General features: G+C 38.6%; 1 long non-coding RNA gene across 1 annotated transcript; it reads right to left on the bottom strand.

Annotated features, from left to right (window-relative positions):
• Positions 1-13,335: 13,335 nt before the first annotated feature.
• LOC148123909 (uncharacterized) lies at positions 13,336-37,847 on the bottom strand. Its single transcript, XR_015739974.1, has 3 exons — positions 37,708-37,847; positions 15,195-15,321; positions 13,336-14,076 (listed from the first exon to the last, which is right to left on the bottom strand). It is a non-coding gene; the product is annotated as an uncharacterized LOC148123909 (long non-coding RNA).
• Between the last annotated feature and the right edge of the window lie 34,242 nt (positions 37,848-72,089).

Raw genomic sequence — 72,089 nt, 5'->3', positions numbered from 1 at the left:
AGACAGACGAAAGTATAAGTACAATGAATAAAAAAATATAGAAATTTAGGTAAAAGAAATACAATTGAATAAGAAGAAAATGAGATAACTATAAAAGAAAATTAAGAGAAGTAAAGGGAGAAATAGTGAGAAGTTTGAAAAAGAGTAATAAGATATGAAGTTGAATGCATAAGATGAATATGCATATGAAATTGCGTCTGTATGGAAATGTGATAACCCGAAACGATGCTGTACTCAAATAAGATGTTCTGTTTGTTTTGTTAAAACTCAATAAAATTTTATTTAAAAAAAAGAATTTAGTTCTAAGTTGTTTCTCTCCTTGATTAGTTTTCATCCATTGTTTCTTGTCTTGCCTTCAGGTGCTTTGGAAAATAGTTTGATCCCTTTTCTTTTCAGGAGTCCCTCAAACTACATAAATATAAGTGAAACTACATACATGTGTCTATCAAATCCCCAGAGATGGACCATGACTTAAGACTTTCCTTTTAACTACAGTGGTGGAATTCTCCGTTCTGGAAATTCTCCCTGTTAAATTAGGCTTGTATAAATTTTAGACATCAGTTTAATATGAATGTTTTTTCTTTTGATTAACAGTTACACCTCAGTGTTTTCATCTAAATAGTATTAATGTCTCATCCTCATAAACCCTTAAGGGATTCACCACTTTAAGTATATATTTTAGAGTTTTCCCTAATGTATTCATTTTGGTCCCTATTGGAACAGTTTTTTTTAATTAAGTATTTTTAATTATATTTTTACTCTTAATTGAATTGTATTCATACTCTGTGATTGTTTAAACAGTGAAATGTGACTCATAAATATTACTATTAACAGTAAGTTTTAAATGTGTTAGAAACTTTCTACATTTTAAACAACTTTGTAGATCATCCAGAACAACCCAACTCTTATTTGGCATTTTATAAATAATAACGTAAATTGTTCCCATTTAACTTTGAGGGTTTAGGACAGGGATGTCAAACTTGCATAGTTATGACAGCATCATGTGACATATTGGACTTTCCCCCCCTTTGCTAAACTGGGTGGGGGGCGGGTCCAGCACGTGACACATCTGGCCCACATTTTACAGTCCTGGTGCAGTAGAAGAAAAGGCCAATCCCAAAGATTGGGTAAAATACAATTTGGAGTCTTTATAAGAAATTTAAGTTCAGCCCTTCTTGAAATCAATTAGCTGGCACCAATTTGCCTTGATCATTAACAGACCAAATTAGTGTGCAAAAGCTAGCATGAAATAAACTCATGCTTTTTGAATTCTATCCTGGTTCCTGATTTCTTGCACCTGATACTTACTGCTTTCTGAACTTGGTTTTCTTGCAGAAATTTCATTACCCAAACTAGGTAAATGTGATCTTGTTTGGGAAGTGAAATATCTGCAAGAAAACAATCAAGTTCACAGAGCATCAAGGACTCCTCATTTCAAACCAGAGCTGCAAATATTCTCCTTTATTGGTACCATTTAACTTTCCTGAACAGGAGATCCAAAGTCACACACCAGATTTACATATTAACAGTTGGAAGGGACCTTGTAGGTCATCTAGTCCAACCCTATGCCCAAGAAGGAAACCCAATACCATTCCTGACAAATGGCAGTCAAATCTCTTCTTGAAAGTTTTAAGTGATGAAGATCACACAACTTCCTTGCTACACCCAGGATGCAGAAATATTCTCAGCCTGCTACAAGAAGTGTTCTGGCTTCCCTGTGGATTTTGTTTGTCAAAAGATGATCACATGACATGGGACACTGAAGCCATCATAAATGTTGCCAAGTGTCTGAATTCTGATTATATATTCAAGGGAATACTGTAAAGTTGTAAGTGTGAAAAGCAGTAATTAGTTACTTTTTTCACTACCATTGTAACTTTGAACAATCACTAACTGTTGTAAATCAAGGACTACCTATAGGTATTTCTCATTGAATGACCATTCATTCAGCAATCATTGGAAGTTACAATATTCCTGAACAAAGAGGACTTATGACAGGTCATCGTAGTTTTGTTTTATGATTCTATTGCTTAGTGTCAGAGTTGCCGATTTCAATTACCATTGCTAAACAAGGACTGTCTGTACTGCATTATTATCCTTGAATTACAGAGGAGAAAAATCAGAAGCATTAAGAAAATGAATGTAATTCCCACAGCACACATGGCAACCTGCCAAGAGTTGGAACAAACTTGAGTTCTTTGCTGGCAAGTTAGTAAATAGTTGGCAGTTGAAAGTCAGCTTTAAGCAATCATAACCTATGCTGCCTGGGATCTAGACACAGGTTGCCCACAACCATCCATGCATATTAGTGTGGTTATTGTAATTTCTGTAAGCATAGATATTCATTGATCACTATTACCATAATTCCTATACTCATTGATTATACATATATTATTTTTAGGACAACTAAGATGCAATGTAAGCATTTTAGAGTATGAACAAAAGAATCAGTGGGATACTTTGCAGGAGGCAGGAAAAAATATCAAATTTAGAATAGAATAGAATAGAATAGAATAGAATAGAATAGAATAGAATAGAATAGAATAGAATTCTTTATCGGCCAAGTGTGATTGGACAGACAAGGAATTTGTCTTGGTACAAATGCTCTCATTGTACATAAAAGAAAAGATAAATTAATCAAGAGTCAAGAATCATAAGGTACAAAACTTAATGATAGTCATAGGGGTACAATAAGCAATCAAACAGTCCATACAAATCGTAAGGATACAAGCGACAAAGTTACAGTCATACAGTCACAAGTGGGAGGGGATGAGTGAAAGGGGGTTATGAGAAGATTAACAGTAATAGTAGTGCAGACTTTGTAGATAATTGAACAATGTTGAGGGAATTATTTGTTTAGCAGAGTGATGGCTTTCGGGGAAAAAAGTGTCCTTGTGTCTAGTTGTTTTGGTGGGTAGTGCTCTATAGCATCGTTTTGAGGGAAGGAGTTGAAACAGTTTATGTCCGGGATGTGAGGGGTCTGTAAATATTTTCACAGCCCTCTTTTTGACTCATGCATTATACAGGTCCTTGATTTAGTGCTAGCTGTAGGTTGTATTCTAAATTCTAAACCCATAATATAAATCCACTAACATCCCCTTCTTCACAAATACAGTCCTTCCGTCCTTCCTTCCTTCGTCTCTCCCTTCCTTTTTTCAGAATGAGGAAATGTGAGAAAAGAAAGCATTCATATGAATCCTGATATTATCTAATCAGATTTCAAACTATAGATGACACTCTAAGATACTAAGATATTTCTATAATTTAAGGGTGTTCTTTTGAATCAATGATAGTTTTTTGCTGTGGTGCTTAATTGCCAACTTCGACAATGACTTTTCTCTTTTTAACCAAAAACAAACAATTTAAGCAAATAGGGCCAATAAAGCTTGTGTCTGAATTTTGGTCAGCATTTAGAATTTAGACTTATATACCACTTCACAGGGCTTTAGAGCTCCTGTAAGTGGTTTACAGAGTCAGCACATTGTCCCCAATAATCTGGGTCCTCATTTTACCAGCCTCAGAATGATGGAAGGCTGAGTCAACCTTTAACTTGGTGAGGCTGAGTTAACCTTGAGCCTGGTGAAATTTGAACTTCTGACAATTGGCAGTCAGCAGAATTAGCCTGCAATACTGCATTCTAACCACTGTGCCACCATGGCGCCATTGTGGCCAGATGCAGAAACTATACTATATGGAGCCCCCAAAACTCCAAAGAACACTATAGATTTTATACAGAGGAAATGTAAATGGGGCAAAAAAGTCATATCTGTTATCAGACCACAGCTTGCTGACCATTTATTTATTAATAATAAATATGGATTCATTTGTTATACTTGTCCAGTTTTTTCCCCATGGAATTATAACAAATGATATGGTTACAAACCAGTATCAGATATTTTCCGACTTTTCATTGGAATCCATCCGAAACATCTCCATTTGCTTGTTGGTCTAATTCCAATATGTACCAATGAAACATCAAAAATGATGCATCAAATAACACAAGGAATAAGTGACTCCCACCACTGTTGGCTACAAAAGATCTTTAATCTTATTTATAGGGAATGGGCTATTTACATTGACATCTTACGAAGAAGTTGCTCATGTCAGGACAGAATGGCAAAATGGAAGATGCACTTTGGAGACATGTTTTACATCTTCCAAAGCAGTGCCAGGCCAAAACTGCAATTATATGGACAAAGGAATTTTCCAGCCAAAGGAAAATTAAAGGGAAGAAGACTGTGAAAAAATGGGGAGCAGAACATTCCATAAAACTTGTAGGTTGTGATGTCCCATTGGAGTAAGAAGAAAGTCAAAAACATTGGAAAGAAATTTTTGTCCTATGTGCACAGGAGCATCTACTATTGCTATTACTATTGCTATTACTACAATTATTTCAGTATGTCACAAATAAATGCTCTAAAAGCTCTGAAATGCTAAAAGCTGCTTTATAATAAGAGCTTTTAGCTGAGAATTGTTCAATTATTTTTTAAAAAATTCCCAGGTTTTTAAAAATGTTCATTTAACAGTTATCTCCCAGTAACTGGAACTGTAAGTGATTCAGAATTCATGTATTTTGCCAGCTGAGAGAAAAACCTGATGCTTCAGAAAACAGTTCTATTTATTGGTAAATTTACTTGGCATCTGAAGTGTATTATTTCAGTCTGGAAGACTTTAATTTGATATGTTTTGTTCATGTTTAGTGCTTTTCCACAAGGGAATATCAACATCTAAGCATTTCAAGCTTGTTGAAGGAAATTTATTTTGACTTTTTGTGAAGCACAGAAAGTGACAGATATATACATCTGAAATATGACAGTGAGTTGTAATTCAGGAAACACAAAAAGTAGCTTATCAGTCACTCTTGCAACACGCCACACCTATTAGTCCTCTCAGTAGAAATTAAGTGGAAAATCTACAGCAGTACTGTCACAAAGGGAATAGGAAGCAGGCATTGGGTCAGAATTTTTATAAAATTATTGAATAAAATTACCTAGGTGAAGTTAAATTAGGAAGGCCTTTTTTCCAGTGCTGGATTGCTTCAGTACATTAGATCTCAAGGAAGCTAGCATTGTCCAAAGACAATTCCCATGGTCATGTGGCCAGCATGGCTATACACTAAAGGTGCAAGGAACACTGTTATTTTCCCACTGAAGTGGTACCTATTAATCTACTTGCATTGTCATGCTTTGTAACTACTAGGTCGGCAAATAATGTGACCTCAACCTGTTGTGTGGAGCTCATGTCTCGAATCTGGGTGTTAGCTCTGGTCAACAAGGTCAACATCTTTTACCACTGAGCCATCATGCCCCACCCACCCCCAGTGTCAAAAAACTAGCCCCTTAAACAGAACAAATATCAAATTCCATGCTCTCTCAATCTAACTCAGAGGCTTCAAAACCTAACCAAGACAGTTTTTTCTACCTGAAGCTAAAACAATGTATAAAAGCAGATAAGAGGTGCTTGTTTCAATTCTGATTATGGCTGGAATAGAAAACCTGATGTTTTCCAGATGTTATGTATTTCAATTTCCATTACTTTCATTCAATAAAATACTTTTGTGTTCAGCACAATGCAAAATATCTAAAAAGTTGCCCATCCCATGATACAGAATAGTTATATCCCCCAACATATCTAAGATCAGTAGGTTATTTTAGGACTTGCAAAAAGTTGGTTTGATCCCTGCCTTTGATCCTTGAATTCAGGAAAAAAGAACATTTTGAGGCTCAAAGAGAACATATGATCAATTGCTGCAATTGCTACCTGGCATCTACAGCCTCTAGTGATGTTTACTCTTCTTGGTGATAGAGCATCTCGAGAGATTCCATTCTTGGTGGTGTTAAAATCTTTTTGCCTTTATGAAGTGATAAGGAAGGAAAATCCACAAAAGAAAGTTTCCTTAACAAAAGCTTGTGGAAAGCCATGGAATAAATCATGCTCATGTCTCAAAAATATATGGATGTTCCAAAAAACTTATAAAAACAAGTTAGATTCTTGCAAGCTAAGTGGAATGGAGACATTATGATGGCTTGAGAATAGCAATAGCACTTAGACGTTTTAGATAGAGAGGACTGCTGGTTTGAAAGAGGAGTCAAAGAGGCCATCTACAGGATGTCAAAACTGAACAGCCCTTTTTCAACAAAGTGGGGAGGATATGACAGCATCTATCCCCATTCTAAAACACCATTCTAAAGTCCTTTCAACAATTCCAAGAGGCTCCCTACCCATTTACACTACTCAGGTAACTCTGATGAAACAAATAAATCTCCAAGTGGCCTTTACAGAAGAATGCAAATGACCACATGTCTGCAAGGAATATAAATCCTTTCATTCCTCATCATCCAGTCAGAGATGAAGAAGTTTCTTGGATTAGAAGTGAAACATCATCAAAGAAAAACAAGGAAGTCCAGTTGCCTCTTGAAAAAATCACCTTTGGGACAACTATGACTTGGATGACAGAGAATCTCCATACACATTTACATTTATGTACTGCTTAACAGTACATGCAGCCCTCTCTAAGCAGTTTAGAAATGTCAGCATATTGTCCCCAACAATCTGGGCCAAAATCATTTAATCAAAGGGTGGAAGATTGAATAATATTAAAGGGTGATAGGAAACTCAAATTCATGTCTTCACCAAACCATGACCATCTCTTGTTTCCTTTGATCCAGTTAATAAATTTAGTATGCAACTAAGAAAATTCTGCAAATTCAGAAGTTTGATTATGCATTGTTTAACCCTCCCCTCCAAAAAAATATGTTACTATTTCTCTAACTTCTTTTTCCAGCATGGAAAGCTGTGATATTTGACATAACTCTCTTGAGCTTTGGACATATATACAGCATTGAATTTGAAGGAATTAAATTTCCTTGTGAAAATATAACGTTCATTCTGTTTGCTGAAAATAGAAGAGCATAGGTCTATGCCATCTAAACCAGTGTTTTCTAATTTCTAGATATGTAGATTTCCAGAATTGAAGGTCACACATCAGGAGGACTGGAATCTTTGATCTGGATTATATGTTGCTCTTTGTTGTAGATTTTTTTTTGCACAAAGAGAACAAAATGTCCTTATAGCATTGATGATTAGGGAAAAAATTGATAATAAAAGAAAGTGAGCTCTTTTTATAGCCATATATAAAAGATCATAATTTGCTGCAAAGGAAATTGGAAACTTTTTTCTATTTCTTTTATCTTTTCTTTCCCTTTTTCTTTATTCTGTAGTAGTTTGTATTAGTTTTTATGTTCTCTTTAAATTTTAAATAAAGTTTATATTAAAAAATAGAGTATATTTTGTTGTATCAAGTACAATCAATAACATCATATTGTGATAATAACTGGGAATATGTCTATTAAAGTGAACAGCAATATACAATATTTTCCTATGTTACTATAGTCAGTTCCCAGGTTTTGGTTGGAAATGCTCCAACAGGATGTGGCTTTACACATCAAGGGATTGTTTTTGCTTATTCTTGAGGGAAGTTTGCTTTGTGAATAATCTCATGAATGAAATGTGGAGACAGTGCATCATCTCATTCTGCAATGCAGATCCTAGAAATAATGCTATGAATTTCCTAGGAAAGGATACTGTTTCATTATTCCACCCAGACAATAATAGAAATCCTGACTGCAGAGCATATTTTCTATCTCTGGAGCAGAGATATCGGAGTAATATAAGTAACAGCACAAGAATCTCCATAGACATAATCAACAGCATTGGGATCATTAACCCATGTTACTTCCATGTCACAAGATATGCTAGGCCAGTGAAAGGTGGACATTTGATGGAATAAGCTATAGTACATCAGACTAAAAGGATAAACCTGAAGACAATTACCATGATAATCAAGAGGGCTTAACATTTGTTTTTCTGTAACATAGTTAAATCTCATCTAAAACTGCTCCTATGTGCTCTACACTAACAATTCTGACTAAAGGATTGGAACTTTAACTATTTGAACACTATGGCTTTGAATGCAGTCAAATGGAACATTAGAATTCATTTGTAGTGTCACAAGGGCAAGATTGAATCACTTATTTAACATATTTGTATGCTGCTTTCTATTATTATAAATTTCAGGGGCAGAGATTTAAAGTCAAAAATACAAGTGATGGATGATCACTTGTAGAAGATTATTAAACAGAACATGAAAAAAGGAAAACATTAAAAGCCCCCTGGAATTGGGCAGCCAATAAATTTAAATAATTATAATTAAAAAATAATTAAAAGTAAAAGCATATATAAAGCAATTGTGAAGAGGTATACCTTCAATAGGAAGAGGTATACCTTTAATAGGAAGCTACATTTGTAGTAAGAGGTTGCATTCAGAAAAAGTACCAGCACTGAGATCAATCCTGCAGCTCTCAACACAGACGCTGTAACTTTCCCTGATTATCCCAATTTGGAAAAGCAATCTGACAGATATTTTTGTCTTAGAAAGAAAGAGAGAGAGAGAGAGAGAGAGAGAGAGAGAGAGAGAGAGAGAGAGAGAGAGAGAGAGAGAGAGAATAAAATAAAATAAAATAAAATAATAAAATAAAAATAAAATAAAATAAAATAAAATAAAATAAAATAAAATAAAATAAAATAAAATAAAATAAAATAAAAATAAAATAGTCCAGCTGCCTCCTGAAAAAGCATCTCATGACCTGGATGACTGAGAATCTCTACAGATTTTCAGTTACCTGGGATGGACACCCTTTGAATGGTGTGAAAGTATAAACTGATTTCCAGATAAAAATTTCAGACTACAGGATCAGAAGCACTACTCAGGTGACCCTGAGGACACAGATAAATCTCCAAGTGCTTCAACAATCTTCTAAAAGGATGCAAATGACCAGCTGTCTGAAAGGAATATAAATCCTTCCAGTCCCCACTGTCCTGTCAGAGCTGAAGAAGCTTCTTGGATGAGAAGCAAAATGTCTTCAAAGAAAAAACAAGAAAGTCGTGTTGCCTCCTGAAAAAAATGCCTTTAGGATAATTTTTAAAATGTATTTGTTGTTTGTTTTGTTTTGTTTGTACATTATGTTCATCATCTATGAACATATTTTGAGAGTTTGGACACCATATAATTTTTAAAATAAATAAATAAACTTGATATTGGCCTTACAGATGGATGAGTTGTTAATATATTTTTTATCTGTCCTGAAAAATTCAACTTTGACAATGTAATCTCTACATGGCTGAATGATGGGTAGTCTCATTCTATGCTGCCTGATATTCTCCAAAGGTGGACTTCAATTCCCAGAATTCCCTAGTCAGTGTATAAGTTGGAGAATACTGGGAATTGAAGTCCACCAATTTTAAAGTTGATAAGATTGAGAAACGCTGTTCTAGAGGAAGTGAAAGCACTATAGATCCAAACCACTGTACAAATCCAATCTTAAAAGGAAAGAACAGAGAAAATATTACCTTTATTAGCATACAGATGACATCTTCCCTGCCCCCAATTCCTAATTTAGATATCAAACGATACTTTGCATTAATTTTTAAATAAATTTCTATCTCTGATTTTTTTTTGCCTATCTGTAAAAATAGTACAAAAACACATTCATACACATGCACAAAATAAAAAACTGAGTTATTTTCCATATTTCCGCATTTCCTTTCCATATTTTTGCTGAAGCATAATAGAAATTTTCATCATTTTCTGCTGTCGAGCTTTGTTTGGGAAGTTTCTTAAAAGTTATCTGTAAAATCATTGCATATTATAATTGTGCCATTATGCATAATTACTGTATACTATTACATCACATAATTTGATCAGTTGAAGTTGTAATTGCACATATTTTTTTTGTCCTTCGATGCACTAGGATACAATTATAGTAATTTCATAATTCTGAAATGACTGCTGTCCAGATACTGGGGGAGAGGGTGGGTTGCCGTAGTTCTTATTTATAGCTAAAAGATGAGATATGGAAAGAAGAGATTATTTGTATACTGGTGATGTATATGTAATCACTAACATGAACAAATTTTTGTCGACATTTGAAATGGAGGAAGAATAAGTTAAAATATATATGAAAAAGGGCTAAGATTCTTGGTTATATAACACAGATGGGCCATTGGAGAAAAATGTTTCTAAAAGAGTTGAAATTTACATTGTGTTCTGATCTCAAAAATATTTTTTAAATAAAATGATGTGTTGTTAGCACATGATGCCATAGAAACTATCTAGAATGTATGAAGGGACTTTAAATATATGTTGCAAATGTTGATAACATGAAATGATGTTTTACCATGTTTGGTAGATATGCAAAAAAAAAAAACCTAACCAAAAAAGTATATAAATATATACTTTGGAACCAAGCATTTTAAAGATCAGTATTTCCGGTTGATAGATTTCTGCTTCTTTTATTATAGAAATTTATCTCCATTTATTGTGGAACTGGAAGCCTTGTATGGACTGTATGCATAAAAATGAGAAAAAAAATGAAAAACATGAATGTTCCAACACTGGAAATTTTAAAGTAGAGATTGGACAAACATTTGTCTGAAATGGTACAAGGTTTTTCTGCCTGATCAGGGGTTTGGACTAAAAGTTCTTCAAAGTCCCTTTCAATTTTGTTATTCTATTCTGTTCTTGTGACATATTGCTTTGATGATTAGACAGGATGGATTGTAGAAAGAAGAATATATGGTGTAACTTTAGAGCAGGGATTATTTGTATTTAAAACTGCTAAGAATAATAATTGTCACTTCTTTGTTTTTGTCTTTCTATTACTTCAAACTTTTTCTTCTTTTCTTGCATATTTTGCTTTTCTTTGATTTCTTTCTTTTTCTTTTTTCTTTTTACTTTCTTACTTTCTGTTAGTTCATATTCACTTTTATCTTCTTGTTTAAAAGTTTTAATAAAAATACATTTTAAAAAAAGAATACCAAAAACTGCAAGAGTCCATTTTAGCCTAAATAAAATTAGAATATTCATTTCTGAATAAAAGGCTAAGAGAGGCTGTGAACAATTTATTAAAAAGCTAAGATTAAAAATGCTCCAACGCTGGAAGTTTTTAAAAAGATGTTGGATAACCATTTGTCTGAAGTGGTGTAGGGTTTCCTGCCTAGGCAGGGGGTTGGACTAGAAGACCTCCAAAGTCCCTTCCAACTCTATTATTCTATTCTACATTTAGAATTTATATTTTCTTTCTTCCTTCCTTCCTCCTTCTCTTCTTCCCTTCCTCCTCTTTCCCTCTTTCCATTCTTTCTTTCCTTCATCCTTTCTCCTTCCTTACATACATACATACATACATACATATATAACTATTCCATGAAAAAAAACCTATTTATTGTAGCAAAAATAGTTAGAATAGTCTCTTGCAGTGATGCAATTTGCCTGGAGAGAGCAATAAATTTCAAGGCTGGGGTATTACAAGGCATAACAGAACCAGATGTAGTGTTCCCAGCCACCACCACCCAGGCTCTTTTCTTTTCTTTCCTGGGGAGCAAAAACACCCCCAGGAGGCTTCTCTGAGGCCCAGAAGGCCCCAAAACCAGGAGGGGATGGGTGCTGCAAAAAAGCCACGCCCACCCAGTCACATGGCCATGACCATCGAGCCACACCCACCTAGCCACAACCACAGAACTGGTTGTTACAAAATTTGAATCCCACCCCCGTCCTCACCCTAATCCTAAGAGGTCTGTAAGGGGTATGCATAAGCGCACCAATGTGCCTACTGCCCCTGTCCTAATGTCCCCTTTTATTCGTATCCATTTCATGTAATCATAATTATGTTCTAATTATATCTGTTATCTAATACATGCTTGACAAATAAATAAATTAATAAAATTTTTGAAGCCAGCCAGAATCTCTATATGTCTATAAAGATTCTCAGTCATCCAAGTCACAGTTGTCCCAAAGGTGCTTTCCCAAGAGTTAACTGGATTTTCTGGTTTTTCTCTGAAGATATTTCACTTCTCATCCAAAACTGGATGGTGATGAAAGGAATGATTTATACTCCTTTCAGACAGTTGGTCATTTGCAGTCTTTTAGGGAGTTGTTGAGCTTGCCTGGAGGTTTATCTGTGTCATCAGGGTCCCCTATAGAAGCTTCTTGGAAGAGAAGCCAAACATCTTGAAAGAAAAACCAGAAAGTCTAGTTGCCTCTTGAAAAAGCACCTTTGGGTCAGCCAGAATCATTTTGGAAGCTGAGTGAAGATGAAGTCTGAACTATTTGAATATTTTGAATGCACCAGGCTAAATCCACAATGTTTTAATAATAGGCATATTAATGTTACTTTAAATATTTCCAAGAGACAGAATAATATACTTGACTGGCCTTTCAGTGCTGAGTACTTTAACAGCAATTCAAAAGTAAACAGACAGAAATCCAATGTCACTTTGATTGCCTGAAATAGTGGAAATTCACAGAACACCAGCTGGAGCAAGTGTTAGCTCTACTGTGGTGTCCAGACAGGAAACATAGCCAAATAAACTAATTCTACTTTATTGTAAAGCTATAGTAATAGAATCTTGCAAGTATGAAAGTACAATTCTGCTGTCACCTTTACAGCCTGATAACTCCCTTCTGAGCCTTTTTCTACTATTCAGCTGCGGGTTATGGTTCCTCTTATCCCTCTTGTCTGACCATTTCTTAGGGCAGCATCTTTTTCCTCGTCCTCCTAGGTCCTCCTATATACATTACAGTAAGGCTATGGTTGTTCAGTGGCTAAGATGCTAAGCTTGTTGATCCGAAAGGTCAGCAGTTTGGTGGTTCAAATCCCTAGCATCACATAATGGAGTGAGTTTCCATTACTTGTCCCAGCTTCTGCCAACCTAGCAGTTCGAAAGCATGTAAAAATGCAAGTACAAAAATAGGGACCACTTTGGTGGGAAGGTAACAGCAGTCCGTGTGCCTTTGGCTTTTAGTCATGCTGGCCACATGACTATGGAGATGTTTTCAGACAGTGATGGCTTTGTAACAGAGATGAGCACCACCCCCTAGATCCATAAACGACTAGCATGTATATGCGAGGGGAACCTTTACCTTTTAATGCTGTGGTATTCATTTAGGGCCAATGAGGCAAAAGTATCCCAAAAAACTACAATACTACCTATCAGTCATTGTTCCTTAATGACTTGTCAGTTCGTAATCATTTAAAGTTACAACCCAATTTTAAAGTTCCAATGATATCCCTACTCTTTATCACACACACATTTTGGATATTTGGCAACTAACTCACCTTTTCAGCCATTTGCAGTGTCCCGCAGTCATATGACCATGATTTTTTAAAACTTTTTTTTGCCTGTTTCCAGTGTTTATTTCCAGTTTCAGACAACAACAAAATGCACATTGGGCAAAAAAATTGCTTGACAACCACTTAACAAATGTCACAAAAAATCAAGCGCAGTCATACTTGTTTAATGTTCACAATAATTTATGACCATAATTCCAGGCTCAATTACCATCATAAATTGAGGATTACCTGTAGATTGGAAAATATATATATCTGTATTGCAGCTAAAATCCTAATGTGCATCTGATATAGGCCAAATTCCTTTCATTACAAAATACCAAAACACAAAACAAATACTATGTTTCATTTCAGCTTCCTATATTCAAAACCCTTTGAAGTCCAACGAGTTGCAAGAATTGGTTACCTCTTCGTTTTGCACACTTTTTCTTGCATAAGGAAATATTTCTAAAATTATGAAATATGACAGCAGATGAAGTTGCCTTACAGATAAACTGCTTTTTAAGAAAACAGCAGGTTATTATCATTCAAACCACCAAACTATTATTAGCATTTTTAGTTATTCGTACATTTATCAAGGTAGCAGTAAGCACAATCTGCCACACAGTTCATTGTATTCCAATATTACTGAATGCACATTGACAAGCAACAGATAGGAAAGGCGAAACACAGACAATAAATAAGAATTACAGGCAGCAGCAGCAGCTTCCACAGGAGGAATGAATGTTAACATAAAAGTATCCATTTTCTTCACTACACCTATTGATTTATCCATCGCTCATATTGCTGCTTCATTTCTCCATGGAGCCCTCCACATGGATTTTCAGAACTCAGAAAGCTTGTAAATGTCCATCCACCATTCAAAATGCTGTCTCATCTCTAACCGCATCCCCTAGAAATGAAAAGTGTCTACGATAGCAATTACTTTGGATTTTTCCCCCATAAAATATATCAAGCAATTTATGACCTTGATCCATTTAAAATGGAATTTTAGAAGGGAATAAGATAGGAGTGGGACAATGAAACCTTTCTGTTTGCAAGATTTCCAATTTTAATGGCAATATGGGGAAACATATACTGGGCTAAAGGGATCTCTCTGTCTGCAGAGAACCAGGGAGACGGCCTTGAATAATTTGGTCTGCCTCAAAGGTCTAACACTTTGACAGGGATCATCCTTAAACATATCCATCCTGATCACCAACCTAATAATACCGATGATCACAGCCTAATTCAGCAACACAGACATTTGTGGGACTAAGAAATTAGGGCCATGAAAAGTCATGCCAATGTTTGTGGTTATGCATTTCACTTTGTTGTTTTCTAGCCACTAAATCATATCTGACTCTTTGCAATGCCCTGGCCCATAGCACGACAGTCCCGCATCTACTGGTTCCTGGAGTTTGCTCAAATTTATGCTCATTGCATTGATAACACTATCTAACCATCTCATCCTCTGCCATCCTCTTCTCATTTTGTCTTCAATTTTTCCCAACATTTTGCTAATGAGTGCCCTCTTCTCATTAGGTGATCAAAGTGTTTGCGTTTTAGCTTCAGTATCTGTTCTTCTAAAGAAGTCAGGGTTGGGACATTCTGGTGGAGAAATAGGATAATCATACTTTAATGCATCAACTAAAGATACTCAGTAGTTTAATTACAACCTATTCAGGACAACCAAGTAGGTTACTATATGTGGAAATTCCAATAGACTTCATAACTATAAACATCTCTAGTAGATATCTTAAACTGTAAATTAAGATCAAAAGATGGACATATTCAACCTATTGTCTTGCATCCTTAGCTTGTTTCCTGAAAAAGCTGCTGCTAAGAAAATCAACCTATCTTTAAGAAAACTAAGATAAAACTATTTCTGCTTATGCTGTGTGGTCATTAAAAATGGATGAATAAGCTGCTTAATTTGTGGGGCTGAATTCTCTTCTTTTATATTTTGTGTTCCAAAACAGTTGAAAAAAGAAGTAATTTATGTCATTCTGCTAACAAATTAAAGATTACCTTGATTAGAAATAGTCATTGGATTCTGTCTGGGCAAGATGTGAATGATAAATATAAACAGACAATCTTCTGAGTCATCTTTAAATTATTCTCCATGGTAACTGATTCCATATGATGAGCTGTTTGTCTGTAAAAAATAAGGGCAGTCCATAGCTGTAAAGTATATACTTCCAGACTTATGTAGCTCCTAATTCTTTCCCAAATTGTCAAAATTAAACACCCTTCTTTACTACAATTCAAAAATGTTGTTTTCTTTAACACAAACAAAAGCAGTAATCCTTTAAAAACATTAAATTTAATCATTATTCAATTCAAATATGCTCTTTTCCTGAGCTTATTTCTTTTCTTTTCATATCCTAGCCTTTTGATTGTGCTAACCTTCATTTTGGTGGGTGTGTGACTCATGGTACATAATTAAAATGAAGTCTTCGGTCCAAAATAAAGCTGACTATAATCCCAGATTCACATCCTTGATTGATTGATTGAATGAATGAATGAATGATATTGACAATAATTTATAAGAGAAAAGGATGGCCTCAAAATAATTCCAAATGTTACTGAGAATCTAGTACAAATAAATGACTGGCTCAAAATAAATAAATCCATTACTTCCTACTCAAACTGCTTATGAGCAACACAGGACATACTCAAAAATAATTTGCATTTATACTGGTGAATAAATTGATAATTGGCAAAATGTTAATTATCTGAAAAAAGAGAAAAGGATAAGAGCAACAACTTATGGACTGCCAAGTTCTTAATAATTTGAGTTTTTTTTTAATGAGAGAGAGGGGGGAGGGAGGGAGGGAGATCTTTATTTGTTGTAGTGGCAAGCTATCAAGTCTTCTAAGAACTTAGTTGTCTCCAAGAAATAATTTGTATCCTAATCAAAAATACAAACAGTACAAACCGTTTAATGAAATGGGGTATTTTGCTGGCTGCATCCAAGTCTTCTAAGGCAGTGATTGCCTCAACTGAATGTTAGGGTTTTTTTTTTCACTCTTAGTCATTATGTTTTTCTTCAGAAAGTAAATATACATTCAACGACTTTCCAAGGAATCTCCTTAAGCAATCACATCTCACAGTAAAATCCATACATTGGCTAGATAAAAAGCTGTAATGCCTCTTAAACAGGAGCAAACTGGAATGTATTTATAAGCATAAATGCAATTTATATCAATAGTCTCAACCTTTCTGGCTTGGTGGACCGGCGGGGAAAGGGAGAGGGGAACTGAGGGTGAGAGAGGGGACCCAGTCACATGATTGGCTGAGTGGTGCAGACACATGCTTGCAACTCAGCTTGGCGAGCACCAGATTGGCACACACATGCGTGCACACCTGTTACAACTTCTGCAAGTTGAGCTGTGCACCCTATGAAGCCCAGCTGCAAATAAGCCAGAGCTCTGATTTACCATGTAAAAATGATGGAGTAGCTATTTTAATTGCCCAGCTTCTTATCAAGGCCAAATAATAATAAATTCACATTCTAACTTTTTTCTATTTCATTTTTTTCCCAACTTAGCAGTACTTTATTAGGGTACCTTCAGGACAACTTTTGATGCAGAATTAACCCATTCAATTCAAATAAACAGTAGATACTATTTATAATATCTCACTACCAACAAATCAGGGTAGTAGGAGAGGCTTCTCCACTATGAACCTACTTTATGCAACAGCTTTTCAAAGAGGTTCAGCTTTCCCCATCATTTCTGAGTGATTCCAATTTCATTTAAACAAAAAAAAAAGGCTTTCTCAGAGGCTTTTAATTAATTAATTAATTAAGCTCATTGAATTGTTCCTTGATAGTCCTTAATTTTAAACCATTACAATGTTTTTGTGACTTCATGATTTTAATTTATATTATTGTACTTTGCTATTATTTCTGTAAAATGCTGAAATATATGGAATTAGAGCAATAATTAGAAAAAAAATCTTATCAATCTTATCAAATAAATAAATAGCATTGCATAATTTTTTATTTTCTTTATTCTTGAAATATATTCTTTATTAGCAGTAGCTAAATTGCTCCATCTGATCTGAAGGAGTTTGTTCACTCAAGAGATTTTGAATCAAAACAGTAAAAAAACATGTATAATTTAATCTGAAACCTGGAACCTTCTTTAGCGATAGAGTAAGAGTTCAGATTACATTAATTTTAATTGATTGTTTTGATATCATGGGACCATAAAAATCTGTCTTGGGGTATGATGAATGGTTTGATGCCCATAGCAAATTTATCTTGATTTTGGTGCCACCTTTCCTTTATTTTTTAAATGCCATTTTCCATCAGGATGATCCAGAAATCAGCATACAAACACACCCTGAAAAGCTTATATATAATTGCATTGCATAACCCGTATCCCAAGGATTGAAAATGTTTAATGTAAATTCCTGCTGGAGAAAATAGAGATTGAATAGAATTCATAAAATACTCCTGTATTTTTATTGTTATTTTTTTTTTTGCAATGTAGGAAGAATTGGCTCAAGTCCCTGTCCTGGAAAAATGAGGGTGCATTGAATGAAGAGAGGATCCAACTGCTTGAAAAGAAGGTTCTCTTTATTGATGGTCAGAGGTGACTTCAGCAGTTGGTTCCAGGACAGCTGAGAAAACAGTCTGGTGAGTGGATGGGCTTTGGGATTTAGATGGCCAGATTCATTGTGAAATTAATCTGAGCTTGAGTGTGCCCAGTGGTGGGATTCAAATTTTTTAGTACTGGTTCTGTGGGCATGGCTTGGTGGGCGTGGCAGGAGAAGGATACTGTAAAATCTCCAGTCAGAGGTGGTATTTGCCAGTTCTCTGAACTACTCAAATTTCTGCTACCAGTTCTTCACAACTGGTCAGAACCTGCTGAATACCACCTCTAAGTATGCCCTTTTAATATTTTAATTTTTATTGCCTGACTCCTATTGTGGCTGAGAGGTCATGCCCTTTCCTTGGAGCTGGGTGGGAAAATGTAGGTTTTAGGGTCTTTTGCCCCTCTGCTTTTTGATCAGATCAATTCCAGCCTTCTGTGGAGGCTATAACCGAAGGCATTTTGTTTATGAATGGAACAGTTTGTGAAACTAAATATCCACTCACAGGGGTTAGCTGCTTGAGTGGTTTTACTTCAAATATTTCTTTGCTAATATAGAGGCATTCTTATATTAAAAGGGAGGTGGGGATTCTCTCTACATCAACACTCAAAAGAAAAAAAGTTAAGCAAACCAATTCAAAGCCTAAGTATTTCACTGATTCATTATCTATTTCAGATCACGAGGTAGACAAAGATCAAAACCATATACCTCCCCTCCCCCCAACACACACACACAATTGGTCATGTTGACTTGCTTCCTATTGCTATAGAATCAGTATTATATACTGTATAATAATAACCATGGCTAGATAGTAATTTATACCCAGATGGGTCTTCAAGCTCAAGTCCAGACTTCTGCAAGATTAGGGACAGCTCCCAGTCAGGATGGGGATTAACAAATAAATAAATCACGAGCATTCATAGCAAATAATTCTCTACAGAGGTGAGACATCTGAGATCTTCTAGAATTGCTTATCCTTCTTCCCTGGCTAGACTGAGGTGATGGAAGTTGCTGCCTATTTTGACTCTAGATTGAACCTTAAATAAGGTTGCACTTCAGATTGAATTTTTAAACTAGTGCCTCTACCTGTTTAATGGGTGTGTGTGCATTTAAGGCACTTTGGCTATACTATCCCTTATGCAGGTACCCATAAGTTGGGAGGCAATAAAAGGATGGACTTCACATTGACCAGGACATATGGAGGAATGCCAAAATCTGGTGGTGCTGATGATGAAGATAATCCTTTCTAGTATTTGAAATCCGTGGCCTTTCCCTACTGCCAAGTTAGCTGACAGGATAGATGCAATTTTTATCATGTAAATTCATGCCAGTTCAATAACATTTGCTTCCAGTGAATTTTGACAGACTGCCCAAATCAGCTCCATTTGGGCCACCTATCAGAAGAACAGGCACACTTTCATGGAAAAATCATACATTTAAATGCATTTCTTTTTCTTTCTGATTATTCTGCTGAGCATGCATTGCTTAGTCAGCAGAAAGCTGACTTGTGCATTGCACTTACCAAAGAATAATAATCTTGAAGAACTATTGCTCTTTGAAAATGGATTTGAGAGTTGGGTTTGTTTTTGTTTAGGCTGGAAAGGCAGCAGTTGCAGCACTCTTTGTGAGCCAACTCTGTTATGACTTGTCTGTGTTTAAATGAAAGAGTTTTGGTTGCTTCATCTTGAAAATATATCTTCTAGACTTATGAAGCAGTCTCTATTGCAATAGCATGTTGGTATTGAAAAAAAGAATGAACACATTCCATTCTTACTACATTTTTAATACTTATTGACATACACCTCCTAAGGCTGACTCAGTTAAAAGCTCAGATTTTCTACCTTCTTTGAACAGGGTAGAAACACTTCCATGTATCTACACCACCACAATTCAGTGTAAAGACTTAATTCACTTCTATCTATGGTGTTTTCTAAATATAAACAAAGATTAGCTATGCTCACAAAATCCATGTATGGATTTCAAGACATGGTGGTGATATGCAAACATGACAAACTTTTATGCAGGCTGATTGGTTAAACTGGAGAACGGTCCCTGAAGCTTCAAAGCACGCATCCTAAATTTTATTTCGCAGTGAGGACATCGATCGAACGGTAGGATAAATTAATTGGTAGGCTTTTCCAAGGTTCATCAAGTCAATAATTTTGTTCAGAAGAATGATGCAACTGAACAAAGCTGTTATATACAGGTAGTCCTTGACTTACAACAGTTCATTCAGTGACCATTCAAAGTTACAACAACCTTGAAAAAAGAGGCTTTTTTTTACACTTGTAGCCTATGGAAATTCTCAGTCATCCAGGTCATGGTTGTCCCAAAGGTGCTTTTTTCAAGAGGCAACTGGACTTCCTGGTTTTTCTTTTAAGACATTTCAGTTCTCACCCAAGAAGCTTCTTCAGCTTTGACTTGATGGTGAGGAATTGAAGAATTTATACTTTTGCAGATAGCTGGTCATTTGCATTCTTTTAGCCTTAAGACTCCAAACCAATTTTAACCACTCCGGTGACCCTGAGGACACAGATAACCTCCAAGTGACCTTAATGACCTGTTAAAAGAATACAAATGACCAGCTGTCTGTAAGGAATATAAATCCTTCCATTCCCCCATCATCCAGTCAGAGCTGAAAAAGCTTCTTGGATGGGAAACAAAATGTCTTCAAAGAAAAACCAGAACGTCCAGTTGCTTCTTGAAAAAAGCACTTTTGGGACTTGCAGCCTTTACAACATTTCCATGGTCACATAATCAAAATCTAGACACTTGCCAATTGACTCGTATTTATGATGGTTGCAGTGTCCCAGAATCATGTAATCATCTTTTGCACTCTTTTGACAAACAAAATCAACGAGGAAACCTGATTCATTTAACAATTCTGTTACTATGTTAACAACCACAGTGATTCACTTAACAACTGTGGCACGGAAGGTCATAAAATGGGGCAAAACTCATTTAACAATTGTCTTGCTTAGCAACATAAATTTTGGACTCAATTACTACATGGTCATAACTCAATGATTACCTGTATCAGTGTAGACCATACCATAAAAATCTACACTATGATGCACCTCTAAAATTTACTTAGAGCCTTTGCTTGACTAGGGATCTGGCTAGTCTAAAAGAAAAATACTTCACAACAGTGAACAGTCTGATTCTGAAATATTGTTTTTTTCCTAACCCAATGTCTGCCACAACATCTGGGCTTGGGGTGGCATGCTAAGGATCACATTTCAAAGACTAGTAGGTGGGAAAAGACTCAAATTAATTTCCTTTACTTTCACATCTAATTAAAATTAAAGATAGCTAATATGATTACGCTTTCTTTCATAATGTTCCCATTCCATCATATTAAAAATTGCAATCTATGTCTACATAAAAGAAGCAAGCCATTGCATTACCTGGCTGCATATCATTTGAAGGCCTTCTTTAGTCTACCTCTAGGTAATTGCATCCTGTTTCTCTTTGATTGACTTTTTGTTATCTTAAAGAACAATGTACAACATATTCTGGGCTGTAAATGAGAAGATTGCCTTATGGATTTCTTTAATCTTCCATTAGCAAAGGATTCTGTATGGACATTATTTTGACAGTCTTTCTTCCCCCCAAATTGGGGAGCTTGTAGACATTTGCCTCTGTTTTTAACTCAGTTTAATAGAATCTAGTTGTTATGACCCAGGAGATTCTCCCTGACTTCATCTAATAGCATAATAGCACTGGAGAATATGTGGGGATGAAGGTTGAATAGTTGAGATCTTAGAGTTCTCTGAACTTCATTGTTCTCCTGCAAACTTATAATTTCCAGACTAGCTAACATCATCAGTTCATGGGTGATTGAAATTTTCTGCTTGTTTGTCTGGTTGTTTATAAGCTGGTTGTTTATAAGATAAAGTGGATTTTGCTTTAAGTTTAACCATTTTCCCCATCTTTTTTCTTTTTTGACCTATGAAAAAAATTCAAAAACCTGAAACCATTTTATAAAGCCATAGTTAGAATATTAAAATATTGCCTCCATGGATTTGAGATTCTTTTTAGTATGACTAGTAACTGCTACTATTGCTTTTTAGGCTGATATGAGAGCTGTGAATGAGAAACCTGCCTCTGTTCAGAGAATTCCCTGGGAAAAAAATGGTTATTACATGGAGTTAATTTTATAGAATAAATATGACTTTGCAGTGTATCCAATATAAGCTCAGAAACCTTCAGAGCCATGTTTAGTTTTCCAAGGTAATGAAAAGCAAAGATCAATTTCTTTGGCTATTTGTCTTCTAAATAACTCAGGTAGAAGAGGAAAAGGTCTCCAATATTTTTGCCATAGCCAAAGGAGATTGAACTTAAGAACCTGGGTATTGTCATCTCTGCCTTTCTATCACAGCTGGTGATTGTGGTAGTAAATGATCTGTCACAGAGCTGGGGAAAAATAACCATAGTTTTAGGGCCGTGCGGGTTAAAGACATCAACATTTTAAACCCCACCTGGAAGAATGCAATTTTCTCCCCCAGTAACCATTTGTACCTCAAAGCATAAAGACAAATAAACTGGGTCCCTTAAAATCTTCCTTTCCACCAGTATTCCCTGAGAAAGTGGGAACATGTCATACTATTTACACAAGTTGCCTCACAGGTGTCTCAACGGAAAGAACCAAAGGTCAAAAACCTGGGGAGACTATTGATGAAGCTTCAGTTGGAGAGAAATGGTTTTCCCATCCCAGTAAACTATGAGGATAAAGGTCACAGCCAGATGGAGATTTCAAGTGAAAGGTGGCACTTTAAAAGGACTGTCAACTCAGCCAGGAGAGGTGAATGAGAAAGATGGATGGGAAAATTTGCTGTGCCATTATTGGGGGCCACCAAATGAGACTTGTCCTGCGTCAAACACAGGATGGGCTTTTGATTTTGATATCCTTCTTGACAGGTAGTCAGGAAAAGAAGAATGATTTGAGTTTCTGCAACTGCATCTGAATGCCAGCCATTTGAGGCGGGACTGACAAAAAAGTTAATAAAAAACACAATATAGAAAACAAGGTTCAGTAACTATGAATTTATTTTTAATAGGGTTTTTTTTTAGTTTTTTTTTTAGTTTTTTTCTGTCTCACCTTTCTTCTTTCCAAAAGATGAAAGAGTACAAACTCACACAAACACAGGCAGGCAAGCTGGCTCGGACTTCACAGAGTTAATTCTTTGGAACTGATAATGTCCTTGGCATTCCAACATGCTCTGCCTGCCAAGTCCAAACTGAAAACAAGTAAAAAAGCTACTTTCAGAAGGCAGACCATAAAATCATTCACAAAGAAAACCTGAAGCAAGATTAAACTTTGTTCCAGCCGACAACACACCTACTTTTATCCCCTGTGGGATGTGGCTCAATGACTCAGCTCACTCTCTGACCCTCCCACGCCTCCTACGTTGCTGCTCACATTTCTTCCTACGACGCTGCTTAGGATCAAGCCAACATTCTTCCTCTTGACTCCCTGTCAGGGGCTGCTCCAATATGCCTTCCTCCTGATTAATCTCAGGCTTTTCCTCTCGGTTGTCTGATGAAACCTGAGGCATTATCAGGGAGGAAGGCATTGCCAGAGAGGAAGGTCCTGGAGAGGAAGGCATTCCCAATTCCTCCTCCTCATCTTCCAAGTCCTCTTCCTCTGACAGCACAGGCTCAGGAATCAGAGCCACAACAGTATATTATGTATAAGGTCATGTGAGGTCTGGAATCTATAATATCTTTTTGATATCTTTACCGATTCTATGCCTCTCCTCTCCCTTTCTTTTCTGGTCTCTCATTAAAATATTATCTGAAAGTGTCTTCCCTGTTTCCCCTTCTTGTTTTTTTGATACAGTTTTAAGTGTGAAAGATTTCTTGGTCATGATTTTTTATTAAAGGGGATCTGACCTTAGTCATAAAGAATTTCTATTAAAAATAAGGACTTGATAGGAGGACAAAAATGTGAAATCTAGTTTAAAAGCCTGGTTGACTTGCAATGAGATATACTTACAATACTAATAAAGTAATAGAAAATGAAAAAGCTAAATTGCTCTGGGACTTTAAAATTCTAACAATAGGCACCTGTCACATAACACCTCAGGCTTAACAATTGATGAGAAAGACAAAGAAGTGTGAACAGTGAATTTGGAAGTACTGGATGTCAGCAGTATAGAAGAGAAAAAACTGGAGAAAATCACAAAATACAAACAGAAACAGAACTACGGCAAAAGAAAACAAAGGTAATTCCGATAGTGATAGATGTCTTAAGTGCAGTCCCAAAGCAGCACCAGTTGAACATCATCAGCATTGATGAAATCACTGTCAGTCAATTGCAAAAGGCAGCTTTACTTAGAACAGCTTACATCCGGTGATGATACCTTTAACTTTTATCAAGCAACAACTGTCTATCTCAGATCCTTGGGAAAGACTTGATAGGTGGGTAAAAATACCAGATCCAGTCTAAACATCTGGTAGATTGTGCAATGGATCATAATAATAATAGGCTCACATTGAGAACATCAAGATTCTGTATCCTATTGCTGCTTCAGTGAGCTCCCAAGTTATGGATGTTGGTCTTTCAATAATAAAACTGTTTTTCATATGTCAGTTTCCCCAAACTGTCGTGAAGGTAGGAGGCTTAATTGGGAAATGACTGCTTTGCTACCTGTATTTCTGCACTTACTGCTTTCATCTGTGAACATATATAAAGCTAAATTCATCCCACAGGAAACTCTATGGATTTCTGTGATGAATTTGCCTCATTTTGTTCTATTAAATTGTCATTACATAAAATTATATACCAGCATAATGCACCTTGGGAAAATAAAATGCTTAATCATCTCAGAACTCAATTCTCATTATTGTTTCTTAGGCAGCTTCAGCATTATATTGTCATTGAATTTTAAATTTTGCCACAAGCAGTAAAAATAACCAAATCAGAAGGGACCCTATAATTCAAAAGGAACTGCAAAAATGAGACTTTAGAGTTTTGTTTAAAGCAGAAAAGGAAATGAAAGCTGAAGAAGAGAAAGAGGAGAAGGTGCTTCTGTAGAATGTTATGACAGATATTTTGCTGTTTTCTCCAATTTGAGGTAAAAGTCTTTGAATTTCTAATCAGCTTGGCCGTTGAAGAATATTAAATGATATTCAATGTTCAATTCCCAAGAAACTATCTCATCCAAAAACATCACCTCATCTCACCTGGTCAAACCTAGAAGGGATGCTGCATATCATGTTGGTGAAGGAACTTTGACTGATGGGATATAGGAAGAGGCCCTTCTCAGCTGCTGCCCACATACTTTGGAAAATCTTACCCCCAGAGGTAAGACTCTTGTGGTTTTCCAGAAGTATGTTAACATCTGGCTTTGCTGATTAGCATGGAAATCTATGGATGTGATGCAGTCCCAGGGATGGTTGGTGGTTTGAAGACACTCCCTGTGCCTTGTTAATCTTTTACTCTTCTGAATTTTTAACTTTGGTTTTAATTTTTACTTGAAAGTGTTAACTTGTTCTTAATTCTGTTTTTATCCTGGGCTTTTATTTATGTGCTTATATGGTTTTATTACGAAGTTCTAAAGCACTTAAGTGAGATAGAAATTTAATAAATAAATATTCAATTGAAGAGAGAGATGAATGGAAACATTTTCAAAGGTGTGGAGTGTCAGGCCTATCCCAGCTTGGGTGTTTAGGAAAGAAAGACCCTCAACTCCATTTGCAATGAAAGTATGCTTTTACTAAAGTCAAGTGATTACAGAATAGTAAAAGCCAGATCTGAGGATTCTTGTGTAAAGCTTTTGCTTTTCCCTCTTCTCAGGCCTCCCCCCCCGATCATTCTACTAAGTGTCCAATAAAGTTCAACTCGGTGTTTCGGTAACAGTTCTAAAGTTTGGTGTTTGCATTCTATATCCATGCCTGTGTCCATGGATCGATCAACCATTTTCTCTGGTTGGCATCTCTGGTTCCTGTCCTCCCCTACCTCCCTGCATTCCCCCTTTCTCCTCTTCCCCATACTTTATAGCAGGCTGCCATCAAAGTGAAGTAGGGCTGAAATGGTAAGATGGCAGATCTGACACCTGAGTTCATCGCATATGCCCTTTAGAACCAAATGAGAAAGATTAGTCTAACTTTGCCAGCATAGGTTTGCTAACATGTAAAAATGTCCACCAACAGAACTCTTGAGGCATTTATTATTTGAAAGCAAGTCTCATAGAGAAAGCAATTTTCTTCTGATGGTTGAACTAGAAGAGCAGCAGACTGACACCAACTGTCTCCAGATATTTGCAGAATCATCCATAAACACTGCTATACTGAACACCACACTTGACTCTAGAATGCCTAGCCATATCATCTTTCTTCCTTTACCGGATTTGTTTTAATTCAGTCCAAAATGGATTTATAAGAACTGTATTTGGATTTATTTGAGCAATTCAACCACTGTATCTATAGAAGCCGCGCATAGCATCTATTATCTCTCCCCTTCCACCAAGGCTTCTGTTAGACTAATATGGGTATTTTAAGAAGGAAGATTTTAAACAAAAAAAATGGGAAATAGCTAGAGGCATCTGACTGACATTTTTATGAAATCTCCCAGGTCAATGATATTGCTAGTTCACCAGACAATTCCATATCATATTATTTTGAAGAGTATCATTACTCATTATTCTCTAAGACACTCACTGATCTTAGTTTTATTTAAATAAAGCCAAGATAGATTTAGATATGTGCGTGGGCCCATATTTTTTCCAAGATGCCAGTGGTTTCACATCTGTGTGGTTGTGATTTAATCTTACCAGTTCCTTTTGTGACATCATAGTCACAAAAGTTCTGCCAGGAATCCTATTGAATTAACTCACCAACCTTTCCTAGAGGACCACCTGGTGTCTTTCATATTTAAATAACACTCTTTAGCTGTACAGAAAGGGGATGGGGCATCTTAGATTCACAAAAGCAAGTGATAAAAATGTCTTGATGTTTCATTGCCACCAATGCCCAATATTGCTATCAGCACTCTCCTAAAAGCTTCTGTCTGAAATTTATGGTATATCTTCAAAAGAATTATGTTCTCCCTCTAGCACTGTTCTCTTGTTCATTATTGGTGATGATTTTTTTTTGTTTCAGAGCACAAGGAACAGTGATTAGAAATAAGAAAATGGTAACTCTAACAAAAACTCCTGTTGGAAAATATAATTCTTACAATAAAGTTTGGACTGAAATCTACTTTTCTGCTAATTTTATATTAGCATTTATTTGTACCGTGTGTTTCTCTACAAAAGGAAACCCAACTGGAGAACATTGTCAATATTTCACAATAGAAAAGCAACAGTGTTACTGGCATGAATTCCATTAGGAATGGTTAAAAAAATAGTCCTCTATTCAGGGTAACCATTGCGTTGACCTGTCCCAATTTAGGAACCCCAAATAAATTATGATAGCAACTTCCAAATAACCAAGCTTTTTTTAAAATCAGCAATCCAAACATAACAGAATTACAGTGTTGGAAGGAACCTTGGAGGTCTTCTAGTCCAACCCCTTGCTCAAATAGGAAACCTTATACCATTTTGGATAAATTGTTGTATTCTTAAAAACCTCCAATGTTGTAGTATCTACAACTTCTGGAGGCAAGCCATTCTACTGATTAATTGTTCTAACAGTCAGGAAATTTCTAGTTCTAGGTTGGTTCTCTCCTTGGTTTGTTGTTCCTTGTCTAGTCTTCAGGTACATTGGAAAATAGTTTGTCCCTCTCTTTGCTGTGAGACCCTCTTAAATATTGGAAGACTGCAGGGGTGGGATTCAAAGTTCTTAATAACTGGCTCTGTGGGAATGGCCTAATTTGTGAGTGTGGCTTGGTGGTTACTTGACTGGCTGGGCATAGCCTGCTGACTGAGCATGGCTTGGTGGTCACGTGACTGGCTGGGCATGGCTTGTATGTAAGTATTGTAAATATTTATGTAAATATTGATTTTTTTATAAAAAGCAACTTTTACCCAAAATCAGGCAAAGCAGGCAGGCAGATTGCGTTGCTCACAGAATCAGATTCACTCAGAAATATATCTTTCTGCAATCTATTGCCTTTGTCTGTCATATAAAATTTGTGAGCAAGCAAACTCACAAAATTAACTCACAACACACCATATATGTAAATATTGAATTTTCTATTTTAAAAAAGGAGCAACTTTTACCCAAAATCAGGCAAAGTAGGCAGGCAGATTGCTCACAGAATCACAGATTTACTTAGTGATCTACCATTCTGAAATTTATTGTTCGAGTCTGCACTGTAAAATAGAAGCTTCAGTCCTAAGAAAGGTTCAGCTCTGCTTTTAGATTAGCTAGAAAGGAAGAAATTCAGTGATTTCCTGCTTTCTAGCTAATCTAAATCTCTCAGCACAGCAGAACAGCTGATAGTGTGGGGTAAAAAAAGGGGAAAATAGCTATTTATCAAAGGCAGGCAAGTTGGATGGTGCACACGCCAGGTAAGGAGAGTGTGGGTGAGGAGGGGAGAAGCAGTGTCAGCCAGTGGAGAGATTTGCCAGTTTTCTGAACTGCGCAGAATCATAACAACTAGTTCTATAGAACCGGACTGATCAGGTAGAATCCTACTCCTGGAAGACTGCTATCATGTCTCCCCAGTCCTTCTCTTCACTAGACAAGCCATGTTCAATTTTTGCAACTGTTCTTCATACGTTTTAGCCTCCAGTCCTCTAATCATCTTTGTTGCTCTTCTCTGCACTCTTTCTAGAGTCTCAATATCCTTTTTTGTATCATGGTAACTAAATTGCATGCAGTATTCCAAGTGTGTATTACCAAGGCATTATAACGTGGTACTAATGTTTCATGTGATCTTGATTCTATCCCTCTGTTAATGCAGCCTAGGACTTACTTGGCTTTTTTTTTTTTTTTTTTTTTTGGCAGCTGCAGTACACTGGTATGACACATATACTTGGCAGGTTTGCATAAGAAGAGAGAACAGGAGAGCTGGCTTGAAGTTAGCCAACAGCAGTTAGAATCTGTGCAATAATTTGAACAGGCGTGCAATTGTCTTAATCACAACATTTCCTACTGGTGGTAAGATAGACTCTACATTTCTTTTCTTCAAATAATGCTAATTGCCTCAATGTATAGCAATAATATAGCATGAGCATGTGCAAATGTCATATAAACATGTCTCTTCTTTTTTAATGCATTTGCTTGGACGGTGATGCAGTTACTTCCAATAACAGTTGGGGGGTGTTGGGGGGAGCAATTTCTGCAATTTTCATTTCCCAAGGAACTTTGAAAACTAAGACTGTTCTAAGACTGCACCAGAATTTTTTTTTCTAAGGCACTGAGATGTGGTTGGAGGACAGCACTTTGGTTTATTATGACGTGATTAGGTCATTGACATAAGTGATTGATAACAAAAGGGCAATGGGATATCTTTTGACTGGCCTAAAAAGCATTATCTCCTTCCCCACTGTCTTCCCAACATACAGCATTGCTCTTCTTAGCACTTAGACTTATATAGCATTTCACAGTGCTTTACAGCCCTCTCTAAGTAGTGCACAGAGTCAGCATATTTCTGCCAACAATTTGGATCCTCATTTTATCAACCTGGGAAGGATGAAATGCTGAGTCAATTTTGAGCCGGTGAGGATCAAACTGTCAAACTGCTGGCAAGCCAGCAGTCAGCAGAACTGCCCTGCAGTACTGCATTCTAACCACTGCACTACCACAGATCTGAGAGAAGCTTCTTATATTTTACAATATAACTCACTCTAGTCTTGTACTAAGCAAAATCAAAAACAAAAACCACTCTTTATTTTGACCCAGGGCTTAAGGAAAGGTTAATCTCAATATTAAAATAAATGAGATAAAATCCAGACTGTAACTATTCAGTTTACACATTGATAGTACAACTCAAATACATTATTGATCAGAGTAATCAAAATATTGTGTTTGCTTGTAAGATAAGTTTTGGAAAAAATAAATCTCAAATCTCATTTCAATGTCAAAGATATGAACAGACAGAGCAAAGTGTGAAAACAGATAGGAGAAGAAGCAGGAATCAAAGGAGAGAGGAAACATGTTTTCACTCAATTTTAACTGAAAAGCCAGACTGGAATGCCGAAATTGTGCAATATATACAGTACAGCAGAGGTATTAGCTGTGTAAAGAAAAATATTTGAACAAACATCCAATATACCTTCTCAAGTCATAGCAGCCCAATACGGGTTTTATCCAATTGACTTTATCTGTTAGCAAGGACATTCTCTCCAATGGAAGAGCAAGAATATTTCATTGTTCTGATTTGTTGGGTTCCTGAATGGTGCATATTTCACTTTTTTGGCTACCCATTCTATTTCCATGAAGTTTCTTGTAGAGAAACTTAACTCTTGTTAGTTAGTTTCATGGTTAGTTTCATGGTTGCTAAGTGAATCTGGCTTCCCCGTTGACTTTACTTGCAAAAACCCTGGGATGCCACAACTATCATAAATAAATGTCAGTGCCAAGAGTCCAAATGTTGATCATATGAATCATATTGCGACATGGTCATAAGTATGGAAAATGGTCATAAGTCACTTTTTTCAGTGGTGTTGTGACTTTGAATGGTCACTGAATCTGTGATTGTAAGTCAAGGACTACCTGCAGAAAAGAACAGCTGATCCTAAAGACTGGGTGGTTAAAAAATTGGTAAGCAAGCTTGGTTTGGATATTCTTACAATAAAGCAACCTCTTTATAAATTACAGGATTTCATTAGGAAAGAACATGTTTTTGTTAACCTTGAGATAATACAGAGATGCATATACAGAGTGATGTAATGAGAAAATTGTGGGACAATAGGAAAATCTGCTGATAAATGGATTATTTAATGATATGTCTCATGAAAAGATACCTTCCTTTTCCTAAATTTTAAGCACGGTTTACACTGGACTGAGAAACTCACTGCAATGACTATAATTTAGATATTAGCCTGATTAAGAGATTACATTTTTTAAAAAAAATAGAGGACAGAAAGATTCAGAAAGATTCAGAAGTCCATTCTTACACAAGATCTAATCGCAAAATTAGGTTTAGATCATTCTTCTTTAGGTGAATTGTTTTATAGTGCCCCTATGCCTTGATCTGGGGAAAGTATGGGCATTGTAGTAAAAATGTACAAATCAATCTGAACATGGTAATACCACAACATTTTACTTACTAAGGTCTTTAAAAAATTTAAAAAATCTCTATATGACAACACATACTTCTACAATTCCCTCATATATGGTTTTAGTAATATAATAATCTGTGTTTTTTATATACCAGTCTGAGAAAAGAACTAAAATGTTAGCAATTAAGTCTATTTTTGAGATACCATTTTTGGAAGGTCATGTTCATGTTACTTCTAAAATCTGAAGTGAAATGTCACTTACATACCAAAAGTCCAGTCATAGAATTTTAAGGGCATTCGGTTTGAATAGCTGCTTTCATCATTCTTACACAAGGTCACTTGTGTAATTAGTAAACAGTGTGATCCACGGTGATATGATGTTACATATTATAACAGAACTGTGGAACTAAAGGTATATGGTTTCTCTTTTGCATGGCATCTTCACATTTTCGATATGATCTAGCTTGGCTCTTAATCACATCCTAAGCTTTGAGATCTGCACAGAATCTCAAAGCAAGATTCAACTTGCAGCAGTCTTGGGCCCTCATAAAATGTAAACACATAAAATTTCTCCTGTTGTACCTGATAAATTTGGCTAATCTTCATCTGGGTTGCCTCATAGAAGAAGGATTATTTCAATTTGACTCTCTGAGTCATCTTAAATCTATGTGAAGAGACGTTCCTGGGTATTCCTTTCACAGATAAGAACTCCATGAAGCATGGCTCTGTAAAATGGCACTGGGCTATCTCACTGCACTTAATCTAAATACTTATTCTTGCATACTTGTCCTGGTATGCAAAAACAAATTGTAAAATGCTGAAGTGCTTTCCTTGCTGCACGTACAATAGGAATGTCTCAATGCAAAGGCTGAAAGCCAGCACATTGCATCCTTTTGACCTGTCACAACAAAAGTATTTATGGTCGACCACAGTATATGTATTAACTGAGATGTTTCTCTCTTTTTCAACATTTACCCCTGCCATTCCCTAAGTGCTGGCTGCTCCAAGTGAATTCCAGCCATTTCAAATGTGTCCATTACCACTGCTAATGGGTATTTTAATTATGGGTATTTTAACCCTTATGAGCCTTTCAGATTTCAAGGGTTATGACCTTAAGCTTTTAAAATTTAAAGTTATCCTGGACAACTTCTGTATTTTTAAGTCTGGAATGAGAATGAAGGGGAAAATATATGGCTTACAATGTTTTTCTAAAAACTCTCCCAAACAATGTCTTCTCCCTAATTTAACTTCCCATATCCTTTTTCATTTCTGAAGATTCTCAGATAACAGATAATCAGAATTGGAAGGAACATTGTAGGTTATCTATCCAACCCCCTGCCCAAGCAAGAGACCCAACACTATTTCTGAGATGGGAGTCCAATATCTTCTTGAAAGTCTCAAGTGATGAAGCTCCAACAACTTCTGAGGGAAAGCTGTTCCATTGGTTGATTGCTCTCACTGTCAGAAAGTTTCTCCTTATTTCCAGGTTGAATCTCTCCTTGTTCAGTTTCCATCCATTATTCCTTGTCTGGCCTTCGGGTGCTTTAGAAAATAGCTTGACCCCTTTCTCTCTGTGGCAGCTCCTCAACTATTGGAACACTGCTATCATGTCTCCCCTGGTCCTTCTCTTCACTAGACTAGCCATGGTCTAGCAAAGGTGAACTTAAGGGGACAATTTTTAGAATGTTCTCTCCAGACTTCCTTGAACATCAAAACTGACCAACAAGCAAGTGCTGGAGTGCATTACACCAGACATGTCAATGAAAGGGTGGGGGGAGTCAGAAAACTGAATCACACTTACTTTGGTGTCATGTCATGTGAGACAATTCACAAAAGAAAGCAGTTATGTTTGGAAGAGTTAATGGTAAAAGGAAACCAGGCCACCAAAGAACACAGTGGTTTGATACCATCAACGCTGACACCAGCCAGAGCATAGAACAACTCAAAGAAGCAATGCAAAATCAGGAGATGGGGAAAAACCCATAAAACCACCAAGAGTCAGCCTTGACTGAAAAGACAGCATCATCATCACCATCTCAACAAAGTAGAAAATCCTGCTTGGGACTCATACAGGTAATCCTTGACTTACAACAGTTTTTTTTTTTTTTTAGTGACCGTTCAAAGTTACAACGGCACTTTAAAAAGTGACCTATGAGCATTTTTCATACTTATGACTGTTGCAGCATCCCCATAACTGATTTATCTTCAGGGACTTGACAAATGGTTCATTTTATGACAGTTTCAATGTTCCAAGTTCATGGGATCTCCTTTTGTGACCTTTTGACAAGAAAAGTCAATGGGGAAGCCAGATTCTTTTAACCGTATTTACTACTTAACAAGTACAGTGATTCACTTAACAAAACTTGGCCAAAAAATGTCATAAAATGGGGCAAGACTCACTTAACAAATTTCTCACTTAGCAACAAAAACTTTGGGCTCAATTGTGGTCATAGGTCAAGGACCAACCATATTATGTTTATTCACTGCCACAGACCTTTCTCTCCTTCTTCCATTTTGTACTACAGTAGGTCTGATTAAAAGCTTCTTGAGCTATTTGTTAATTGAGTTTTGCTATTTTCTATCTTTACCTTTTAATGATTTTGGACATATTCAGTCATGTAATATTTTTTTTAATTATTCATCCATAGAACATAAGATACTGAGCAAATGGCAAGAAAGCAAACAAACATGCAAAAAACCCACAACACTACTACAAGATCACAAGGCAAAAACAATGGCCATTATTAGCACTTGGCCTAGGCTTAAGAATTCAGAATGTTCTCTTGCTTCTGCTCATTTGAGGCTTTTCACATACTTAAGTAATATACTGAGTTGTACAATTCAATCCTATGCATGTTGAGTAATCAGTTGGAATTATTTGAGGATGTGCAGAAGGGATAGGAAGACATTTGGGGACCAAGGGTCAGTTCAGAGGAACCCATGGAAGTATGGCAGTGATGGTTGATACCACTGAAGAATATAGATCATATTTTTTTCATCTCTTTTGGTGGGGGGGTGTTTTGGGAATAGGAACTCAGTAAAGTAAATACAGTAACCCTGGTGTGAGGGGCAAAGCACTATATATTACTATTCACTCAAAAACGTGCAAAATGTTGCTAGAATCTTGCATTAGGAGGTTTGTGTGCAGTCTCTGTGTTGCAGCCTAAATGTTCCTATGTTCAACCTGTCTTGTAAAGTCAGCCTCCCATTGCTTGGTATGCTCCAGATGTGGTGGATTTCAACTCTCTTTGAAGCCTTACCTAGCCATAATAGGAATAGCAATAGTGCTTAGACTTATATACCACTTTGTGATGCTTTGCAGCCCTCTCTAAGCGATTTACAGAGTTAGCACATTGCCCCCAACAAGCTGGGTCCTCATTTTGCCAACCTTGGAAGGACAGAAGGCTAAATCAACCTTGAGCTGATCAGAATCGAACTCCTGAGGTGAGCAGTGAATTAGCCTGCAGTACTGCATTCTAACCACTGTGCCACAGTGGCTCTTCATTCTAATCAAGGATGTGGGAGCCAGTCTAATACATACAGAGTATAACAGGTTGGAAAAGTAACAGACTAGACATAAACCAACTCAACTCAATGAAAAGTAGAAAGGGACACTGATTGATTCACTGAAAGCAAGTAGTCCATGATTTTCAGTTGCTAAAATGACACAGTTGTTAAGCAAGATATCATGTGACTGTATCCAATTTTACAATCATTTTCACCATAGTTTTTAAAAGAATCTCTGCAGCTGTTAAGGGAATCATGTGGTCATTAAGCAAATCCAACTTCCTAAATTGATATTGTTTGTTGGAAGCTGGCTGAGAAGGTAGCAAATAATTCTCACATCATTCATGTAACCCTGGTAAATACAAATCTGATGCTTAATTCCTGGATTGTGATCACACATGACTTTGGGGGTTGTACAACAGTCATAAGTCCCTTTTTTTAAGGCTGTCATACCTTGAAGCCATCCTTAAACATTAAGTGAAGGATTACTTGTATGTGCCATCAAGTTGTTATCTATTGTTAGTGACCACATAAATAGATTTTCTTCCAAGATGATTGAGCCCTAACCTGGTCCTTCATTTATTACAATGGTGTACTCATCACCATTGTAATCATCTTGCAGCTGATTGTCCTCTTCTTTTTCCTTCTGCCTTTCCCAGAATTAAAAACTTCTCCAGAAAGCTGGATCTTTGTACACCAGTAGTCCTTCGTATAGAATCATTTGTTTATAGACTCTCCAAAGCTACAACAACAATGAAAAGAGTGACTTATGACAGGTTTTCAACCACAACTACCATTATAGCATCTCCAAGTGATACAAATTTGAGTGCTTGGCAACTAACATGAATTTATAACAGTTGCATTATCCCGTGGCCATGGGATCACCATTTGTAACATTCCCAGTTCATTTCTGGCAAGCAAATTCAATGGGGAAATCCAGATTCATTTCATACCATCACTTAACAATTTGGCTTAACAACTTGGCAAAAAGAAGTCATAAAATGGGGCAAACTCACTTAACAATTGCTTTACTTAGCAATGGAAATTTGGGGTTCAACTGTAATCATAAGTCAAGGACTACCTACAATGTGTTAGAAGTATGATAATTGGAGCATCAGGTGAGAATTCAGAGCTGATTTATTCGATGATCCTTTGATTTCTTTTCTTGGCTGTCCCTGATGTTCTCAGGAGATTTCTCCAATATCAAAGATCAAAGGCATCAATACTTTTATGACCTTTATATCCCCAGTGACTTCAGGATTATCAGACATAAATAAAAATCAAAGACCCTTTGATTAAACCACACTTCCTTGTTATTATTGGGCTCTTCTTTGGGCAATGGACCATGTCCTTCTAATTTAGCATGATAATCCTTCGGATAACAATAAAGGAAAATATTTGTAGCTCAGTGTTGAAATGAGGCTTCCTTGGTGTTCACTGAGCTTGGTTGTTTTTTGGCAGAAGTTTCATTACCCAAAGTAGATGACATCATCAGTGCTAGCAAGGTGGTAATGAAATGTCTGCAAGAAAACATCCAAGCTCAGAGAGAACCGAGAAGCTAAATTTTACAATTTGTAGTGTGTGCATGTTTGTATGTGTGTGTGTGTGTGTGTAGCCATACTGACTGACTGTTTGCATTATTTTGTCCTCTCATATGATAACCACGATGAAAAAAAGCTGAGGAAAAAGGAAAAGGAAACACCACTGCATTTAGATTTACCTATTGTTCCCAATCTCCTATTATGGGAAAACAGACTTTTTGGAAAACAATTTTCTATTTTTGTCTTTAAAAAAAAAAATATTGGCTGTTCTGCTTTTCTCAAATATTTGTCAACCTTTCTGTGAGTGTTGAAATCATTTATAGGGTAAAGGACCTAAATGGACCTACCGTTGACTTTTCAGCCAATACCAGATTTTGAGAACCATTTGAACTTCCAAAATTTTCAATTACAATCACAGTAGAGCTGGAAGGGACCTTGGAGTTCTTGGAGTCTAAACCCCTATTCAAGCAGGAGTCCCTGTACTAGGGCTGTCAAATTCCTGGCCCATGGGCCAGATGCATCATGCTGGCCACACCCATGCCCAGTTTAATGAAGGGTTTAGTGAAAAAAGTCCCGATATGTCATGTGACGATGCCACGACACCATGAATTTGACACCTCTGCCCTATACCATTTCAGACAAGTGGCTGTCCAGTCTCTTCTTAAAAACCTCCATTGATGAAGCACCCACAACTTCTAAAGGCAAGCTTTTCCACTAGTTAATTGTTCTCCCAATTAGGAATTTTTTCCTTAATTCCTTCTCTCTTTGATTAGTTTCCATCCATTTTTTCTTGTCTTGCCTTCTGGTGCTTTAGGAAATAAGTCTTTGTGGCAGCCCCTCAAATTCTCTGGAATAAAACTATTCAAAGGTGCTGTGAGAAATTAAAATGGCAGCTCATGGCTTATTGCTGTTTGGATTACGGTTGTCATTGTTATCTACTCTTGCTGCAAATTAAATCTGATGGGGGATAAGTTACTAATATAGGAAAGGTGCAATCACAAGGCACTTTGCCAAATGCTCCAGTAACCTAGAGCCAGTCCTGCAAAAACAGTACAGAAATAGAAGGAGCTTGGAGATTCTGAAATGATTTCTATTCTCCTTGACTTTTTCCCTTCAGTAAGCAAACAACAAGAAATGCTCATTGCTTCTGTTCCTTCATCAGCCAGCTGTACCAAGGGGGCTCAGAGAAAAGGCATTTTCTCTTTATAGGCTGTCTAATCTGAAAGTAAACATGAGGATTTGAGCCAAGAGCCAAAAAAAAAAAAAAAGACGTATTTAAACAGTAAACAGCGCCTGGAAGAGCTATGTATTTAACAGAATAGCAAACAGCAACCTCAGCAGTGAAGGACACTTACTGTCCTATGGTAGCCTTGGGCTTCTCACAGGAGACCTCAGACATGATGAAAACCACCATGAATAAAAATCAGTTCCTCAATAGAGGAGATTCCAGTTTTGCTCTCTACACTATTTAGAAGGTTATCCATCTCTAACCTGGCAACTATGGGCCAAAACCAGCAACACCAATGATCTTGACAACAGTATGACGTTCTCCTCTCCTCTGGTTTTTAAAAAAGAGAAACCATTTTTAAAAACCCCAAAAGTTCCAGCTGAAAGGACAAAAAAAGAGAGAGAGAGAGAGCCAGAATGGAAAAAGTGCCCTTGGAGAATTCAGAACTATGTATGTGATTACGCGTGCAGAGATAGGCAGAGGTGAATAGAGACAGAGAGTGCAGATGTACTTTGAGCATATTTTAACCCATATCACAAAACACTAACCAGAGTTCCAGATGGCTTTCATTTCATCTGGCAGGCTCTGGTGTGCAAGCAGAATCCATGCGTGATATAAAGCAGGCCTTCAGTAATCAAATCGCGCCAGTGGCAACGTTAGAGAAGCTGAGGGCAGCTTTGGCAGCAAGTCTCAGCCGCTGAGAGTTTGTGAAAACCTGTAAAACTCATATGCACGGAGTGGGGGAAGCTGCAATGAAGTTTATGACCTTTAATCCAATCTTGCCTCCCCCCCGCCCCATTCCACTTTCCAACGTAGGCCTTTATCAAAAGCCTTTCGTGAGAATTTACATTAGAGTTTTGATGCAGTGGTGGATATGATCCATTTATGTGATAGTAAAATAAAATCAAAGCTCTTGATTTTTTATTGTGTGTGTGTGTGTGTGTGTGTGTATGCATGTGCGCACATGCATGGTACACTTGTTTGCAAAAAAAGTAGCACATTTTTTTTAAGGAGTCTCTTCTGTGTCTGCCAAATGCACGGTGGCTATGGACAACTAATTTCAAAACATTTTTTTAATGATCTTTTACTTTTCAGCCTTGCCCGGAAAATACATAGCACAAACACTTTATATGGTTTACAGTTATAGGAAATAAACAAATTCTTCTTGGAATACTCAAACCCTAAAATGCTCTAAGATATCTGTGTGCCCTGCCATTCAAGTTGAAATAGGAGGAACGTTTTTCAAATGGGTGCACACATATGTGTGGGCAGTAGGTTTGATTTTAAAAAAATCCCTTTTGAAGTAAAGTCTCAATTTAATCAATATCTGAGGACATGAGAGCAAGCCAGAAGATATTTGTATATTTTGTAGATCTTCACCTCAACCTAACCATATGTGATGACCCAGAGTGTAACACAAACATAACAAAATCCAAAACGTAAATAAGTGTCCTTTAATACCTCCAACTTGGCCCCAGTGTTCAATAATTCTCAGTTGGAGATAAAACATACTCAAAAATAGTCTTCAAAAGAAAGCAATACAGTCCAAACTTAATGAGCAGATAGAAGTGAAATAAAAAACCAAACAAACTACAATGATGAAATTTCCACAATGGACCAGGATAAGTAAATACCAAATTCAAGGAGATAACAAGCATAGTCTGTTGGAAGGACGCCAGCCAAGATAACTTCAGCCCAAAATAAAACACACTTTGCTTCTGGCAACACTGTGTTGTAATCATCTCTCTTATATACTAGTCTCCCCAGCTGTAACCAATGAGGGGGATCACGGCCACTTCCTCTCTCGTAAGCCAAGTTGTTTCCTTCTCCATTCCTCCCTGCATGTCCTAGGATACAGAGGGGATGGGCCTGGTTCTTCCTTTGACTGCTCAGCCGGCCTCTGCCCTTCCCCAGCCTCCTCCACAACTTCCGGAGCCACACCTTCACTCCATGTCAGCTGTTTTTCCTCTCCCTCAGAGTCCAACTCTACCAGGGCATGACACCATACTTCTGTGATGACCCGGGACAAAGCACAAAGTCCACATAGCCAGCTGAGAATTCAAACTCCTCTTTAATGTTCCAACTATCCCCCAAATGCTCCCATGTTCATGACAAGTCCCAGAGCAAAGCGCACGCACACACACAGCACCCTCTGGCTGTGAGCAGTCCAGCAAAGCAAAGGAGCAGGAAATGAAGCCATGAAGCAAGGAACAAGGCACTGAGTCTGTGAAGCAAGGAAGAAGGCAAACAGTCCTGCAAAAGCAGATGTCTGCAATAGCACACAAAATTCCATTAATTCAGCATTTGTCACTGACAAATACCGCTCCTCACAGCATCTCCTTAAATCTCAATCCCCAGGTGTGCCTTGTGAAGAGGGGCAGGGTGCTCTCCTCCTGAACTGTTGGGTCAGCCTGTGCTGTTCCTGCCTTCTCTCCTCTCTCTGTGCTTGGGAATTAAGAAGGGGTGGTCCTTGCTCATTGCCTGAGATCCATCACTCCTTATTTCCACTGCTTGCCTAAGAGGTCATTCTGCCCCCATTCCTCCCTGCTAGCAAGTTCTCCCAATTTTGGGCTTCCTCATCCTGCTCCTCCCCACTGTGTCAATTTCCACTGACTTCAGCTCCGGCTCATCCTTCTCCACAGATTCAGGCTCCAATGGGGGCATGACAACTTCATCTACTTGGTCCTCAGGCTTGGAAATTTTCAAGACTTTAGATTTAAGCAATGATTGTTCTCTTTTAAATACAGTGGTATCTTGGCACTTGATTGCTTCAAAACTCATCGAATTGGGTACTTGAGGCATTTCGACACAAAAATATTGCCCCAGTACTCACCATTTGTTTAGTATTCAATGTGTTGCAAAAGGAAATGCAGGATAGCTGCATAGGGTGGATAGGAAGTCGGCCATGATGGGACTGCTGACATAAGGAAAAAGGTCAAATAGGAATCGTTCCCAGCCTAAACAAAAGGTCATATTGTAAATCACATCATTTGCTTAGTACTCATCCTTTTTAATACTCATTACACCTACCAGAACCAATTAAGGATGAGTCCTGAAGTACCACTGCACTATGAAATCTGAGTCTTTCAAGACTTTGGAGAGGTGGGAGAGGCAGAATGTTCCTCTGAGTATCATCCATCGATTATCTACATCCTCCATTGATGTGAATTCATCCATCCATTTCCCCAGTATTTTTCATCTGTTTAACTCAATAACTGAATTTTATATGTTTATGGAAATCTGAAATTGGGATTTAACATGGGACATTCCATTCTAATTACTTTGATTTTTTTTAAAAAAAGTACAGTAATTCAGTTATTCCTGTCAAATAACGAATTATAATTCAGGTGGGACTTATTCCGTCAGCAGTTCTCTTCTTCAGTTCCTTCTTTAAAGAGAACCTACATAAAACATAGATTTTATCTCACCTCGTTTAATTTTACATGCTTTATCATATTTCTCTTTGCCCTTGTCTCTTTCATACTTTTCATCTTATCCCTGCCCCTCGTTTCAAAAGCATGTGTGCATTCACGCACATGCAAACACACATACACAAGCACACATACACATGCACACAAGGTATATCTCCATTATTGAGTTTTTCTCTTTGTTTGAGACTTTCCCCTGGTATACATAAGCTTTCTCTGCTTCAAAAGAAATAGGTATCTCATACATTCTTTCATGAATATTAAGAAATTCAAGCCAAGAGAATTGGTCTCGCTCGCTCGCTCCCCCCCCTCTCTCTCTGTGTCTCTCTCTCTTTGCCATCTCTTCCCCCTCCCTCCTTTCTTTTTTTCTTACAATGTTTCATGCCTTTGAGGGAAAAAAAATACATGTCACACAAAAGCAAGCTGTTGAAAAAAGAGCATGACAAATATTTGACTCAAAAAATAATTTTTGGTTCAGTTCAAAGGGAAAATGCCAGCATTTTGTTCACAGAAGGGACTCCGATGCCCTCCAGGAAGGACTGAATGATGGTGTGATGTTACAGAAGATCAGAAAAGGCTTCAAGGCAAACCTTTTGAATCAAGATGGAGTCTACAATTATTTTACATTTCCATCCTCCCTCTAAGTTTTGCCCTACTGGCTTCTTTAGACTAAATTAATGCTCTAAGATAGAATTTTTCACAGGGATGTAATGAAGAAGACATCATTTTTGTGAATTGTTAGAAGTCTAGCCACATTCAAAAAGCAATTTACCTCTGAAAATTGTTTGCTGCGAAAGACAAATAGAAAAGTTACCTCCTATTTGCCTCACTTGTTGGATTCTGGTATATATCCACACTGCCAGGCTGTCCTATTTTTATTGAAGGCCATCAAATCTGGAGTACAGGAATGAATGTAATTGTTTTCTACTTAGGCACGCTAGTTGGTAACTGTCTAAATTTTGATCACATGACCATAGAAATGCTGAGATGATTGTGTGAACATTGATGGTAAGTTTTTTTTTCCCGTGCCATTGTGATTTTGAATGATCTGCTAAACAAATGGTTGAAAATTGAGGTCTATCTGTATCTATGTAAATTGCTTTATTGAAGAGAAGATAAAAGCCATAAAGAGACAGAAGATGTGCCTACAGTTATATACTTGTAAAGGCAGGTACAGCAGTGAATGTGCTCTAAGCCCTGTGTTCTTTATGAACTATGATGATGGGTTGCAGAACATTCCAGTGAAAATCCTGCCCTTTTGTGGTTGTGTCTTAATGTCAGATACAAGTACATAAATATGTTTGCATTGTGATGTCACAAAACATACACGTGCACTTCCGGTGGCACTTCCGTTGAGGACGATTGGAGACCGTGATCGTGCATGGCTTTGATCCATGCTTACCCTGTTGGAGGGGTCCCTACAGGAGTGAACCATCAGACCCACCTCAGAGGGGTGGGGGAAGAGGTGGAGACTGCCAGTTGAGGGGAGCCACATCTCCCCTCCCTGGCTTGGTATACTCCCCTGGAAGACTGGGAGAAGTGGCAGTTTTAATGGCTGCCCTGAAGATGGGAAGCTACCAGGACCTAAGTGTGTGCTGGAGAGGTGAAGTGGTGAGCGGCATATATCCAGACAAGAGAAACTGAACCTTTTGTTTTAATAACCCCCAAAAGCAGAAAGAAAGATTCCTCGCTTGAGAGTACAACAGTGGTGAATAGAAAACAAGAAGACAATATAAGGTAAATAAAAATCTGGATTATAAAAGAGCTATAATGAAATTAAGGATGGAATTGGGAATAATATACAGAACCTGGCATTAATTAGGCATTGGATAAATTGCTGAACTTGTTTGGAAGTGATTATACTTAAAAAGAAAATTAACATTAATATAATTGGAAAAAAAGAGGGGGGAAAGAATTTTGAAAAGTGGAAGTGATATAGAGCACCACCTAATGGTACAAGGTATTTTTTCCTGGATGACTTTATGGAAAATTACTGGTCTGTTAAATGTGTGAATGAGAAAATACATGAAATAAAATACGTTAAGAACCCCAGAAGCTTAAAAGAAAAAGGGGGAGATTACAGCAAGAGGACAAAGGAAGGCAATACCTTGGGACTGTTGGGGGTTGACTGAGCAAAAGAAATAGAAGGACCAACAAGAAAAAGAGATATAAACGGAGTGTCTTAGCAAGGATTACAATTAACTTTAATAAAATAAAGAATAATACAATTGATTAAAAATGGAAGAAGCAAGCAAAGAATTTAAGTTGGATCTGCAAACTGTGAAAGAAATAATAAAAGAAAGAAGGGGTTTATTGGACATACTGGCAGAAAAAGTAATGCAATTTATAGCAGAACAAAGGAATTCCAGAGAGCAGGAGCCAAAGGAAGAGAAAAACAGCCAAGATAGACATGAAGATTCAGAGACATTGCAAAAAGACACAAAAGGAACTAAAACTAAGACATTGATGAAAGAGATAATAAATAAAAGAGAAAAAGCTCCCAAGAGTATGCAAAAGAAGAAGAAGCTGCACAAGAAGAAATTTCAAAAAAGAGAAAAGGAAAGGGGGAGAGGAAAGATGAGGGACTGGCAGATAGAAATAAATGTAATATTAGAGAAAAAAAGAGGAATAAAGGGGAAAGGCAAGGAAAAAATAGAAAAGGGAAAGCTGGCTAAAACTAAGAGAAATGACGGGGCGAAGAGATTTAGAGATAAGGTTAGATATAGCATAAAAGGGGGATACCACATGGGAATATATCTTTGTATTTTTTATTAGAAATGTAGTTTAGGGCGATGTGAAGTTTATAACTTATTGGGAATTACCTTAAGATTACTAGATAATTATAGATGAGAAAAATGAAGATGGAGTGAATGAAATTAAGAGGGTTCTATTGTTATTAATCCTTCCTTCCTTCCTTCCTTCCTTCCTTCCTTCCTTCCTTCCTTCCTTCCTTCCTTCCTTCCTTTCTTTCTTTCTTTCTTTCTTTCTTTCTTTCTTTCTTTCTTTCTTTCTTTCTTTCTATGTATCCATTCTATGGATCCTTTCTATGTATCCTTTCTATGTATCCTTTCTTTCTTTCTATTCTATGTCCTTCTATTTCTTTTGCTCAGTCAACCCCCAACAGTCCCAAGATATTGCCTTCCTTTGTCCTCTTGCTGCAATCTCCCCCTTTTTCTTTTAAGCTTCTGGGGTTCTTAACGTATTTTATTTCACGTATTTTCTCATTCACACATCTATTTATCTATTTATCTATCTATCTGTAGATTTTCATGGGTACAGGTATCCAGGACTTGCCGTGTTCGGGTCTTTTCCCAAGTAAGATTGAGTGTAACTTTTTGCTCACTCAAGCACGAAGCCGAAAGCACCAGCCTGAAGATGGCAAGTGGGACCTCGTCAAAACATCGCCAAGATATTCTCAATCTTACATGGGAAAAGACGCAAACACTCCAAGACCTGCAATATGTGTGTGTGTGTGTATGTGTGTGTGTGTGTGTGTGTGTGTGTGTCTAGGTGTGTTTGGGTCTTTTCCCCGTGTAAGATTAAGAGTATCTTGGCGATGTTTCAACGAGGTCCCATTCGCCATCTTCAGGCGAGTGGGACCTCGCCGAAATGTTGAGGCCATTAAAACACAAGAGGCTAATGGAAAAAAGATCACTACAAAACAAACAACCCAGGAGATAACAGCACAAGATCCAGGATATCTCCACAACAAAACTCCCAAGGCCATCACACAGCCCATTATACCAACATCAACTCCATCAAGCAATCAAGAGGCAGCAGCACAGCCAACCAGACCAGCACACCAGCCCCCACCACCAGTACATGGAGAGAGATGGCAGTTCTGATCACACACTGCTTGCATTGGCACGAAGCCGAAAGCACCAGCCTGAGGAGGGCGAGTGGGACCTCGTCGAAACATCACCAAGATACTCTTAATCTTACGTGTGTGTGTGCGTGTGTGTGTGTGTGTATGTTGTGGCTCTGAGGTTTGAGCCTGCATTGTTAGAGGATGAAGACTCGGACAATGGGGAAGAGGAGGATTTGGAAATGCCTTCCTCCCCAGGACCTTCCTCTTCAGCAATGCCTTCCTCCCTGATTGTGCCTCAGGTGTCGGCAGATAACCGAGAGGGAAGACCTGAGGCTAATCAGGAAAAGGAGGAGGGCATATCAGAGCCTCTGACTGAGAATCAAGCAGAGGAATGCTGGCTTGATGCGAGGCAGCGTCGCAGGCAAAAGTGTGAGCTGCAACGCAGGAGGAAGGGATGAATCAAAGACTGAGCTGAGGGACTGACATACCCCCCAGGGAATAAAAGTGGGTGTGTTCACTCTGAGAGTTTTGTATGGGACAATGTGTGACTTATTCAGAGGAGCTCCGGAGTATTCTGTGTTGTGACAGCTTGTGTGATTTATCTTCCTGCTTTCTTGTCGGATTTGGCAGACAGCGTGTGTGAGACTGCCAAGAACTTTATCGGCTCAAGGAATTAACTCTATAATTACTGGATTTGCTTGCTTGTTTGTATTCAGTTGGAATTTGGACTTCTCACCTCCTTTGTAAAGGTGAGACATAACATTTTTCTCCTGTACCTTAATGAAAACCATCTTTTGACCAAGATGGATCAGCAGCAGCAGCAGCAGCAGCAGCAGCTCCATCAGCTGCAGAACGAAAACCAGGTTTTGCAACAGCAAGTAACCCAGCTGACCAATCAACTCGCTCTGCTGCAGGCTCATGCTGCTCCTCCTGCCCCTCCCCGTAGGAAATGCCTGGTGGCTGTGCTGGATAAGTTTTCTGGGCAGCCTGAAATGTTCCCAGCTTTCATGGGACAGTGCCAATTGTTTATGGCTCTGAGGCCGGAGGATTTCCCTGATGACCGGGCTCGGGTGGGGCTTGTAATAAGCCTTCTTTTGGGCTCGGCTGCCAGGTGGGCCACTCCTTTATTATTGCAAGACAGTCCGTTGTTAACAGATTATCAGGGGTTTTGGTGTCACCTGCACCTAATGTATGAGGACCCCATATGGGTTCAGACAGCAGCCAGACGCCTGAAAGAAATTCTCCAGGGGAAATGCCCCTTGCAGGAATTCATTTCGGAATTTCGACTGATCTGTCTGGACTCTACTTGGAACGATGCGACTTTGATGGGTGCTTTTCAGGATGGCCTGTCAGAGGACATACAGGATGAATTAGTTCATGTGGAGCCGGCCCTGACCCTCGACATTCTGGTGGTGCAATGCTTGCGCATTGACACCCAACTTCAACAGCACAAGACTCAATGCCCTCTCCAGGAGCAGCCCTCCACATCTATGCCACAGCGCCGTGTACAACCTGCGCCCTGGGTCTCCCACAGTGTCGTGGCAATGGCCGAGGATCCGATGGAGTTGGATGCGGTCCAACCTCGTTTGACGGCCCATGAATGCACACAGAGACTCCAGGGAGGTTTATGCATGTATTGTGGGGAGCCTGGACACTTTGCAGATTCTTGTCCTGTTAAACGATGGGGGGCATGCAGGATTGTGCCCGAATCTAGACTTGAACAGTCAGGAAAAGGGGCAGGCCTGGCCTCGGGGAAACCCTAGGTCGGGCACGTATCAACCACCCACCTGAAGTAGCGAAGGTAGGCTCTGGGCCCCCTCGGCATCTACTTCTAGACACTCGGGTTTTCTTGCCATCCCAGTCGAAGGGGATTCCTGCGATTGTGGTGGTGGACTTGGGGGCCATGACTAATTTTATGGACCAGGCCTTTGCAGCTCATTTTGATGTCCCCTTGGTTCCGGTGGAGCCTCCAATAAGGGTTGAGATGATTGATGGGCGGGAACTTCATGCTGGGCCCAGTCGCTTCGCTACCCAGCTGTTGCACCTGGTCATTGGGGACCATGAGGAGGTGATTAGTTTTTATATCACAGTGGACCTCCATCTCCCCTTGGTCCTCGGTATGGCCTGGCTTCGGTTACACGATCCTCAGGTAGCATGGGAGCAGAACACCATTTCATTCCCGAGTTTCCAGTACATGGACCATTTACGACACACCTGTGCTGGCCAGAACATCGCTGCCCCCGCCGTCTCCATGTCTCCTGAACTGTCCGATTTCTCAGATGTGTTTAGTGAGAAGGAGCGGATTGGTTACCCCCACATCGACCCTATGACTGTCCAGTGGATCTTCTCTCCCAGGTCCCACTATACAAGGGATGCCTGTATTCCATGTCTGAGCCTGAATTGGCCACCCTTCATGACTTTTTGGAAAAAAAGTCCCGGGGGTTTATCCGGCAGTCGTCATTCCCTCTTTCTATTCCGTTTTTTTCGTTAAAAAGAAGATGGGAGACTTGCGCTTGTGCTGCAATTACCACTGGTTGAATGCCATTACAGTGCGGAATAGTTACCCCTTGCCGCTCATTCCAGAGTTGATGGAGCGATTGCGGGAGGCCACTGTCTTCACCAAGCTCGATCTTCGAGGGGCCTACAAGCTGGTGCGGATGCAAGAGGGGGACTGTGTTTGGCACCCGATACGGCCATTTTGAGTACTCTGTGATGCCATTTGGGTTGACCAACACCCCCGCGGTCTTCCAGCATCTGATGAACGATGTGTTTCGGGACATGCTCGATCAGTTCATGGTGGTGTATCTGAACGATATTTTGATTTATTCCAGGTCCAGGGACAGCCACCTTCAAGACGTTCGTCAGGTCTTGCAATGCCTTCGGGAACATCAACTCTATGCGAAACTGGAGAAAGCTGGAGAAAGCTGGAGAAATGCGAAGCTGGAGAAATTTGGACTTCTCACCTCCTTTGTAAAGGTGTGACATTACATACATTCATTCATACATACATACATACATACATACATACACATATGCATGTATGTATATAAATATGCTAAGACTATTTAAATGATATTAGGAAAACAGAGAATATGATGACAGGTGAAAATCTGGTATTAATTATGTTTAAAAAGTGTGAATTAGGGTTATATAAATGCTATAGGTTGAAATTGGTCAATGGGAAGTAAAAGGGGAAATTAATTCTGTTTTTATTTTATTTTTTCTTTGTGGTATACATGAAATAGAAAATACAATTGATTATACAAAGGATATGAGAAAATAGAAAATAGAAGGGATTATGTGGGTATGTAAAATATTTATAATGAATGAATTATAATCAAAAGCAAATGAATGAACATTTATTAAAATTATATAAGTAAATTTTGGAAACAAAGAAAAAATATGTCATGATTATATGAATATCTCTGGAATAGATATAAGTTATATTATAGATGGGGGATATACCATGTGGATCCTAAATGTTACTTTAATCTTACTTTACTTTTACTTGTTTTTTTCTTTCATTGACTGTTTAATTATATATTGGTCTTGAGAAAGTTATAGATGATAGCAATACATAAGGTAATATAAAATAGGTGGTAAGCTGAAAATGGAAATAATAGGGGATAAAGAATTGAAAATATAGGTGAGGATGAAATGATTTTGATATTGAATTAATGAATTGAAATATGAAAGGGAAATTTATCTAAAGATTAGTTGAATAGATAATAATTTGAAGTGATATTAACTAAGAACGTTGAAAGTGTAACTATGACTATGTATAAACATTGTAATCTGGAATCAAGTTTCTCGTGTGAAAAGATGTGCAAAAAATAAAAATAAAAAACTTTGGGGGGGAAAAAACATACACTTGCAGAGACCTACAATTCCCATCTTTAAATCCTAGCTATTTTCTTCCCAATTATTATTTTTTAATAAATGGAAACATAGACATTTATTTTACTGGCTTGAGATTTGGAGTCATAAATTCAGATTTTTCCTTGCCTAAAATCTGCTAATTCTATTTTGACAATCTCAGTTTTTACAGCTAATATAATGACTTAGATTAGCCTTTCTTAAGATAATGCATTGGGCTAAATTCCTGAAATTAGGTTAATACATTCATTCTAAGCAAATAATGCCCATTTCTTACTATATGCTATAGGCTTATTGCTATAGGATTAATTTGGACAGATATAAATTGTATTTTCCCAGAAGCATTTTTCTATCCCTAAATTTAACATGCTATTATACTTAGTCACTCCTGAACTATTTGCTTTCATTGTAGGTTTTGCTCGTTGCTTGTTTTTGCTTCCAAATAATTGTATACATTTGAAATGAAGACTCAAATCCAAAGAAAAACAAACATGATATTTCTGGGCTTGGTGCTGTTTTCTAAACAAACTATAAATAAGGGGGGGGGGACCCAAACCAAATATGTTAATTATGGCCTTTGTGGGAGAACACTGGAACAAAAGGACAAACAATCCTTAATGGCACCTGAATAGACTAAAATAAAGTACAGTATTTAGGTAGCTAAACTAAGCCTAACCCAATCCATTCAAGTATATCCCAAATAAATGGTGCAAGTGATCAATTTGCACTTGGAGTCTCATGTCTCTTTTACAGGTAGTCCTCAATTCCAGATCACAATTGGGAGCAAAATTTACATTATTAAGCAAGGCCTGAATAATAAATAGCTGTTAAATGAGCTGCACTCAATTTTGCAATTGAATTCAACTTTCTCCACCTTTCTAGCTAGCTAGCTATTTTTATGTGCATGTCCACACAATTTTATGAAATGAGATGAAATTTGGCAAACTATTATATGCACAATAATGTCTGAAAAGGGGGTTGAAAGAAATGGTTGCTTGGTGGTTGTTCTCCTTCATAGAGTGAGTAAAAACATCTTTTTGCCACTTGCCCCAAGCTTTATTTGTAGGCATATTTCAACACTGATCTTTTCATCATGGGGTTTAATTAAGACTGAATCATCAAAATGATGCCAGATCATCTTAGATCCCAGGTTCACTTTCCCAACACACTTGAAGAAAACACCATTCTTGGATATTAGCCAGTTCCCCTTTAGTTTAGAACAGCCTCCCTTAAGAATACACCAATCAGCAAAGATTTAGCCAAACTTTTTTAAAAGGTGTGTGGGGTACCTTTATGTTTTAATTTTTCTTTCCTTGTCTTCAGCTCATGAACAGAATGATTATAGAAAACGTTCAACTCATCTCTAATGATCTAAGTGCTAGAGCCCACTGTAACTACATAGCCAAAAAGGCATTAAGAGTTGTTAACCTAATCCTGCATAGCTTTTTCTCCGGTAATATCACACTACTAACTAGGGCATATAAAACATTTGCTAGACCAATATTTGAATACAGCTCATCAGTCTGGAACCCACATTATGTACCTGATATTAACACAGTTGAGAAAGTGGAGAAATAATTCACAAGAAGAGTTTGCCACTCCTCTACTTGTTGCAGAATACCTTATGCCACCAGACCTGAAATTCTGGACCTAGAAAACCTGGAAGTACACTGCCTTCAGTCTGATCTAAGTATAGTATATAAAATTAAACATTGCAATGTCCTACCTAGCAATGAATACCTCAGCTTCAATCATAACAATACAAGAGCACACAATAGATACAAACTCAAGGTAAACTGCACCAAACTTGATTGCAGGAAATAGGACTTCAGCAACAGTGGTCAATGTCTGGAATACTCTACCTGACTCTGTGGTTTCTTCCCCAAACCCCAAAAACTTTAACCTTAAACTGTCTACTATTGACCTCACCCCTTTCCTAAGAGGTCTGTAGGGGCGTGCATAAATGCACCAACGTGTCTACTGTCCCTGTCCAATTGTTCCTTTTTTTCTTATATGTATCAATTTCATGTATTAATAACTATGTTTATACTTATACCTGTTATCTTATAATCGCTTGACAAAATTAATTAAATAAATAAATCTGCCTGAGAAGTCTTAAAGGAGTCCCAGTGCAGAAGGCATCTGCTGTCGTATGCATTAAATCCTTTTTTTAAAAAAAAAAAATATGTTGCAAAATAATTTAGTCTCCTTCATCCTTTTGGTTTTCTATTTTTTCTCTCTCTTTTTTTCCGGAATTGATAGTACATTTGGCCTCATTAAATATTTTCACAAAAGACCAGAAGGAGCTAGTTCCAGTCCATTATATGAGTGATAAACTGTTTTTAAAACATGGCCTAATTAAATAATTACTCAATAGACCACAGCTATTTTGATCTGTCATGTAGCTAATGTGCAGTTTCCCAAAAATGAGCTAATTAAAGTAATTACCCAATAGAGCTCAATAACTCTAAACAAGCCATTTCTTCTGTCTGGGTACTTAGTACCTGGTTGGGAGTTTCAAAGAATCTTCCAAGCAGATGAGATTATTTGTAAGTAAACTATTTGATCCCTGGGTAAATAATGGTTCTGAGCCCTCTTTACATTTTTACACTAGTAATGCTCTATTGGTTTTAACTGACATTTTTCTTGTTTACAAAATCTGGACCTGTGGGGAATATACACATATGCACAGTAGTTGAAATACTATTTAAAACTAGAGTTTAAAATCCATTAATCCCCCCTTCCTCTCTTTCACAAATATATCCACTGTGTTTAGGGAAATGTGCAAGTGAGTTTTCAATTGTATAAATGCGGTTCAGTGTAGTATCTAATGTGGCAAACAACAGCCATTTGTGTACAGCCCTTCCTGTCTGAATCCCCTCTTTTTAAATGGGAATAGATGTAAACCTCTGAATATCTTGTAACAAAAACTGTTTAATAGTTGAATGAAGTATGAGCCTCTCTTGCATGCCAAATCCGAGTCAGCAAAATCTGTCTGCCAACATTTGCTATTCCAATTTCTGATCCCTATTCTTCATCTATTTGAAACCCATCCCAGAAATGTCTGCCTTCTCTGCTTTGTCTTTCCACCAAGTGATGGCAACCTGATTGCATATTTAAAAGGCATGTTAAGCAATATGATTAGGTAAATCGTTTGACCTTGCTACCTTCTCCTTTCCCAGATATCATTAGGTGGTGGGAAACCATTCACCAAAAGGAGCTTCTGCTCCGTTTGTCTAAAATATACCAGCAGCATTTCGCCATCTGTAATGGAACATGCGTATGACCTTGGGGAGGAGCAAAAGAAATTCAGCCAAGGATAGGATCAGACAAGAAATGGAGGCACTCACAGTTTTTTTAGTGGTCATAATAAAGAAACATAGGAAGGATTTTCCCTAATCTATCTGGCCTATTCAAGTGATAGTGAGTAGTTTGTACATCAAGATCTGCAGAAATCTGTTATTGTAGCCTTGGGGATAACATAGATTTAGCTCATCTAGTTGTGCTTCCTATCTGGTCTGTCTAGGATGGCTGACATCAATTTTACAAGTCTGAAGATACAGACTTCTTACCAAACTTTCAATGGTCTTTTCCAGTTAGGGTGAGCCTGTCATATCTGCCATTGCATTGCTTCAGCTCTGCTTTGTTTTGATGGCACGCTGGCATAAAAAGGGGGGAAGAAGGAGTAAGGGGACATAGGGAGGGGAAATAACAGGAAATAGAGGTGCCAGTCCGGAACAGAAGCTGGAAGATCCAAGGACACAACCAAGAGAATTGAATACAAATGGCCACCAAAGAGGCGCCAAAATTTAGGACTGTTACTAAAACACCTAGTTTGAATATATTTACAAAGGCCTGGAAGATGGGAAAAACACTGGTTTACATGGGAATATTCAGATCTGGCTTTTCTTATGCTATAACCACTTGGCTGTAATAAAACTTAACTTTTTGCTACAAATGGAATTGAGGGTCATTCTTTCCTAAAGCTCAAGGCTGGGACAGACCTGCCAGAGTACTTCTTAAGTTTCTTTCCATAACTGTTTTACAACTGTGAGGTCTTCCTTCTCTTGCCTGATTGTTTCCTAGACAGCAACTCTGTCATTCATCTCCCAAGGTAATACATACATTCCATTATTCCATCGCTCCTACCCCTGTGTTTGTGATATCATGTTGCTTATCTTAAAGGGAGAGGCTTGCATTATCTGGAACCACACTGACTTCATCCTTGGATGTTTGCAGTGCCCACCAATCATGATCATGACACAAGGAAGGGATAGGGAAGATCCGGTCATTGGAGAGTACATTTTTAGCACCACACCTCCCCAAATTATTGAACACATTCGTGGAAGAGTAAAATTGATTTCTTTAAATGTAGTTGATTATTTAGGTCAGGTTACCCTAAACTGCTATCAAAAATAGTCAAGCTCAACTGGGAATAGATGTATTTTTATTTATGCTATGAAGCATGTTCTATTATTCTCTGCTTTTTCATTATTTATTTGCTTCATTTGATTTGTTGCTGCCTGATTCCAAATGACTGTGGGCAACTCACAAGATACGAGACAGAAGGAAAACAATATAATAAGAAGCAATGAACAAGAACACCAAACTAGAAGAGAAGAGAATGAACCAGCTGTTTCTTATATTTAATAGTACACAGATTAATATTTTACATTTTTATGCTTCCAAGCTACTCAAGAAGAAAATGTCATTGGGTGATCAATGTTTGCAAAGAAGGAAAGAAAATGTTCGATAAACAACTGGGATTTTTTAAAAAAATCTGATTTGGATTATCAGATTATCCATGTAAATGGACATCAGCCTGAATTTGAACTAAAATCCAGGGATATCAAATTACATCTTTTTTTTTTAAGATGCTGAAGAAGCTTCTAATGCATTTGGCTAATAGCTTCCTATCTCCTATTTCCACTTAAAATACTCTGTGGTTTCATTACAGTTTCTAAGACAAGATTGCTTATTAACAACATGTTCAAGAAAATGACTCGTAGGTAATTTGAAGCTCTTGAGTGTCATGTTTTTATTTTTTTGTTATTTCGCTTCTTAAGTTTTCTCATGGACATATTTTAAATTCCTTACTTTTTCTCCCCTATAACTTCCTTCCTTCTTACACTTCATTAAAAAGATTGCTATTGGTAAGGGAAAAAATAGTAAGTTAGTTAGGGTCATCACCAGAAAGAATAACCTGGTTATCAAATATAGATGAGTAAGATGGAAACTTTGGAGAAAAGAAGGAAGGTTTTGGAATTGGTTCTTATTTATTAAGTCTCCGAAAGCTTATGAACCTTCATAATTGCTTTTTATCTTACATACATACATACATACATACATACATACATACATATATATATATATATATATATATATATATGGATCTTTGGTTGTTGGGTTTTCTCGCGTAAGATTCGAAGTATCTAGGCAACGTTTCGATGAAGTCTCATTCATCATCTTCAGGCTTCTGTCTCCGGCTCTGTGCTTTTCTGAAAAGCACAGAGCCGGAGACAGAAGCCTGAAGATGATGAATGAGACTTCATCGAAACGCGTTGCCTAGATACTCGAATCTTACGCTGGAGAAAACCCAACAACCAAAGATCCACATATAAATACCCGCGAGAACCTCAGAAAACAAATATATATATATATATATATATATATACACCTCCTACTATTGCTATATGTAACATCTCCTTCTTACGGAGATTCAATTTAACCTTGTTTTGTCCCATCCAGTCCTTCCAAAACTCCATACCATGAAAAAGGACTTCTATGGTGTCTCTAATATAGTGTGGAACCAGGATGTATAATTGAGCATTATTAATATTCTGATGATTCTTTTACCAAACTAATTGAAAAGTATTTCCAGCTGCTTTCGCAGAAATGATAAATAACATGAAGGGAAAGAGCTGATCTCTTCTTGCCAACCAAACTGAAATAAATTCAGCTTCTTCAGTTTTCATTCTTCCATGACCACCAACTATAACTCTTTACTGAAGAAAGAATAGAGCTATTGTAATATAGTGTCCTTAATCACCAATCCTTGGAGTGGATTCAGAAGATCAACAGTAAGGCCTATCAAGGAGACTTGTGCAAATCTTGTACTTTGGATTGCAAGGGATTATTTGTGAAAGAGTTCTAGGTGCATGTGCTGGCAGAGACAGTTGGGAATGCTTTCCACATCTGTGACAAGTCTACGTCCTCTTTTGAAGCATGACAACTTGCGTTACAAAGTCCAATGACTTTAACTGATCTCTCTCTTTTTCTTAGAAGCAGGGATTATGTACAACAGATGTCCCCCATTATTATTTCTCCACAACAGACTGAAGATCACATTGTGGCCTCATGTGTCACAGTGTCAAAAGCAATCTTTTTCACCTTAGCATCAGAATATCAGAAGGTCTGAGATACCTCCAGGTTGTTTATTAAAAATAATTGTATCCCATGAATGCTATAAATAAAATCCAAAACCTCCATTTTGTTTGGTGGTTTAAGATCAGAAGAGTCCACAAGTTCTTGTGGTTTTTGTCAGAATTGCAACCATGGAATCGTGCCACCAGCTCTGCCACTTTTTATACTGTATGTGTGGGATGTCACAGCATGTGCAAAAACAAACAAACACCAGGACTTGTCCTATGTCATTGCAATACTTTCATCACCCTGATTCACTTTGATCTTTCAAATGTCTCTACTTCTGGTTTATCTAACTGTAAACACCCAGAGTCACATGAAGCATTGGCAAGGGATGTTTCAGATGCTAATGGTCCATATATAGCATCAATATGAACAGAGCCTTCTTTGTTAAAGCACTGAAGTAAATTCAATCTTTCAAAGGCTGATGCAGTTGCATTAAAGGTTATCTACACACATATGGAGACTCCTATGTTCCCTCTAGAACGTCCTGCCTTCCTGGGTGATGTCTGCCCCTACCCTCCTGTCCTGCAAGAGTTTCAAGACCAAACTCTCCTGTTTGGGCTGTGGTACCAATGGGGGAGTGTTATGTCCCTGGAACTCTAGGAGTTCCCACTCAGGTCCATTCACATTGCGGGGGCGGTTTTCCCCCTCGCTCATTGGTTGGTTCTCCCCAGCAGCCAGCTATAAAAGCAGGCTGCGGGGTCCAACCAGTTGCTGATCGCTGCGAGCCAGTTCCAGGCTTGGCAAGCACGGTCAGTCCTTTATTGTTATAATAAAGTATTTGTTGCACTCATGCTCTGGTTCAGCCTCTCATTACCCAAACTTAACACTGGCGACGAGGATGGGATGGCTACCAGAAGCACAATGCAACCGCTGAATCACTAGCCACCGATCCGCAGCCAGAGAGAATGATCGGCCGGCGATAAGAGCAACGCTGATCCACAGCCAGAGAGAGCGGTCAGCAAGCACGAGAGCGACGCTGATCCGCCGCCAGAGAAAGCGGTCAGCAAGCAACGAAGCGACGCTGATCCACAGCCAGAGAAAGCGGTCAGCCAGCAACGAAAGTGAGAAGCGTCTGTAGCCGCTTGTTAGCCTAGCTACAGGAAAAGTGAAGCGCTGCGAGCCGCAGCCGCTCGTTTCTTTAGGCGCGAAATTCAAATGGCTGTCATTTGAATTTCAAACCTAAAAAGTACAGCGCGGTGCTGTAAGTCAAGTCACTGACGCCCACGCAGGCGCGAATTTCAAAACGCTGCCAACGGCCGGCAGCCTAACCTCGTGTTTAGCCCAGAGAGAGAGAGAGGATTGTGAAAAAGCCTCTCCAGAGCTGAAATCACTTGCCTGCCACAGGCACTAGAAACCTTCTGCTGCTGCCCCAGAGAGATTTTTCCACAGATTGTATAACCAATTTCCTCACTATGAATTCCAATCCAGTCTTCCCAGCATTCAAACCGGATGAGGAGAAGTGGGAGTCATACAAGAACCGCTTTAACCATTACATCGACGCAATTGGGCTGGCTGATGCAGGGAGCACCGGAAAAATCATATTTCCTAATCTACTGTGGAGCCATCGTCTTTGACACTGCCACAGCACTCGTGGCTCCACGTGAGTTAAAAAACGTTCCATGGTCTGAACTGTTAGAAATCCTTACTAACCACTATTCTCCCAGACCTTCACAGATTGCCAGGCGATTCACCTTCCGTATGAGGAAGCAATCAGACAAAGAGACCATCAACCAGTACATGGCCGCCCTCAGGACCGCAGCACTCCATTGTGGGTTTGGAACCTACCTGGAGGACATGCTCCTCGATCAACTAGTCTGTGGGGTCAAGGATCTCCACCTCCAAAGGTGCCTACTCGCTAAGAAGGACCTCAACCTCGCACAAGCCGTCGAGGAGGCCCTGGCAGCAGAACTGGCAGCACACTCAGCCACCGAAATCCATGGTCCAACTTCCAAGCTAACGACAGTTCCAGTCCACTCCGAGGAGGTGGTAGTAGAGGAAGCCCCTAGTGATGAAACCGACATCCACCGCCTCACCAACGCCAGCATCCGCAGGTAGGAGCCAAGCAAGAAAGCATCAGTCCACCCAAGCACATCACCCTGTGCCTATCCTGTGGTGGATCTCATCCGAGGGCCGCCTGCAAATTCAAAGGAGCCACCAGCAACATCTGCCACAAAGGGGGCACATCGCGAGAGTCTGTCAAGCCTCTCAAAACTCGGCACAAAGGCACCCTTCCTTCTCACATTCTGGACCTCAGAGGCAAGTATTGAACTGTCGCACTCACCACCATGCCAAGCACACTTGCCATACCATTAGTAAAATCTCTCTCGTTTTGTTAGAAGGTAAACCGTGTCGCATGGAGGTTGACACAGGGTCAGCGCTCTCAATTATCTTGTGGAGCACCCTCAAGAGGCTACAGCCCAGTCTATCAACAAGCCGGCTCCAGAAGTGCCAGTTTAGCCTGAAGGACTACCAGGGGAAGGTCATTCCTGTAATTGGCAGAGGCAAGTTCCTTGTCAATTTTAGAGCTTTCAAAGGTCACCTACCTCTAGTGGTAGTTAACGGCAATCTCCCCACACTCTTGGGGCTCGATTGGTTTCCCCATCTCGGCCTAGGGCTAACAGGAGTCCATGCTGTCTCAACCTCTGACACTGACTCCTTATTCGCTGATTACTCAGATGTATTCAGCGATGAGCTGGGGTGTTATAACGGTACCCCTATCTCATTCTCAGTCGACCCCCAGGCAGTCCCAATCAGGCTAAAACCGCGTAGAGTCCCATTCGCTATTCGGCCAAAACTAGATGCAGAATTGGATAAATTATTAAAACAAGGGGTCATTGAGCCAACAGATTTCGCCAAATGGGAGACGCCATTGTCACACCCTCAAAAAAGACGGTAGCCTGAGAATTTGCTCGGACTACAAGACCACAATTAATAAGTTTTTACAAGTTAGCGCTTACCCAGTGCCCGTCATTCAGCATTTATTACACACTTTTGAACCTGGCAGCATTTTTGCCAAATTGGACATGTCTCAAGCGTATCAACAGTTCCCTGTTGACAGCCAAACAGCGGAACTCCAGACCATTGTCACCCACAGGGGTGCTTTCCGGTGCAAGCGTCTCCAATTTGGCGTAAGTGTTGCCCCAGGCATTTTTCAATCCCTCATGGAGCGGATTTTGCAGGGCCTCCCTGGTGTAGTACCCTACTTGACGACATCTTAGTCTTGGCCAGGGACAGACCCCAACTCTTCCAGAGAGTTCGAGCAGTGTTAGAGAGGTTCAGACAGCATGGCCTCAAATTAAAAAAGAAAAATGTGCCATTGCCACTAGACAGGTGGACTTTCTGGGTTATAAAATTGACGCCTCAGGCATTCACCCCTGGAGTCCAAGGTTAAGGCAATTCACGAGGCACCCACTCCAACCTCCAAAACTGAACTGCAGGCCTTCTTGGGGCTATTGAACTTTTACGCGTCCTTCCTGCCCCATAAAGCATCAGTGGCAGAACCCCTGCACAGACTGTTGGATAAAAAATCACCTTGGCACTGGGGTCACAAAGAAGACTCCGCTTTTCGCGCCGTCAAATCACTACTCACGTCAGAGGCGGTCCTTATTCAGTTCGACCCCAACCTTCCATTAGTGCTAGCAGCAGACGCATCCCCTTTTGGAATTGGGGCAGTATTAAGCCATAGGCTCCCCAATGGCTCCGAGGCTCCCATCGCTTTTTCTCCAGGACGCTCTCTGCAACAGAGCGCAATTATAGCCAGATCGATAAGGAAGCTCTAGCAGCTGTTGCAGCAGTGAAGAAATTTCACGAATTTCTCTTTGGCCACTTTTTCGAGCTGGTCACGGATCATAAGCCTCTCCTGGGTCTACTAGCTGGGGACAAACAGACCCCTCAAGTCCTTTCTCCTAGAATGACGAGATGGACCCTTTTCCTAGCGGCATACTCGTATAGACTCATACACCGCCCAGGTAAAACATTGTCCCACGCAGACGCTCTCAGCCGCTGCCCTTGCCGGCTCCAGCTGAAGACCCTGCTCCGGTCCACGCTATCTTTGAGGTCACCCAATTGGACCTCCCCATCACTGCCCTTGACATTGCGGCCAAATCCAAGACTGACACAACGATCGCCCAGGTACTGGACTGGGTGAGGAGGGGGGTGGCCGGGCGGTGATGTTGAAAACAAATTTACACCTTTCAAGACCCGACTGCAGGAATTATCCAGTTTGCAGGGCTGTCTGCTGTGGGGCACTCGAGTGGTCATCCCGACCTCACTGCGTACCCGAGTTCTGGAGGCGTTGCACGAGGGGCACCCTGGCATCGTCAGAATCAAGGCATTAGCACGCAGCTATGTATGGTGGCCGGGCCTCGACGAGGACATCATCAGATGGGTAAGCTCCTGCAATCCCTGCCAGGAATCCCGTCCAGCTCCTCCTATTGCCACCCCTACTAAGTGGGAAAGCGCCAGCGCTCCGTGGTCCAGAATTCACATCGACCTAGCCGCCCATTGCACGGAAAATGTTCCTAGTGGTCGTGGACTCCTACTCTAAATGGATTGACGTGGCACAACTATCCACGACCACCACACTAGCGATTACCAAGGTATTAACTCGCCTGTTTGTAACACACGGGCTGCCTGACTCCATTGTTTCCGACAATGGCCCACAGTTCGCATCAGCCGAGTTCAGCCGTTTCGCTGCCAACCTGGGCATCCGCCACATCTTCACGGCCCCATTTCATCCTGCCAGTAACGGATTGGCTGAAAGAGCCATTAGGACCACTAAAGAAGCCCTAGCTAGGTTCAGCAAGGATGACTGGCACCACAAACTCTCGCGTTTCCTGATGAGCCAGCACTCAACTCCGTGCTCAGTCACTAATAAGTCCCCAGCTGAGCTCCTGATGGGCAGGTGCCTGAGGACTGTATTGGACAGACTTCACCCACATTACTGCCCTGACTCTCCCCTCGCTTCCACATCGGGGGTTAGACATTTTATCTTACAGGAACCCGTATTCGCGAGGAACTTCGCTGGAGACCCTCTGTGGATCCCGGGTGAGATCGTGGCCATCACTGGACCCAGGTCATATCAAGTCAGACTGGAGGACGGCCGAATATGGAGAAGGCACCTGGACCAGCTGCGAAGGCGTCACAGCACCCTCGTCAGCAGTGACTCAGAATTACAAACCGGGGCGAGGCCTCAGCATCAACCCCACATCAGCACCAATCCCGGTGACCTGCTTACACCAGCAGCCGATCCAGGGAACACGAACACGGACAGCGACATCCAGATGGCTGACCAGTCCGAACCAGTCAATGGGAGCACGTCCCCAGTGACCAGCCCTACGAGTCCCGAGCCAACCCGAACCGAGGGGTGCGTTAGTGACTCCCTACCGATTCTGCCTTCCCCTACAGACTCTGAACTGACAGACAACCCACCTGAGCTGCGCCATTCTGGGCGCCAGCATAAACCTCCTGCCTACCTCAAAGACTATGCGTGTTCGCATCTGGGGGGAAGGGGTGTTATGTCCCTGGAACTCTAGGAGTTCCCACTCAGGTCCGTTCACGTTGCGGGGGCGGTTTTCCCCCTCGTTCATTGGTTGGTTCTCCCCAGCAGCCAGCTATAAAAGCAGGCTGCGGGGTCCAACCAGTTGCTGATCGCTGCGAGCCAGTTCCAGGCTTGGCAAGCACGGTCAGTCCTTTATTGTTATAATAAAGTATTTGTTGCACTCATGCTCTGGTTCAGCCTCTCATTACCCAAACTTAACAGGGAGCAACACACAGGAGGTGGCTATTAGATTAATAGTAGACCTCACCTCTCCCTATGCATCCTGCTGCCTCCCCACCCATATTCTAATTCATATTGTTGTACTTTCTTTATTTATATTTATTGTTTTGTGTTTTACTAATGATTTTACATTTTAAAAATAATTTACTGTTGTAAGGCACCCTGAGAAGCCCCATAGTGAGATGGGAAGTAAAAATAACAACAACAACAACAACAACAACAATAATGTATTATTATTATTATTATTATTATTATTATTATTATTATTATTATTATTATTTGATGATATTATAAAAAGGATGATGATGCTCTAGAAAGAGTACAGAGAAGAGCAACAAAGATGATTAGGAAATTGGAGGTTAAAACATATAAAGAACCATTGCTGGAATTTGATATGTCTTGTTTAATGAAAAGAAGAACTAGATGTGACATGATAGCAGTGTTACAACATCTCAGGGGGTCAATCTATTCTCCAAATCACCACAATGCAAGACAAGAAGCAATGGATGGGAACTAATCAAGGAGAGATTCAGCCTAAAACTAAGGAGAAATTCCCTAACAGTGAGAACAATTAACCAGTGGAATAGCTTGCCTTCATAAGCTGTATGGGCTCCATAACTGGAGGCTTTTAAGAAGACACTGGACAGCCACTGGAATGGCATAAGATTTCCTGCTTGTGCACGGGAAGACTTTCAAAGTCCCTTCCAACTCTGTTATTCTGTAAATGATAAGAAATATGTTCCTGCAGAGTTGCCTTATGAAGAGAAGTTTTGCAGAAAGGAAGAAAATGCTGTGCGATTTACTTCCTTGGCAGTTAATCAGAATTAGGAAGATACAGGTGGTCCTTGATTTAGGAACCTGCCCATTATTGTTGCAAGTCATGATAGTTGTAAAACAGGTTACCCATGTGACTGACCCAATTTTATGACCTTTTTTGAGGCAGTCGTTAACCATTTTGGTTGTTAAATGAATACATTATTTACTATGCAGTCGGTTTTGCCAGAAACTAGAAGTAAATGCCCAGTTTTGGCAAAAATGTTCCAAAAATGAACTCATATTCCTGCAGGATGCTACAACATCCAGAAATGCAGGCTGATTGGTGAGCATCTGATATGCTGTGAGGATGGGGAATGCCAGCAGAACTTTGAAACCAGGTTGCCATAACTTCAAATGGTTACTAAGCAATCAGTTGTAAGTCAAGGGTTATCTGTAACCATATCCTATTTGTAAATATATATTTTTTGTGGGCAACAGATGAAAGGTACCATCTTACAATTGTATTTATGGTATTCCATAGTGGCAATAATTAATCAAAGACAGCAAAATTGTTTCAGAAATCATTTTCAGGGTCGGCCACCAAGCAAGATCAGGCTATCAACAGATAGCAGGGTTAAGTGTCAGAAAAGAATCTAAAGATCAGAAGCTGGACAAGAAAAAAATTAACTGAAGCTAATCTGTTAGCACATAATATCTCAGCCCCAATCTGTTCAAACAGTGGGGGTCTTTCTGCTCATACTTCAGGATTAGATTTGAGCTTTCTTTTTTGTATCCTTTGTGGATTCTTTTTTCTCTCTCTCACAAATCATTTCCTGTAGCAATTCATTATTTATCAATTCCAAGTGCCATTGATCTAAACTCTGACTAGTTCAGATGTTATTTTTATTGTAGTGTTAATATTAATGTTGTTTGCTCAGCTCCCACATGGCTGCGTTTTCACAGTGGTGCTAATTGCAAGATTTGAAACTAATTAGCCTTCCTTTTAAACTCCAAAATCTTTAAATCCCTGCTGCAGATTTTGAATAAAGGTTTCTAACTGTTTATTTTTTATTTTTTAAAAAATAAAAGCATCAATGATTTGGAAGCTAAAATTTCAGTACATTGTTAGCTTTTTTTTCCCCCACAATACTGTTCCTGATATAAAATCCACTGCTAAATGCTAAAAGAAATATTTGTTACAGCCAAATGATATTGTTTCCTTTCCTTGCTAAACAAGGAAATGTATGATCACATGCCACCCAACACACTTTGTGCTTGCAGAATGCTTGCTTTTCAAATCAGCTGATCTATCCAGCAGTTATTTAAGAGATATGTACTTAGCAAATGTAAGCTATCGATATCATGTGTTTGATTGTGGGCTACAACAGCTTTTTCACAGTACTGTTGAGGCATGAATGCGTACATAGCATGGATGCAAAGACTGTACTCTATCAAAAATATAAGCCTAGAGACAATCTACACTTATGTGTACCATAACTCATAGTTCCTTGTAATTTTTTTTATAGTTCCTAGTAAATACCATTTCCTATGTAAACTAATCCAACCATTATTAACTTATCAATCTTTTCCATAAATAAAACAGATGTTAATGGCTCCTCTCCAAAAGGACCGAAAATATTCTTACAACTTTATACCAATAAATAAATAGCTTTGGATTAAGATAGATTTTTTGACCTGATTAGCTGATTCTCTTCATTTGTTACTATGTTATGTTTTTCTCTTTGTTCTCATTTCAACTGCCCTTTATTTTTATGGGTTTATTTTATTGATGTGTTGTTATCTGCTCTGGATTTATCTGGTGACATATATTTATGACAATGGTTAACTTTGCATTCATTTTATTGTCACCAGTTCCCTTGAGCACATTTTTGTGCAAAGCTGGATTGAATAAATAAACAGATGGACCTTAATAGGTGTGATCTGATATAAGGCAATTTCCTGTCCCCTAAGGTGCGGAAATGTTTTATATAGCAAATTTTGTGAGGTTGGATACAGATTGGAATATTATATTTTTCTTCCCAAGATAGTTTATTGGGAGGAAGGGAGAGGGGGGAAGGAAAGAAGGAAGGAAAGAAAGAAGGAAGATCAGTAGGTGTCAAAAATATTCTTAGGTATATGTCATTCGCTCTGTGTTTGGGAAACATGATAAAACATCTTTTGAAAACCTAGGAAATATCGTCCAGGAAGATATAGGGTACATCTAATTAACTCTCCAGCAGTCATTGTGAAACATCTTCACCAAAGCCAAAACTGATAAAGAATTTAATTCTAATTTAATTTTGTCTCCTGGCCTAAGATTCTCTCTGAAAATGATGTTAATATTTTGAATGTAAAAGGTTGTTCTCTAAAAGTGTCACAGATTTTCAGCAAAAAGATATTTTCCTAATGAACTTGCTTTCTATAGCATGCCTTTCAAACGTAAAGAAATCTCCCTGTGATGACCCGGAGTGTAACACAAATGTAACAAAATCCAAAACGTAAATAAGTGTCCTTTAATGCCTTGGCCCCACTGTTCAATAATTCTCAGTTGGAGATAAAACTTATGCAAAAATAGTCTTGAAAAGTAAGTAATACAATCCAAACTTAATGAGCAGACAGAGGTGAAATAAAAAACCAAAACAAACTACAATGAAGTAATTTCCACAATGGACCAGGATAAGTAGTTACCAACTTCAAGGAGATAACTAGGCACAGTCTGTTGGAAGGACGCCAACCAAGATAACTTCAGCCCAAAATAAAACAGCTTTGCTTCTGGCAATGCTATGTTTTAACCATCTCTCTTATATATTATTCTGCCCAGCTGCAATCAATGAGGAGGATCATGGCCGTTTCCTCTTTTATAAGCCAAGTTGTTTCCTTCTCTGTTCCTCACTGCATGTCTTAGGATGAAGAGGGGATGGGCCTGGTTCTTCCTCTGACTGCCCAGCTGGCCTCTGCTTTTCACCAGCCTCCTCTACAACCTCTACAGTCACACCTCCACTCCCTGTTGGCGTTCCTCCTCTCCCCCAGAGTCCAACAAGTACAAGGGCATGACATACCTATTGGTTTTCCATTTGGCAAAAGGGATGAAAGATGCCAAGTCTTTTCTAAACCCATGTACAATTTAATAATTTTGTGAGTACAGGTAGTTCTTGACTTACAGAGGTTTATTTAGTGACCGTTTTAAGTTACAAAGCACTGAAAAAATGATTTTTTTTTCATGATTTCTATCAAAGTACCCTTCAAATCATGAATTTAATTATTTTTGTTCCATTTCTGGGCTGGAATATCCAGAATAACAAATAATTTGCACTTTATGAACCCTGCACTGATTTCCCCCATACCTCATTTCTGGTATTCCAAGTAGGAATACATTTCAGTCAGGTTAAAAATAACAGATTTCCCAAACTTCATCTGTTACATAATAATCCAAGTTCTAAATTGGGCATTACTTTTGGCCTTTGAATGGAAAGCACAATTAACAGTGAATCTGTAATTAATGAAGACTTATTAAGTGTAAATTTCTTCAATGCCAGCTTTTCTAAAAAAAGAAAAAGTAACTGTTTTTGTATGAAACTTTTAAAAACACATGCCTTTTTTTAAAAAAAACCATGTCACGTGTTTTGATTTTTGCCTCTGTATTCATAAATTTTTGACCAGAGATATACAGGTAATAGCAAAGCTGTTGAATATTCCTCTTCAAGATTTGACAGATCTTGCAAATCTGTTTTAATAGAAGACAATGGTAAATTATGTTGTGTTTCCTCTTAAACATGAGAACCACAATCTTTGATAGTTAGGTATCAAGACTTTGTTCATTTTTATCAAAGAGTCTATAGAATGAAACCATTAAAACATGCCATTTTCAAATCACTTATGTAATGACATACTTATTTTCGGAATTATGTTCTCCCTAGGCATTTAAGCATCTCACTTAAAAGAGATTAATTTACAGGGCCACATTTAACAAATAATACAATACTTTAACAGAGTTGGAAGGTACTCTGGAGTTCTTCTAGTTCAACCCCCTGTTTAGGCAGGAAACCCTATACCATTTCAGACAAATTGTTATCCAATCTCTTCTTTAAAAACTTCCAGTGTTGGAGTATTCATGACCGCTGGAAGTAAGTCATTCCACTGACTTTTTTTCCTTCAAGTTCAAAGGATTCTTAAATCCGTTTATATTCTCAAATATAAAACTAAAACCAGAAGATTTTCTTTTAGGTATCTTGAATAAAGAGCTCGGAAAAAAATGAAACTTTGTTATTATATATGTTGACTCTGGCAAGAATCCTATAGGAGCAAGTATGGGAAAATATGTTAATCCCACAATAGAAGAATGGAAAAAGTAATGAAGTTACAGAGACAGCAAAACCAACTGCTTTAATTAAAAGAAAACGTTTGTTTCCACTTGGAAACTGCTTTTGGATTTCATGCAAAAAGCATTAAAAATTAAACTTTGATTTTAGGTTTTCATGATTAATTTTGCCGTAATAGAAATAGCTAGTACTCATAAATATGTAAGGCAAAAAACTGAAGTTGTAACTATATTTGGTATTCTGCTGTGCCAAAGAAGATTGGAAATTACTGATTTTTGTCCTTTCCTTTTTAGCTTGCATTCTTCTTTTCTTCTTTACTTTTCCCTATTTCCTCATCAGCTGGATTTCTATTTGTATTTTACACTGTAATAAACTTTTTAAAAGACAGCTCAATTTACAAATTCAAATAAAGCTGCATTATTTTTTAAAAATAAGAACACATGGACAAACACTACATCATCTATCCAATTAAAAAGAAAACCTGACAGAACACGAACAATCTGAGTGGTTGGGAGGGGGAGAAGATCTGACCAGGTATGTTATTTCAAAATGTGGGTATGGTCCACAAAGCCTTTACAGTCAAAACACTAATCAGTTGAGCTTCAGGGTAGAGTATTAACAAGATGTTTTTTTCAATAGATCTTAAGGAGGCTTTTTTTTTTTAAAGGAGAATTTCTCCCAGCATCCTAAAATTAAGCCATTCATTTAAAGTTTGTGCAACAATCATCAATTCTTGGAAGGGTGTTCTGAAACAAATTGGCAACTGTTGAATACATTGCAACCCAGCTATTTTTGGACAGGACTGAATCTTGAATGGTAGGTGTTGCAATTTGCTTAAGTAGCATGATTTTATTTTACAAACCATAATGAATTAATCCTTCCAATTTGTTCACCTTAAATGACAGTGTTTGTTTATTCTCAACCACAAATTAATGCTTTGATGATAGCAAAGATTGCAAGATATTTTTCTCAGATGAAGATGGCTCAGGGCAAGCTATGAATGAAATAATAGAATAACAACAAAATTGGAAAGAGAACTCAATGCTGTGTACACTTGGGACACTAATGAACACACTTACACACTCATACATATGTCTCCCTCTCTTTCTCTCTTTCTTGCTCTCTATTGACAGACAAACAGACAGACAGATGATAATACATAGATACAGTAGATAGATAGATACAGTAGATAGATAGATAGATAGATAGATAGATAGATAGATAGATAGATAGATAGATAGATAGATAGATAGATAGATAGAAGATTATTAGATAGCTAGATATACAGTATATAGCTATATGGATATATATTGTATGTGTATATATAGATATATGCAATGTGTATATACCACATACACATACACACTATACATATATACTTATACTTGATATATAGATGTGTCTATATGTGCATGTATAAACAAATAAACACACAAAGACTCCCATCAATACTGAGAGGACAAGCCACTTCTATATAAAGAGAGAACAAATCCCACTGCCTTCTAGCACTGTTTGTTTGCTTGCTTTTATTTCACATTTTTTGAGCAGCCAGTTTCTCTCAGAATGTTGTATTCTTATCAAACCTGGTCAATAGTACTAAGTTGTCTCTTGCTTAGATGGGAGCCATTTAAAGTTCACAGTAAAAGGAGTAAGTCCTATACCACCTTACCAAGCAAGTGATTCCCTTTAATTGGGATTCAAAAATCTAATAATTTTTTTTCTTTTCCACATATCTTTCATATCTTACGTAATATTTTGTGATTCAGAATGATGCCCCTGAATTCTATATGCTCTAAGCTCTTGAATTCTATACATTTGCTCGTCTATTCCAGAGTTTGACAGCAGCTCATTCCTTGAGCATTTTTCCCCTTGATGGCTACTTCCCACTGAGCAAAATGAGAATGTCTTTAACAAGGAGCTTTTGACCATCAAGGACATCTCTCAACAGTGGCAATATGTCCTTCCAGGTGGGATCAACCTTTGATGTCAGGATAATCATAGTAATTTGTTACACCAAGTACAACAATTCTTTTCTCACTTGCCTTTCGTGTATCTTCTATTTCTGGTTGATTGAATGATCAGGGTGCCCTGTGTCCTTTCACTCTCACCCATTCCGCACTTAAAAAAAGCTTTGCCTAATAATAAATGATCAGATATGAATAACCATATCAGTGGTGGGATTCAATTTTTTTTACTACCAGTTCTGTGGGCGTGGCTTGGTGGGCATGGCTTGGTGGGCTTGGCAGGGGAAGATTACTACAAAATCCCATTCCCTTCCCACTCTACTAACCTGCTTTCCAGCTCTGTTCTCCTGTGCAGGGCAACAAAAGAAGACCCAGCCAACCATCTGGGATTCAGGAGGCAGAGAATAGATGGGGGCAGGGGCAGTCAGAGGTGGTATTTGCCGGTTTGCTGAACTACACAAAATTTCCACTACTGGTTCTCCAGAACTGGTCAGAACCTGCTGCATACTATTGAACCATATATTTTTAAAACTCTAGTTTTAAAACTAACCTCAACCTTTCTCTAATTAGATCAGATTTAATCCTGAAATCCTAATGTCAAAAGTTAATTTTCCCCTTATCTTGAAAGAAATCTAACAATGGTCTCAAACAACGTGCATTTGATAGAATGAATATATGGATAGAAATGGTATCTTATATATGTTTTGTGCAAAGACAATGTGACCGCAGTGCATTTTTCTTAACATGTGATTCTGTTATTGAACGGTTGTTACAAATTTGTTTTATATATTTCTCAAAACTTTTGAATCTGCTCAGAAATGTGGAAGGAGGGGACTGTCTCAGCACTGTACCTGATATGAAAATCTGACTAGAGTATATATTATAACATTGGTACCATCATCAAACATCCTCTACCCCAGTGGTGGGATTCAAAAAATATTACTACCGGTTCTGTGGGTGTGGCTTGGTGGGTGTGGCCATGTGACTGGGTGGCCACCCACCATTTTTTGGATCTTCTGGACCTCAAAGGAGCCTCTAGGGGGGCGTTTTTTCTCCCCTAAGGCTCCTCTGAGGCTCAGGAAGAAACAAAACAGAGGATGGGAGGGGCATGCAGCACCCCGCCATTCTCCATTTTGGGAGCTTCCTGGCATTTTTGTTCCCCTAAGGCTGCTCTGAAGCTCAGGAAGGCAAAAATGGAGAGGGGGACTGAGCCATTTTTGCCTTCCTGGGCCTCAAGCAAGGGGAATCCCGGCACAGCTGATCTATGTACAGCTGATTGTCAGGAGGGGAAAAAAGGAAAGAAATACCTTAGGTGAACAACAGGCAGGTAGGGTCAGTGAGCATCAGGTGGGAGGGCGACCAGGTCAGGGGAGTGACCAGCCAGGACTTACTACTGGTTCAGTGACCCATGCCAAATTCTTGCTACCGTTTCGCCCGATCTGGTGTGAACTGGCTGAATACCACCATTGCTCTATTCCATTTTTATATTTTCTAGAAGCATCTGAGATCATGTGAAAGAATCCTTACCCCTCATTGGACACTATACTGCCTGAACAAACATTTCACTATTCACATGGATGGACATAGTCTTAGGAAAATTATCAGGTTCCTTTTTTTGTTGCACAATATTCTTGGCATTTAAAACCAATGTTTTTAAATAATGTTGTTTAAGTTAAGCACATGGACAAGTGCTATGATATTATAAAACATATTACATACCTTTATATCCTATATTACATTAGTAGGGTTTTATGAAGGTAAAACCAAAACAGGACCTTTGAAAGCATAAAATTTCAGAGAAAGTATAACTTGCTAGATTTCCCATTGTGTACAATTCTTGGAGACTGCCTGGATAAATCCCTACAGTTTTGTTGGCAAGGTTTTTCAGAAGTAGCTTTCCATTGCCTCCTTCCTAGGGCTGAGAAAAAGGGACTGGCCAGATTACCCAGCTGGTTTCATTGCTGAGGAGGTACTATAACTCACAGTTCCCAGTTTATAGCCTGATGCCTAAACCAAAGTGGTTCAACTTCTAAATAATATTGACATTGATTTAAAAAAAAAAAAAAAAGTGTAGAAGCTCTGATCTTACAACTTCTGAGCTTCGAGCAATTTCAGCATAATATCCCAAAACTGAAAAAGAAAATTAAGAAAAAGAAAACAAATCTGCAAGTAATCTAAAAAAGTAAGGCCATATAATGTTATGTTTTTAATTACTGGAAAAATTATCTTTGGCAGGAACAATAACAATATAAAGATATGTGAGTTGAAGATGAGGCTCACTTCAAAATTATGTTGTGGAGAAAGATTTCTATTTCATTCTCTTTTCCGTGTTTGGGTGTTATTTCCACATCTCAAGGGAATGTCTCTATAAGAATGCCATCAATAAGATGAAAAGCAATCCTGAGATGGATTTTAATTCACTGTTTATATTTGGTGCATCTTTTCATAATGAATACAAATTTTCATTTTCTGCAGCATATGCTTTAAAAATGCTTGTCTAGAGACCCACAAAAGATGATTCATAAGATTATGAACAAGATTATCTGCCTGCATGTATATGTCTGGGTGTTTTGAGTGTTAATAGTAGCCACAGGGGATACAACAGCAGCAGAGAAAAAAATAATAATTAACAAGCAGTAATAGAGAGGAATATCTTTGTGTTCTACAGGTTAAAATCAACCATTCCAGCAAAGCTGTTTTTTGGTTCCTTGATCTAAGCATTAATATGAATGATAAATAATGCTATTGTTTTTTTCTGGGAAAAAGAAAGAATATGGGGATTGATTTTGACTGGGAAAATACAAGATACAAGATAATTCAATGGCTTCTCTCCCCTTTCCTTTAGCACAATTTATTTCACAATTTCAAACTCTAATCTAAATAGTTGTATTTATGGAGGAAAACCATCTGGCACGAATTCAGAAGTGATTAACCATAGCTTTCTCTCCCTCCCTTCCTCCCTCCCTCCCTCCCTTTCTTCCTTCCTTCCCAGTCAATCCTGATATATAATATGGGAAATATTTTGAACTGGTATTTTGAACTAATATTTTGGATTTCTAGTAGACTTGGTATCAAATTTCAGCCCTACCCAAAGTATTTGGTTTCAGTACCTATGAAAAAGGTCAGAAATAGCTCTGTTATAAACTGCTCAAAAAAATAAAGGGAACACTTAAACAACACAATGTAACTCCAAGTCGATCACACTTCTGTGAAATCAAACTGTCCACTTAGGTCACAATCAATTGACAATCAATTTCACATGCTGTTGTGCAAATGGAATAGACAACAGGTAGAAAACATAGGCAGTTAGCAGGACATCCCCAATAAAGGAGTGGTTCTGCAGGTGGTGACCACAGACCACTTCTCAGTTCCTATGCTTTCTGGCTGATGGTTTGGTCACTTTTGAATGCTGGCGGTGCTTTCACTCTAGTGGTAGCATGAGACGGAGTCTACAACCCACACAAGTGGCTCAGGGAGTGCAGCTCATCCAGGATGGCACATCAATGCGAGCTGTGGCAAGAAGGTTTGCTGTATCTGTCAGCGTAGTGTCCAGAGCATGGGGGTGCTACCAGAAGACAGGCCAGTACATCAGGAGACATGGAGGAGGCCCTAGGACGGCAACAACCCAGCATCAGCACCGCTACCTCTGCCTTTGTGCAAGGAGGGACAGGAGGAGCACTGCCAGAGCCCTGCAAAACGACCTCCAGTGGGCCACAAATGTGCATGTGGCTGCTCAAACGGTCAGAAACAGACTCCATGAGGGTGGTATGAAGGCCCAACGTCCACAGATGGGGGTTGGGCTTAAAGCCCAACCCCGTGCAGGATGTTTGGCATTTTCCAGAGAACACCAAGATTGGCAAATTTGCCACTGGCACCCTGTGCTCTTCACAGATGAAAGCAGGTTCACACTGAGCACATGTGACAGATATGACAGGGTCTGGAGATGCCGTGGAGAACGTTCTGCTGCCTGCAATATCCTCCAGCATGACCGGTTTGGCAGTGGGTCAGCAATGGTGTGGGGTGGCATATCTTTAGGGGGCCGTACAGCCCTCTATGTGCTCACCAGAGGTAGCCTGACTGCTATTAGGTACCAAGATGAGATCCTCAGACCCCTTGTGAGACCATATGCTGGTACGGTTGGCCCTGGGTTCCTCCTAATGCATGGCAATGCTAGACCTCATATGGCTGGAGTATGTCAGCAGTTCCTGCAAGATGAAGACATTGATGCTATGGACTGGCCTGCCCATTCCCCAGACCTGAATCCAATTGAGCACATCTGGGACATCATGTCTCGCTCCATCCACCAATGCCACATTGCACCACAGACTGTCCAGGAGTTAGGGGATGCTTTAGTCCAGGTGTGGGAGGAGATCCCTCAAGAGACCATCCACCACCTCATCAGGAGCATGCCCAGGCATTGTAGGGAGATCATACAGGCACATGGAGGCCACACACACTACTGAGCCTCATTTTGACTTGTTTTAAGGACATTACATCAAAGTTGAATCAGCCTATAGTATTTTTTTCCACATTAATTTTGAGTGTACCTCCACATCCAGACTTCCATGGGT

This window comes from Pseudonaja textilis, chromosome Z (genome assembly GCF_049901715.1).
Source record: "Pseudonaja textilis isolate UNSWEBS1 chromosome Z, rPseTex1.2, whole genome shotgun sequence".
Taxonomy (NCBI): Eukaryota; Metazoa; Chordata; class Lepidosauria; order Squamata; family Elapidae; genus Pseudonaja; species Pseudonaja textilis.
The sequence above is the reverse complement of the archived record's forward strand: the minus strand, read 5'-3'. Positions and strand labels throughout refer to the sequence as shown.